This window comes from Macrotis lagotis, chromosome 1 (assembly GCF_037893015.1).
Source record: "Macrotis lagotis isolate mMagLag1 chromosome 1, bilby.v1.9.chrom.fasta, whole genome shotgun sequence".
NCBI lineage: Eukaryota > Metazoa > Chordata > Mammalia > Peramelemorphia > Peramelidae > Macrotis > Macrotis lagotis.
In genome coordinates, this window is record NC_133658.1 from 297,618,532 (window position 1) to 297,689,219 (window position 70,688).

Here is a 70,688-nt window from a genome sequence, read left to right on the forward strand (position 1 = left end):
TTGGGGGTCCAGTGTATAAGCTTCCTGAGTGAGAGAAGGGGTGGGATCTTCCCATAAGGGTCTTGGAACATCAAGGCAGGCACCTGCTCCAAGGTTTAGGTTTACCCAGTGCTCCTTGGCTAAATTAGGTAATGGGATCAGACTTGGGGAGGGGCAGGTGCAACTGAGCTCTGGAAGCTAATTGGATTGGGGAAGACTGGGATACAAGAGTGTCCAATCCCAGGGAGTGAGGGAGGGAGTAAGAGCAGGAACCCCTACAAATATTGGGGACTGAGGTGGTGGTGAGCCTTTGGGTGTGGAGTGCAGAGGAGTTGGGACTGATTGCAACAGGTGGACAGTGTGACCAGTCACCATGGTAAGTAGGCCTCCCTTCCCCATCCCTATCCTCAGATCTTCACTCTCCAGAAGAAATTATAAGGGGAGAATTGAACTTCATTTTGCTCCCTGTGGACCTTGGGAAAAAATGTTGCCCAAAGAGGCTAGGAAGCCCAGGCAACCAGAGGCTACTGGCCCAGATGAGAGACAATATGGGGTAGAGGAAACATGGATTTAGAATATTGGGTAATAAGTCTGACCTCAGCCACCAACTTACTATGCCTCTCTCCTGTCCCCCTCTCCCCCAATGCGAGTCATTTAACATTTTTCTTCAACTGCAAAATGAGATTTAAGTCTTATTGATTAGTGAAGTTTTTAGGAACATGGCTATCCAGAGAGAAGGAGAAATTTCCCAAACTGTCCTTAACTCTCAGTAGCCTTCCCCCACAAAGAAGCTGTATAATGTGGTAAGAAGTGTTGGCATTGGAACTGAGGGACATAAGTTCATCTTCCAATTTTGTCATATACAATGTGAGTGACCTTGCTCAAGTAATTGAGCTTTTCTCAGCTTCATTTCTCACCTGTAAAATAGGGGGATTGGATTGTAGGACTTTCAGTTCCTTTCCTTTTGTAAGCCCATGATTCTTTCTTTGGAAGTGGTCTTGGAATGAAAAGATAGTATCTTGATCTTTGAGCACAGAGGCTCCTAGAGTTTTAAGACATAGAGCATCTGCCCTCTTCTGCCTTTTGGGGGCACCAGCAGCATGGGGGCTCGCTGCCCCATTTGCATCCTTCTATGGCTTTAACTATTTTTGTTCAAGAGCTCCCAAAGAATTTGGTTCATCTTACAACTGAGTCTGAAGGGCAGAGAGTCTGCCAAAGTAAAGGTAGAAGGAGCCAGAGACAGAGGGGCTCTCCTGGCCATTGGGCATAGGCTCTGGGGTGTGAAAGGGCATATGGTAGAGGGAGAAGAATATCAGTCTCAGATGAAGGGAACTGTGATCATATTTTCTTACTGTTTGTTCCTGTGGCCTCAGTTTCCTTCTAATCTATAAAATGGAGGGCTAAGGTATTGGGTTCAATTGGTTTTTAAAGTTTTATTCAACTCTAATTGCTACAGTTCTTTGAAGGAGGAGGTATTTTTTAGTCTTCTACTCCTACCCCCACCCCCAACCTCAACCCCTCCCTCCATGTTCTCCTATTCCTTCTTTGAGAAGTAACTGGAGCCTTGGCACAGCTGTTCTTACAGCCGTGGCCTAAGAATAGCCAAGTCCTCTGGCCTGGGGTGGGACAAGGTGGGGGGGAGGGGATGTGGAGAGATGGTAAGGGGTCCTAGGATCCATCATGTTTAGGCTATGGAAATTCTAGGTTTCAATTTTAAGGTTAGACTTCTCAAGTCCCATTAACAAGTAAGAGGAATAAAATAACAAATTTCTCGAGCTAGAAGGAACTTCAAAATAACCCCCTTCATTAATACAGATGAAACTAAAGTCTAGAAGGAAAGTACCTCAACTATAGAAACTGATGAAATCAATGATTGTACTCATATTCAAGTTTCCAGATTCTTTTTTTTTCGTAAGTCAATTGGGGGTTAAGTGGCTTGCCCAAGGCCACACAGCCAGGTAATTATTAAATGTCTGAGGTCAGATTTGAACTCAGGTACTCCTGACTGGTGCTCTATCCACTGTGTCACCTAGCTAACTTGACTCTCCAAATTCTTAATCTGGGATTTTCTCCACTAGAGTACACTGACTCACAAAAGCTCTAGCAGGGAAATGTGATTTAGCCCCATTTGACAGAAAATTATCTGAGCATTTTTACCTAGTTATATTCCATTAAAAAAGGAAGGGATAGTGGATGGTATACTAAAGTTAGAAGTCCTGGATTCAAATTCTGGCTCTTCCATATATTTCCCTATGACTTTAGGTAAATCATTTAATCCTTCAGGTCCTTAGCTTCCTCTTCTATAAAATAAGGGGGTTGGATTAGATGATTTCTAAGGGCCCTTTCATCTCTAATATTCTGCCATTCTTTTTAACAGTTGATGGCTGAGATCTCTGGTCTCCACTGTCAGTTCTAATCTATATTGTCCTTTGTGGAAGGACAGCTTCAACCTTATGAAATGGTGGGAATGAGACTATCATTAAGTTCCCTCTCTATGGTTTTGCTATGTTAAGGCCCTCATGAAGAGAATACCCTAAGTGCCTTTTCCTAGTCTGAGTCCCAAGGTGGTTTTAAATGGCATTAGTTTTGGGGGAAATGGTAGAGATGGTGAATTTTTACACGATTCCTCCCAGCTATGAACTAAAGACAAGGTAGAACAAGATATCAAGCACTACCAAACTAGATTTTTGAGTACAGAGAGATTGTATATGAGTTTCCAAGAATTTGGTATAACTACCAAGCAAGAAGCAAGTCATCATTTAAAAGATTGGCACCCAGGTGGCTGTTTTGGGGTACTCATAAAAATAGTGTCATAGAGTTTAGAACCTTAAGGAAACTTAAGCTATTATCTAATTCAATCCCCTCATTTTACTGATAGGGAAATAGGGACCCAGAAAAATAAATAACTTGCCCAAGGTTACATGAGTAGTAAAATAGGGACCTGAATGAATACAGGTTCAACAGTGTGAAAAGCTCTTGGCTCTCTTCATCCTCATCCTTCTCTTGGGAGTCCCCCTTTCCCTTTCTTCTTCTTCTCCTTCCCTGAGACCTGGTATCTGACTTCTCTGGTATCTTGCAGACGGACCAGCAGGCAGAAGCCCGGTCCTTCCTCAGCGAGGAAATGATTGCAGGTGAGTGGCAGTGGAAGGTACAGTTCTTGGTTGGGGAGTGGGGGTGGGACAGTTCTTCCTTGTTATTCCTCTACCTCCTTCCATCTCATGCCATTCTCCCTCTCAGAGTTCAAAGCTGCCTTCGACATGTTTGATGCTGATGGTGGTGGTGACATCAGTACCAAGGAATTGGGTACAGTGATGCGGATGTTGGGCCAGACACCCACCAAAGAGGAGTTGGATGCCATCATAGAGGAGGTGGATGAAGATGGTGAGCTGAGGATCTCTTGTGAGGTGTGAGGAGAGGGTGACTGACTACACTTGGGCAGGGCCTCTGATGCTCACTTTCCCCAACCTAGGCAGCGGCACCATTGACTTTGAAGAGTTCTTGGTCATGATGGTGCGACAGATGAAGGAGGATGCGAAAGGAAAGAGTGAGGAGGAGCTGGCTGAATGTTTCCGTATCTTTGACAGGTTAGGTCTGGTACTCACTGGGTCCATGATTTCCTGGGAAGGTGTTAGTGAGGTGAGGGAGTAGAGATGAATGTTCCAGGTGTCTTAAAGTTCAGACTCAGTCTTCGTGGGACTGTTTGGGGAAGGTGTATATTTGGGAAGATGGAAGTGATGGGGAGAAGAAGGAACTGGAAGAAAAGTAAAGTAAATCTGACTAGGCTGAAGTGGGAAGAGGGGGCTGAGTAGTCCTGGGTCCCAGGCCTTGGGGATTGAAAACTTCTAGGGTCTATGATCTAAATGATTTTTAAGGATCCTTTCAACATTGGATCCTTTGGTTCATTACCCCCTGTAGGTGGGGGCAGTCTCAATGTCACAGTCTCTTGAGGGACTGCTTGAAGAACACCTGATCTCTTCCCTCCCCCCCCCCCCCACTCCATTAGGAATGCTGATGGCTATATTGATGCTGAGGAGCTAGTGGAGATCTTCCGGGCTTCAGGAGAGCATGTGACTGATGAAGAGATTGAGTCCTTAATGAAGGATGGAGACAAGAACAATGATGGCCGAATTGACTTTGATGGTGAGAACTGAGGATGCAGATGGAAGACACAGGGAGGGGGTGGGACAGTGGGGATGGAGAGGTATTGAATGGGTATAGGTGCTTTTTCAGAGGAGCAGGGATAGGGGACATGGAGCTCAGATACCTGGTTTCCAATCTTTCCAATTTACCTAAATTGGATGAGTCATTTGCTTTCTTGAAACCCCCCCCCCTTTTTTTGGTAAAAATGAGGGGTTTGACTTCATTTCTAAGTTGCTTCCAGTCTTGATATATTGGAACATATATACAGACATTATCAAGAAAAGTTTTCTCTAAGAACTAAGAAGAACCTAAAAACAAAAAGAAAAAAAGAACTAAGAAGAGTGGGACTGGGTGTAGAGATGCAAAGATGAAAATAATTCTGTCTTCAAGGAGCTGGTAGTCTAGAAGTGGGTCCCGGGTGGAGTGGGGGTGTAATGTGAAGGATCAGATAATGTGAGCCTGAGCTGGGTACTGCCATGTACTATCTAAGCATTCTAAGGCAAATCACTTGCCTTCTCTGGGCCTTTTGATTTAAAAAAAAATAAATGAAAGGATTCAGAATCCTCTGTTTTTGAGTATCTTAATTGTATGAATCAGTAAGTCTGGGCAAGTCAGGAGTGTGGGCAGTGCAGGTCTGTGGTCTTTCCCCCACCAACTCTGTGGTCCTACCCATGCCTTTTCTGATTCCTTTCCTCTCCCTTTCTTCTTGCAGAGTTCCTGAAGATGATGGAGGGTGTGCAGTAAGAATCCCGAACAGCTCAGTCCTGTTTTGCCTCACCCTGCCTTTCACCCCAAGGGTTCAACCTGCTACTCACCTGGCTCCCATCGCCCTGAGACCACCCAGGGCTGCTTCTCCCTCCCTCATGTGAATTCCTCCTCCATTCCCTCCCTCCCTCGATCTCCCTTCTCCTGGGCCAGGCCAGGGATGTGTAAATGTCATCAATAAAGGAAAAAGGATTTCAAAAGGAGCGGCCTCTGGGTCTGGCTGCTCCGCCGCGGCGCACAGGCACAGAAAACCTAGCCACACCGAGGTTCTTCCCCGTCTCTCTCTGCCTCACTTTACTCATTGTCAGAATTGGGGAAATTGGTCCCGCGGGCCTTGCGGAGATGACGCAAAGTCCTTCCGAACCCCAAGGGCTTGTGTCTGGATAGAAATTGTACTTTAGGAATAACAAGGGCTTAAAGGTTGTGGGCCCGGGCCCCGAAGGCGGCCCCGCAGGGCCATCCCCGGCCCGGCTTGGTGAGAGCGGGCGGAGGGGGCTGGCCGCGGTCGCGCGAGGTGGGCGCCGCAGCCGGGGGGCGGGAGCGGGCCCGGCAGCCCCGCAGCCCCGCCTTCTCCGGGTCCGGCTTGGGTGGGGCCGCGGCTGGCCGAGGCCGGGAGCCGGGCCCGGCTGGGAGCATGCGGGGCGCGGGCCCGGGGGAGCGGGGCCCGCCCGCGGCCGAGTGCAGGGCGGCCTACGAAGCGCTGCACAGGCTGACCGTCAGCTACAGGCAGCTGGTCCTGGGCCTGGGCGGCTCGGCCGACGGCCGGAGGCTGCGCCGGGCCCTGGAGGAGAGCGGCCGCAGGGGCCTCGAGCTGAGTCTGGGTGAGCGCACCGGGCCGGCGGCAACGGGGCGGGGGTCCGGGCTTCCCAGCCGCCCAGAGGGGAGGGACGGAGGCCCCGGGTTGGAGTTCCGGCGCTGCTGTTTGGGCCTGGTTTTCCCTTCGTAGATGGGGGTGGACACCTGTCACACTCGCTGCCCGCTCCCTAGGCCCCATGGAGGGGGAGCCCCCTCCTCCCTCTCCTGACTCTGGCCGCCCCTGCTTTCTGTCCCCCCCCCCCCCCCCCCAGGCCTGCGGAACCAGCTTTTGGCCGAGCTTGCAGAACCAGAGGGCAGGCAGGAGGAAGAGGTGAAGATGGAGCTGGAGAGGATATGGGTGCTATGTCTGTCAGCCCTGGAAATTTTCCTGCAGGATCTGGGTCGGGCCCATGACCTCAGCCAGCTTTTCCCCTTGCCATCTCCGGCCTCAGGGACCCAGTTGGTCAATACCGGAGTTACATCCTTTGGGCCCAAGGGCTGGAGCCTGAGACGGCCCAGTGGAAAGGTTTCTGAAAGAGCAGGGGAGCTGCCTGAAGAGCTGGCCCGATGGGGGCAGCGCCTAGAAGAGATGCTCTTGGAGCTGGAGACCAAGGTCAATGTACCAGTATGGAGCGTGGAGGCCACCGTGGGTGGTCCAGGAGCTGAAGAAGCCAGTCCTGAGGGCTCAGTGGGGAGGAGTCCTCCTGCATGCTGTGCCCCGGCTCCACTCAGACTTCAGTCTCATTGTATAGTGGCCTGAAGGAGTCTAAGGTACTGCAGGGACATCTCTCCGCTTTCCACTTTTTCTACATCAGGGGAAGCATTTTGAGTCTAAGGCTGATAAGTTACTTTCTATTCCAGTTCAAATCCCAGCAGGATGTGTGACAGCCAGAGGGCATTAGAAGAGAGAAAAAGTCTTACCCTGAGTAAAGCCAAAGTGCAGTTACAAATATAAAACAAGCAGGAGGCAGGATAAGAGTGAAGAAACATAAATTACATTGTAAAAGACCCAGGTTCTGGGTCCATTGATTCAGCTGGGTCTGGTTCTCACTTTCTCCATCTGTGGTAGAGAAATGCTTTGGACCAGCTGATCCAGTTCTAGTATGCCTTCTAATTTAAAACATTCCACAGTCAATGTTCTAAAGCTTTAGAGCTCTGACAGCCTTACACTGTTTTCTAGAAAGACTAGCCCTGAGACCTTGGAGAATTGTTTCTTCTGGGACTAGGCTCAGTTTACAGCTCATCAGTTCCCCATCCTGCCTCCAGAGTCATCAAACAAACAGCAACAGTTAAAAAAAACAAACTTTATTTATACATTAATGTTGAGGGCTGAACTAGAGTTTAAGGGAAAAAAAATGAAAACAGTCTATGATACAGTCCTGTACAGATGACAAGGGGGAGAAGACAGATTAGGCAGAAGGGAAAAAGTAACACCAACACACAAACATAAAGACATACACACAAGATGAAGGGAAGATAAGGCTAGCCAGTCAGGGTCAGGGCTCTTGGCTAGCCACCTGCTTCATGTAGGTTTCCAGCAGGTACTTTTTAAAGGCTGAGGAGAGAACAGAATGAGTAGGTAAGCAACTGGTTTGGGGATTTCCTAGGACATGCCAGTGTTTTGTCAACCCCCCTAAACAGTTAACATTCAGGTCCCCTGGTACTGATCCTTCTCCTGTTTCTTCTTGGATCCTTTTCCCTCTAATCATTTCTAAGGGAGGTGCTTATAGTATGGTGTTGTGTCTGTATCCCACCTTTGTCCCAAATCTGGTGAGCTAGAAGATAGTAGAATCCATTCCCTTCCTAATCCTCTAGTGGGGTGAGATTCTTTCTGTTCCATTCACTTAAAGAGGGTATGTAGTTTAGTTAAAAAGCTCTCCTGGGATTTTTATAAGAGCTATTCTTTTTTTTAGGTTTTTTGCAAGAGCTAGGTAATTATTAAGTGTCTGAGGCCAGATTTGAACTCAGGTACTCTTGACTCCAGGGCAGGTGCTCTATCCACTGCCACCTAGCTGCCCCTATAAGAGCTATTTTTAAAAGACTACAATGGTGAGATTTATCATGCTCCCCAGGCACCATATGCCTAAATGTTCTCAAGAACAAGGAATTGAATCCATACAGGGAAGGATTTTTTCCATTCTAAAACCTCTAGGGAAACCTTTGTTGGAATTCCCATTTCAGTGGAAGACTCACCTGTGGGGTTTGTCCAAAGTTCAGCAGCATGTGTGTTCAATGGGCTGTCAATGTTGGGTTCTGTAGAAAGAGACAACATATTAAGGGAAGGTCCAGAAAAACAACTGCCAGGGGGAAAATTTGAGCTCTGTGAGAATCAGGCTTAGAAATATAATAATAACGGTCAGGTTAGATGTTTTCTGACATTCTATGTTCTATGGTCCCTTCTAGACTTAACATTCTGTGAGTTACAAGATAGCAAAAGGAGAGTTAAAGGGTAATCCTAAATCCCAGAAGGGGTGAGGGCAGGGGAACAGGAAATTCCCAATGAGCATCACCTCCCAGCAGGCTCTGGATAGATAGTAGGATGGTCCTGACATCATACAGGGCTGACCACTTGTCCTTGAGGATGTCCAAACAGATATTGCCTTGAGTGTCCACATTAGGATGGTAACAAGGTGTGACAAATTTCACGGTGGGAGCATTATATGGGTAGCCACTGGGGAATTCCAGGGAGAGTTTGTATCTTAGGTCTTCATATACCTGGGGATGGAGAGGCACTCAAATTAATTAGTGAGAGGAATAGGCTGGGCTTGAGGAAAAAGAGGCATTTTAGAACAGTGGAAAGAATACTGGGAGAGTCAGAAGGCCTGAATTTTAGTCCCTATTTTGTCCAATTTCATGACTGAGCTTGCTTCAGTTTTTCATCCGGTGTTATCACCATAAACCCTACTGAGTTCTCAGGGTGGGGAGAGGACCAGTTGAGTCAAGGTATTTTAAGAGATTCTCTCAATTTTGAGGTGGGGCTTTGCCATCTACCCCTCAAGGGCTTCCTCTCACCCAATCCCAGTTCAACCACAACCTCGGAGCATACTCCCACAGCAGTCCCACCCATTATTTCCAATCTTGGATACTCACCGTCCCGGCGGCCCCGTGGATGGTCCCAACCCATTTGAAGAGATTGTCTGACTCTGGAAAGGCAGAAATCCCTTTGTCTCCAGACATCTGCGGGGGAGAATAAAGCTTTCCTGGGGCGCATCTCTGGGTGCGGCCTTAGAGGATTCCCCAAGATCCCTCCCAGGACCTCTAACGGGAGGGCACAGCTGGATGAAAAGGCAGCGGCCCAAGGCCACGGTTCTGCTCGTGGATGCCCTCAATAAAGAGACTCACAACCCGGCTGATGAGGGTGGCTTGTTTCTGGGGGGGGGGGGGCAGCTAGTTTTGGGGAAGACTACCGGTGAGGGGGGCCGTAAACCCCACACTCTCGGGGCGCCGGAGCTGGGCTGCGAGTCTGCCTCGGTGACGGGGCCCCGGGGCCGGGCTGGGGCCGGGCACTCACCATCAGGGTCATCAGTTCCTGCTGCAGCCTGCGGAGAAGGAGCAGAGGGGTTCGCCGGCTGAGCCCGAGCCCACCCCCATCTCTTGGCCCCCGGCCCCCTCCCCGCCCCCCGGCCGCAGGCCCTCTCCGGGCCCTCGGCGGCTTCGCTAACTCTCACCTCTTGCCCACGGACCCGCGGGCGCCGCCCGCCCCGGGCTCGGTCCCCTTACGGGAGGCGGCGCTGGCGGCCGGGTCGCGGTTCTGAGAGGCCATGGGGGATCCCGGAGGGAGAGAGGAAGAGAAAGTCCCGACCGTAACTGCAGGGCTCCAGGCCCGCCCGCCCGCGTTTGAATTGTAACCCTCCGGCGGGGCCAGCCAATCGGAGGCACGCTTGGGTTTGATCCAGCCAATGGGATCGCCCGGACGTCCTTCGTCACCTGGAAACGTGGAAACCCACCCTCCGGAACAACAGGAATGGCCAGCAGGGGCTCGTCTTCGAGAAGACGATTGGTCGCCGGGACTGTCTACTAACTAACGAACTTGTGGGTGATTGGTAGCGATTAGGGAAGACGGGCTTAAAGGGCTGCAGAAAAGTACACGTGGGAAAGCCGGGAATTCAACAAGTCCTGCCCAGGTGACGCCCGGGCTTGGGGCTCCCAGTCTAACGCCCAGATGATGGTTGCCGGGTCTTGGGAGCCACGTAAGGGGGTCTTCCGAGCCTGCACGCTTGGCAGCCCCAGCCCACGGGCCCCGTCCTTTCTGGCCTCCGCACCCCTCATTTTTGCTCCCAAATGAGCCCTTATTATAACCAGCCCGCAGGGGCCTCCCCATTCTGGGTCTCCTCATCCAGCAGCGGGGAATCTCAGATCCTCCTGCTCCCTCCTACCTAGTGACGTTGCAACTTGGAGTTGGACTTTTTCTCTGACCCCCCTCCCCCCATTTTTGGAATCGTTCCCTTCCTCATCAAGGTCTCCTGGTTTCCTTTAAGACTCGTCTAAGGAGGGTCGGCTGGGTGGTACAGTGGATAGAGCACCAGCCCTGGAGTCAGGAGTACCTGGGTTCAGATTCGGTCTCAGACACTTAATAAATTACCCAGCTGTGTGGCATTGGGCAAGTCACTTAACCCCATTGCCTAGCCAAAAACCCCAACAAAACCTCATCCAAAATCCCCCTTTTTACAAGCAGCATTTACAGATTGTTATTTATCTCCCGTCATATCCTGTATATAGCTTATTTGCACATAGTTGTTTGCACGTCTCCCCCAACAGACTTGCAAGGGCCACACTTAACACTTTGAGGAGTCCCAGCACTTTGTCAGAGCAGTGGCCCCTGGAATTGAAACTGGAAAGGTTGGCTGGAAGGTGAATAGTAACTGGAACTGGACTCAGAAACCCAGGGTTGCCTTAGAGACTAACTTACAAGCTTATGTATTCCATGGTATATTTCCTCGTCAGTAAAGTGAGTGCAAACTCCTCACAGAGTTGTGAAGAAAGTGCTTTACAAATCTGAAAAAAACAGTATGTGTGAATTGAGACTTTGAGGCCCCCTAAGATTCACAACTCAACAAAAAAGCCCTGAATAGCATCCCTGAAAAATGGTCATTTGAATGTTCCTTGACCTCCAGATGAGAACTGAATGAAGCCCAGATGGGAAATAAATTAACCAAAGTTATGTTATATAGTCGGTAAATGAAAGGAGTAAGCTGTTTTTCATCTACCACAGCTAGGCCTTCAGTTTGTATCCTTATTGAGCACTTCAGGATCATCTTGCAGAAAAACTGAAGGGACTTCAGAGATCATACACTCCAATCTGGCTGGAATCCAGATGGAAACAAGTGACTTGCCAAAATGACAGCAAAGAAAATGGCCAAGAATAGAACCTGGCTCAGCTGCTGTTCAAGCCTCATGATTTTTGGAAATTCACTGAACAAAAACAACTTTTCAGAAGGGCACTGAGATTTAAGTTTAAGGTCCTCAGTTCTTCCAGTTCCTTGACTCCTCTTCAAAGCTTCTTTATTTTTATTTTGGTTGTAAATTGGCATATATTAAGTTCAAGAACTGGTTATGAAGGGGATGTGTGGTACATTCAGAACAAAGATCAAAGATGGAGCCCTAGGGCAAGGGAAAAAGGGAGGAGACAAGAGAGGCCAGAACCTCTCATCTGTGTTCTAGATGGGGTTGATCCTGTCTTCTGAGCCTTGGTCCAGGGCAATGGATCACAGGAACAATGAAGCACACAAGAAGTTGGGGGGGGGGGGCAGGATTCTCTTTCCATCAGCACACTGCTTCCTTTTTTTTAATGGAATTTTAGCATAGAAATTCATTAAGTTCCATCCCATGCATTTCAGTTCTTATGAAACATTCTAGTAGTAGTCTCTGTGCGAAAGAATTCTTTCTTCATCTCTCTTGTCTTTGGCTTCTAGTTTCTTTGAATATGCATTGTTTGTAGGATGCCAGCTTAAGAGCTGCTACTTGCTTCTCAGTTCAAGTGATCTGATCTGAATAAGACTGAAGTCTTGCTAATTCTGGTTTAAAGTCCTTTAAGTTTCTCCTTATATTTACTGCACTATTTTCCATAAGATAACCTTAACTAAGCTTTGAAATAAGATAAAGACTATAAAGGACAGGCATGCTTTTCCATACCCTTCCTTAGACTGAGCTTCTGGAGAGGGGAGGGATTTTTTTTTAAAACTTGTCTGCCTCAGCACTTAGTGTTCTGCAAATAGGTAGTTCTTAAGAAATATTTATTGAATAATATAAAGCACTATAGAAATGTAAGCTGTTATTACTCTCATTACTGCTTTCATTCTAGAGTAGGCCTCCACCTTCCTTTTCTCCAGGACATCTCCAGGCTGCTTTTAACTAGACATAGTCTCCACAGCAGGTTCTACCATCTGTATTTATTTATTACAAATCATTCAACTGCTTTCCAAGCCAATAAATTCACAAAAACACAAAACCAAGTATGCCTCTCTAGGGGTGCTGAACAGTGACCAGCTGCAAACCAGTTTGGGCCATGTGTAAAAAATGCCCTTGGAGAACAGGCTCAGGAGCAGCAGAGTAGCTTCCCCCTGACAGGTGTCCAAAGTCAGAGAAGGGGTCACCTGACCTTAAGTCTTGTCTGAGGGACATTTGAGGAAGGTTTCCTGGGGTAATCAAGGATCTAGGCATCATGTCTCAGGAGGCACTTCACTAGGACGTTGTTCATTTTCAGTCCTGAGTGTTTCCATGTATTTCCTCATCTTCTCTGCCATCCAGGAAGGAGGGACAAATGGCTTTAGCTCTTCCATCTTCAGATCTAGGCAGCCCCTGGGGAGGAAATAATTATGAATTGAGAGGGGAAGGGTTGGAAAAGTAAAGACGAGGTATCATGCTTGAAGATGGGATTGGCTACTGGGGACAACAACAGGGGATCCTAAGGCTGATCCTAAGGCTAGGGGTTTCTCACCTGTAGTCATCACTGGCAGCTAGATCTCGAATGTCCTCTTCAATGAGGAGATAGGCCTATAGACACAGAAGAAAGGAGAATGGTCAAAGCTACAAAGGGGTCTTGGACCTCCCTTATTGCTTCCAGGAGAAACTTTAGTTCAGAAGAGCCCAGTCTCAAAAATAGGTAGATTAAGGGGCTGCTAGGTGGTGCAGTGGATAGAGTACCAGCCCTGGAGTCAGGAGTACCTGAGTTCAAATCTGGCCTCAGACACTTAATAATTACCCAGCTCTTGGGCAAGCCACTTAACCCCAATCCCTTGCAAAAAAAAAAAAATCTAAAAAACACCTAACAACAACAACAAAATGAAGAAGGTAGATTGGGGGACAGTCACATGTAAGAGGAATTTGATAATGTCAATATATGTAAGTTACAGGTATGTTTTAGGTTCATTATAAAGAAATAGTTTCCTAACAAATTGTAAATATCTGAAAGTGAAATGGATTTTTTTTAGAAAGTAGCAAGTTTCCAGGTTGACATAGGAAAGCTAAGAGAATTGGGGTATACCCTTTTCAAGTCTTTCCCAATTTAATAGAAACTTCTTTCCTGTCTATAAACATGTCTGCCATCTCTCCAAATCTTAACAAATCCTTATTTGACTCTGCCACTCCGGGCTTGTTTTTTTCCTTTATCTCACAATTAAACTCCTAAGTCAAGTTATCTACACTGGTTGCCTCCATTTCCTCTCCTCTCATTTACTTCTTAAACCCTATGCAATCTGGCTTCTGACTATCAATCAAAAGAAACTACTTTCTCCAAATTTAAATAATCTTTTCATTAAGCCTTTCCTCAGTCCTCATCTATCTTGATCTCTCTGCAACAAGTGACTACTCTCTGTCCTGGATTCTTTCCTTTCTAAATTTTCTTGATACTGTTTCTCCCTGGTTCTTCAACTACCAGTTCAGCTATCCTTCCTTACTCTCCTTTACTGGGTTATCATTATATCTTAGCACTTAACAGTGTGTGTCCCTCAAAGCTCAGTCCTAGACCTTTTTTTATCTCTCTATACTCCAAGTTCTTTCCATGATCTCATCAGTTTCTCTGATCTCAATTATTGTTGTCATGCAGATGACTCTCAGATTTATATATCCAGGTCTAGTATTTTTCTTGAGTTCTTGTCTTAGATATTTGCCACTGGCCTTGCGCATTCATTCAGAATTCAAGATAAAAAAGAAAACTCAGTATTTTCCCCCTCCCAAACCTCCTCTTTCTCACTTCCCTATTTTCCATAAGAGCAACAGCATTCTTCCAATCTCTGAGATTCACAACTTTAGAATCACTCTTCTTCAGATACCATATCCAGTTAGTTGTCTTGTCAGTTCTACTTCCTTGTTTTTCACATTCATTTTTTTTTTTTTAGATTTTTCAAGGCAATGGGGTTAAGTGGCTTGCCCAAGGCCACATGGCTAGGTAATTATTAAGTGTCTGAGGTCAGATTTGAATCCAGGTACTCCTGACTCCAAGGCTGGTGCTCTGTTCACTGCGCCACCTAGCCACCCCTCACATTCATTTTCTTGTCAAAACACCACCCAATTTTGGATCTTCATTGCCTCTCATCTTAAATTACTATAATAGCTTTCTTGTTGGTCTTCTGACAGTCTCTCCTCTCTAAAAGCCATAGTGATACTGCCAAAGCAGTATCTTTCTTGAAGAAGCATTGGTGACTCCTCCTTATCTCAAGGATTAAACATAAACTTCTCCATCCAGCATTCAGAGCCCCTTATGCTCCAGTTCTAGTCTACTTTTCTGCTTTGTTATTCAGTAAAACACCTGATAATCCAGCCAGACTGGACTGTTTGCTGTTCTTCAAAGCTCCAATCTCCATGGCTTTGCACAGATTGTTACCTATCTGTTCCTCCTGAAATGATCCCCCTCTTCTGAGCCCCTCCAACATGCATATCATGTGTTACACCTACTACATGCGGTCTCTTCTATGAGGCCTTGCATCCAGGGCCATCTCCAGTCATTCTGATTCATATCTGGCCACTGGACCCAGATGACTCCAGAGGAGAAAGTGAGGCTAGTGACTCAGCACCCCCCTCCCATTCAAATTCAGTTCACTTGCTTGTCATGGCATCATCTCCTTGATGTCATGGTTTTCTTCTATAACAAAGGACAAACACCATCATCTACATAAATGTTAGCCATTATTATTATTATTATTATTATTATTATTATTATTACTATTCATTTTTATAAGTACATTTTCTTCTCAAAAGAATATAAATTTTTCAATGGCAAAGGTATTTTCATTTTCTGTTTTTGGGGGGTCTTGAACATAGTATTGGGAACTTAGTACTTGTTTAGTAAGTTCTTGTTAATTGACTGAAGTTCTCATTTCTTTAGCACTTTAAAATTTCTTTCTTTTTCTTTTTTTAAAGTTTTTGCAAGGTAATGGGGTTAAGTGGCTTGCCCAAGGCCACATAGCTAGGTAATTATTAAGTGTCTGAGGTCACATTTGAACTCAGGTCCTCCTGACTCCAGGGCCAGTGCTCTACCCACTGCACCACCTAGCCTCCCCTACTTTAAGATTTCTAAAGAATTTTCTTCCTAACTTTATGAGGTAGGTAGTACAAATATCATCCACATTTTACAGTTGAGGGAAACTCAGGCTCCAAGAAGTTAAGCAATTTTTTCAAAGTTACCCAGCTTCAAAGAGCCACAATTCACAAGTGAAATTATACTATTTATACAAGTGGAGAGAGAACTAACTTTAGAGACAGAGGACTTGGATTCAAATCCCATTTCTGAGGATTACTATTTTTGTGCTGTTGTTATCTGTAAAAAGAGAGGATGAGATAAAATCACTCCTCAGATCTATTCTAGCTCTAGATTGTTGACCTCAGGACCTAAAGTCGGGAAGCTGAAGACATGTCTTCTTCAGAATCAGAAGCCCTTCCTTGCCCTTCCCCCCAAAAAACCTGACAAATGAACTTTTTTTTTAGTTTTTTTTTCAAGGCAAATGGGGTTAAGTGGCTTGCCCAAGGCCACACAGCTAGGTAATTAGTAAGTGTCTGAGGCCGGATTCGAACTCAGGTACTCCTGACTCCAGGGCCACCGTGCCACCCAGCTGCCCAACAAATGAACTTTTATTTTGATCCCACAAAACCTGACCCAATTCCAAGAAACGCTTTTTCAGTAGCCTTTGTAGAAGACACTTACCATCTTGCCACCGGTGGCTCTCATGTGGTGCTGTTCTGCCAGCCAGTGTTTGTCCTGGGGATCAGCTGCATACTGTAAAGAAGGAACCACAAGGTGGGAATATCAGCCTGGTCTCACCTTTTCCTGATCTGTATTCCCAAGAGCAAATGGCTTGGGATCTCTTGGAGAAAGAGTCCTGATTTCAGGAAGCAATAGGCAGTTCTTGGGTCTCTCACACATCAAGAGTTCTCATCAACTATTAAGCAGACAGGTCAAATCTAGAAGGGTCTAGGTCACATCTTTCTTCAGCCTTTCTTTACCTTCTCAAAGCACAAAAGGGTTGGGTGAAGTCACAAAGGCTTTTGGGTTGTGTCTTGCTAAGGGTGTGGTAAGCTTCTCAGATGTGGCAGAGCTAGGTAAGTTGAATTGCCATGCTCAAGCATTGTCAAGTACAAATACATTCTAACTATTGACCTTGTATAAAAGAGCTTTACTAAAGTCATTTGTCCACATAAGTTTTAAAATAAATTTAAAGGAAAACAATAAAGGGGGAGGGTTAAAAGGGGATATGCTAGTTTCCTTTCAAGGATAATAAAAATTTATATTTCTATAGTAAGGTTTGATAAGGAAATTGATGCTCAAAAACCATATAATGTGAGAAGTAGGATATGAAATCCTCTCCTAATTCCAAATCTCTCCTTTTAAGCCATCAGCCTGTCTTTGCATCCATTTTTTGTTATGCTTCTATGGAAATAAGTACTCATAAAGTATTGGTGAATGTATCTCCTATGAGGTGATGCTGGTGCCAATCCCATAGCTCTCCAGTTATTTCATCTTTTCCTTAGCCCTTTATAATCCCACCCATGACAAAACCCATTTAGATTAAAGCAAGATAATGAAACTTTTCTAAAAATTATGTCTCCCCCTCCCCCCCTTTGGCAAGGCAATGGGGTCAAGTGGCTTGCCCAAGGTCACACAGCTAGGTATTTATTAAGTGTCTGAGGACATATTTGAACTCAGATCCTCCTGCTTCCAGGGCTGGTACTCTATTCACTGCATCACCTAACTGCCCCATGTTTTCCCTTTGTCCCATATTTCTGATAGGGTCAGATTCTCACCTGAATTCTATCAGAAATGAATTCTAGTTTTCTATCCTGTATATAGAATTGCGGTAGAGGGTAAGGAGGGAGGGGAGAAAAGGTGACAACAATGACAGAGTGATAGAGAATAAGCATTTAACGAAGAGAGACTGAGCAAGGACAAAGCAGAGAAGTGCATGTGCTGTGTATGTGTAACTGAGGCATGTGATGACAAGTTCAGTTGCCCTAGGTCTTCCCATTTTCATAGAAATCCTATCACATCTGATCTGGGACCCTGGAAGTTCAAGTCCAATTTCACACATAAGTAATGCTGAGTGTGGCAGAAGCTTGCCCAAGGTCCCAAGTTCAGGTGGTGGCAGAGCTGGGTGTCTCTTTATTTCCAATTCGGTATTCTCTTCACTTCTAACCTGCATAGCCAAGATAGGGTAGCTATTCCACTGGAGGCTATTCTACCTTTCCTGACAACTGTTTCCTCCTACTCCAGAAGGGAATGCTCCCAGGCTGTAATGAAATTTACCTTAAATAGGTGTGGGTGTTTGATATAGATCCTCCCTCTGGTGCCTCCCATGCCAAGGGCCCTGAAACAATAACAAATGGGAGAAATAGTCAGGGTTTTTTCAGCAAGGTGAAGACAGAAGAACAGAATGTCTTCTTCTAAGAACATGCCAACTGTGGAACCCTTGCACTGCCCCATCCTAGGAATGTCAAAGCCTAACTTCTTACTTGTTGGCTCTAGAGCCCAGCACAAAGGTAGTAGATTCATTCAACCTGGCTGGATCCCACTGTAAAGAGCAGAGAAGAAGGTGAGTATGTTAGGCAGGACAGTTGCCACCTCAATCTTTAATTAATTACAACAGATCTGCAGTTTACTAAAATGCTTTAATTATACTCTTATGAATCAGGAAGGTTTAAGTTTTATCACTGCCCACACCTTATGGATGAAAAAAGCTGCTCAAAAGCAGGGAATGATTTGGTCAGTCTCACAATTAAGAAATGGCAAAGTGGAACCTAGAACTCATGTCTAATGCTCTTTTTACTCAGCCTATGGTGCTTCTTGGATTAATACTTGATGTTTCTAGCTGAAGGTTGTTTTCAAGAAGAGAGATAAGGCAGATCATTATGTTCCACTGAGTGCTGAAATGGATTTTATAAAGAACTCTTCTAATTTATTTTCCTTAGCTTATATCAGAAGAAGTGACATACTGAAAGTCACATAGAACTAAGTGTTGGGATCTGAACATAAGGTCATCTCACTTGAAGTCTAGTGCTCTTTCCATTGAAATGACTGTTACTTTTCAAGCAGTTAATCAACAAATATTTTTTGAGCATTTACTGTGCACTCAACTCTGTAAATGAGAATTCATAAATATATTGATTTCTTGCTTTCAAGGAATTTAAAGTTTCCTTGGAGAAATGAAATGAACACAGTACATTATAAAATAATAACAGGCAGTGTATATAGCTAGTTGCAGAATCCTGGTTTATAGATAAAACATATAGATAACAATCCTCTTCAATAGCAAAGGATATTAATGAAGGTTGGATAGGTAATTCAGATAGGTAGCTAGGGAAAAGGAAGACATTTTGTAGAATGCTTAGAATTCTTTTTTTTTTTTTTTTGCAAGGCAAACGGGGTTAAGTGGCTTGCCTAAGGCCACACAGCTAGGTAATTAATAAGTGTCTGAGACCGGATTTGAACCCAGGTACTCCTGACTCCAGGGCCGGTGCTTTATCCACTATGCCACCTAGCCACCCCTATTTCATGACATTTTAATAACTTCACTAGCAAACTTAGATTTCTTCCAGTCATCAAATAAAGAACACCACTTTAGTATATCCTGATTTGTTGGATTTTCAGTAATAGTGGATTTTTACTCTCTCCACCAGTTTGTAATCAAAGATTGTTATGCCTTGTGACCAAAATGTGATAGTTCCCTTTGCAGAAACTTTCATGTTTGATCCAAATTAAATAAATCTCCTTTGTCTTTTGGATATCAGATATGACTGAAAGCTCAGGATAACCAGATATTTCAGTGCAAAAATTTGTCTTGTTGAAATTTCTCTCATATTTCACTTCATTCTCACTAGGTATCAACTGAATGGGCTCATTATTTGGTTTTGGAGGAAACAGAGCTTTGGTAAGATAAGGGAAATTTTTGTTATTTGTCTTTGAAGAAAGATTTTGTAAATTTTTTAAGATTTTTACGGATAGTCAAATCTTCATTCCTACCTTAGCCATATCATTTTTACTATTGAAAGTATCATTAGTAGTTAAAAATTTGTTAGCATGTGTTTCCAGGCATCAATATCAACAAAATCAATACTAGCATCAATCTCCCAAGGGCTTACAGAAAATCTCTTGACTTTGCAATAGAGGATTTTCCATTTAAAGGGAATCTGATGCAGAAGTAACCACCACTGGGATCAGGTTTTGTTGGCATGAAATTTGTGTTTCTTAGTGATGACAGTTTCAGTACAACTGCCAATCTCCTCTTTCAAAATGTTATTCTTATTATGACTGGTAGTGAAAGAAACATTTTTAAAAAACCTTGGCTTAACTGCCTACTATGTTTCTGAGTCAAGTCATTAAAAGAGCAATAAGGGCTACATCAACATTTGGGTCAAAACTCTCCTATTATTTTTTATAATGTTCTTCCTTAGAGATCTTGGAGTTCCCTTTTTACTGTCATAACAATATTTGTTTCAGGAACTTCATCAGAGTCTGAATGCAGGGTCTGTATCTATGCATCATTTTTATAATTATTTAAAGTTTCTGCTTCTGAAATTGTCTGGGGAGCAGCTAGGTGGCGCAGTGGATGAAGCACCGGCCCTGGAGTCAGGAGTACCTGGGTTCAAATCCGGTCTCAGATACTTAATAATTACCTAGCTGTGTGGCCTTGGGCAAGCTACTTAACCCCACTGCCTAGCTGAAAAAAACCTAAAAGAAAAAAAAAGAAAAGAAATTGTCTGGATAAAATCAGGAGTCTCTCTTGACTAGTTCCATCATATAGTTCAACTTCTAAATTTAATTTTTTGTTATACCAGGAGTACATGGAATTGAACCTTCATCAATTCATCTGTCTAGAAGGGAATCTGTTGCTGGTTTTTCACCCTGAGGAGCAATATGGTTAACTATACCTGAAATTGCAACATTATATCTCATCATGCTGTGTATTTCTTCAACTAATTAATAGGTTGTTGGATAATTTGGATTCCAGAATATTTGTTGCTGTCCACCAGTATCATTACAAGGGGAACTGAAGATAGGTGATTGAAAAATGGTTTGTAACAATCTCCTTGGAGTTTTATATAAGCACATTTCATTGACAATTTTACTGACATGAGCACAGGTCTCCAAAGCCTGGGTCACTTCTCTTGGCGCCTGCCTCTTTGTCCCTAGTCAAGGAGGTTAGTGGAGACAATGGCCTGCCCCTGTGGGACCAGGATATCCCCCGAATTTCCTTTGACAACTCGGCATCTTCCCTGGACTGGAGCTTCCACCTCCTGCTGAGCTCTCTCTCTTTTTACTCCTTTCACATTACAGGGGGAGGTAGGGAAAACACCAGCACTATCACCAAGCTGGGGCCTTCTTTCACCAGACTTGGTGGCTGCAAAGTGTTCTTTTTTTTTTTGGGGGGGGGGGAAGAGTTTTCTTAACAGGGAACCAAATCAGCAACAAGACTTTAAGTACTGGTTCTGACAACTATGTAACCTAAGTCAAATCACTTTTCCTTTCATGGCTTTGCTACCTAACCTACCAAATGGTTACACCAAAATCCCTAACTACATATACCTTGGATTTTTTTCTGAGAAAAGCAATTTGTAGGGTGCTATGGAAATATGAACCATTGATCCATCTAAGAATCCCAGACAGCATAGGAGAAAACAAGATTCCCAACTTTTCTCAACGTATTAGTAGGGCACAAAGTAACTCTTCAAGTTCTTGGGGGCCAAAAACAGGGCCTAATCAGGGTCAACCATCCCTTTCTTAGTCAGATACTATACCTTAGGACCCTCCCTCCGAATTGGTTCACAGGATTTTGGTTTCCACCTGGTGGGGAAAGACAGAAGAATCATCGACTGTTCAGAGAAGTTGCAAGGTCAGTGGGCAAGATTTTAAAACTTCACTTTAGCTCAGAATCATCAGACTAGAAGCTACTGCAATTATATTTCTGTCACTGTCTAGCTGTGTGACTTTAGCTAAATTACTTAACTGCTGTGTACTGCCAGTTTCTCCATCTGTAAAATGAGATATAATCCCTATACAAAATTTAGACTGAACCATAATGGATAATATTGGTATTCAAGTTAAGCATTCATCCTTCTTTTCTTTTAACAAACAGAAAAATATCAAGTTTTCCATGACTTTTCAGGGACTGGGAGATAAGGGCTAATTTTGTATTTAGTGATATTTGTATAATGCATAAAAAAAATTTTATTATTTAAAATGAGAAAACTTTAATAATCTTTGTAGTATTTTCTTTTTTGGGTTGTTGTGAAGAGCCAGGAAGATAAGTTATATAAGCTTACATGAAAAATATAGTGTATTACACATATAAGCCAAGGATGAATATAAATCTCATCTATTGCTCCTCTCCAGCTAATCATAACATTTGGGATATTTACTAGTGTTGTTATTTGAATCTGATTCTACTGTAAGGGGTTACTATTGACAGTTGTTTTTAATATGGCACCTTACAATTTGAAAAGTGCCTTACACCCACAATCTGAATTGATTAGCAAAGCTCCCTCATGAGGCAGGTTAGGCTTCCTTAGTTTTCTGTTTTCCAGAGGAGGAAGTTGAAGGCCTTCTGACTCCAAATCCACTGCTCTTTCAACTCTATAATATGCTATGCACATTTAGACAGTAATATCCCATCTTGTTCCCTAACCTCATCTTCCCTCACACTAGAATCCAACTTGAAAGCCCCCAGACCCCAGTCTCTACTTACACCATGCCTGAAGTTGACCTGTCATTTGAAAGGATGTGTCCTGGAGGTCGCCCCTTCCTCTGCAATAGAAAATATCCTGTTAGAAGGGGATCTTTGGGTCCTGAGTCTGAGTCAGCTGGGATCCCCTCTAGCTGCCATCCTATCCTGGGCTGCCTGGAACCAGTAGAGTTCTTTTTTTGTCGTTTTTAAAAGAAACTAAATAGTATTTGTGAGGGGTTGGGTACGAGTATCAGTGTTGGGAGGAGGATGGTGCCAAAGGATGAGGTTCAGATTCTCTAGGAAGTCCAGTACCTTCCAGTTAGGCTTAACTGAGTTCTTTCTGGTCACCAGGTGGAATAGGGACACAGACAGAAAGACATTCAGACAGACACACATATGTATTTTTTTAACCTTTTTCGGGATAGGGCTCCCTCGATGGGCACATTCCTCATCTGCTTGTCGGCCACGCTAGAAAAGGAGAGACCGAAGTCAGTGGGCCAGTGAAATCTCAGGGATCACTATACTGCCTGACAATGTTGCAGAGGATATTATCTCGAAGGTATAAGTCACAGGTCAGGACCTACTCTTCTAGGAGGAAGATGATGTCTTCCCTAGGCCCTAGAAAGAGACTTGATTGTCTTATGCTACTCAATTCCAAGACCTCAAAAGGGTGGTCAGATTGAAATCCCACCTAGTGTCAGATGCTATCCTTCCCTGAAACCACTCTAATCCATTTATATTCCCAGGACAAAGCAGCTCTGACCTTCATCCCAGGAAGTTCATGAGTCAGTCTGGGTATCACTTTCTCCCCATCCGAAAACAGCAGTTTAGCCTAAGAGGAGATTTAGCAAAGGTTAAAAAAAAAATCTAGCAAGTGAGTGGTAGGGGAGGGGGGAAGTATGCTCCATTTATACTAATTCTTTAGCACCTGTGTTCTAGCACTCATCTCTTTGGAACTCTCTATTTCAAGTGCTGAATACTTCAATCTAGAGAATCTAGGTAATGCTTTGATTCCTATTAATAACAATACTGGGCTTAAAGTAGGCATATTCTCTGAAGAGCATGCATGCAGGGATTTATAGACTTGACTTCATGGAAATGGGAGGGAACTACAGTCCCTATGAAATGCAGCATAAAAGGTTCCTAGATCAGGGACAGGAGATCTGAGTTCTAGTTTTCTCTTCATTATTAATAATAATAGTATACATTCTTACAATACCTTACTATTTATAAAATATTTTCCTCATAACAACCTTGTGAAGTAGATAGCTCAAGTATTATTACTTTCCTTTGAGAGATGAGAAAACTTAACAGAGAAGTTAAATGATGTGTCCATTGTCACACAATGAGTAGAATAAATGTCAGAACTAAATTCTTGTTTTTGTTTTTATTGTTTTTTAGGTTTTTTGCAAGACAGTGGGGTTAAGTGGCTTGCCCAAGGCCACACAGCTAAGTAATTAAGTCCAAGGAGGGATCTGAACTCAGGTACTCCTGACTCCAGGGCTGGTGCTCTATCCACTGAGCTACCTAGCTGCCCCAGAACTAGAATTCTTTAATCAAGTCCCTGATTCTAAGTCTAATCTCTCTATTGTCAAGCTGTGTATTAAAGTGTTCTAAAAAAAACAAAGATTCTCATTTCCAACATACATAAGGTATAGATTCAAATTTATAGCAACAAAAGCTATTCCCCAATAGATAAATGATCAAAGGATATGACCAGGCAGTTTTCAAAGGGGAAAAATACAAGCTATCAACTACCATATTTTAAAAATATTGCAAAATTCAAAAAATAGATACATGACAAATGTTACAAGTACTGCAAGAAAATTAGGCACAAATTAGTCCAGTCAAAGTCACTAGACTGTAATTACCCTCTGCTTAAGCAATATAACTATTAGGCCAACATCCCAAAGAGATCAAAGAAAGAGGGAAAGTACATATTTTTGAATACATGTACAAAAATATTTAAGTCAGCTCTTTTTGTTGTGACAGAGCACTGCAAATTAATTGAAGTTAAGTACCTAGATGGTTGCTTCAGAATATATAAACTATTAGTTCCAGATCTTAGTACCAGTTTTGACAGGCATCATCAGAAAGTTCTCAGATAATGAACTTTCGATAGTCAGAAAGACCCTAGACAACTTTGGTTTCAGATTGTATACTCCCCATCTGCTTAAGGCTCCTACCTGTTCCAGACAACTGCGGCAGGCTTCCTGGATCAGTTGCTCTGCATCAACATCTTCCCCAACATTATCTCTGACATTAAATGCTGCTTTCTGAAAGAACTAGGGAGAAGACCAGAGAAAAAGTCAAAGACTTTGCCATCACAACTTGTCTACTCTGTGGTTTATCATCAATCAGGGCAACAACAGTAAATGATGGCTGGGAAGGGTGAGGAGTCACCAGAAGAGATTTGCTCTTAAATGATGTCAAACTGAAATTGGGATCTTTCAAATTTCTTTTCAAAAAGTTTTTTCAACTTTAAGCACTGTGTGATTTTATTAGTGACCTCATTTTGACTTATACATTGGCAACTGGGAACATTCAGGCTATGCACAGTAGAGAAAAAAACAAGATGTTTCACTACTTTTGTTTACTCTTCAGAAGAAGCAGTACAAGGATACTCTCAAGGTCTCTCTGAAGAACTCTGGTAGATTATAAGATATGGGAGACACTGGTAAAGGACTGCCCAGCATGGTGTGCCCACATCCAATAAGGCACTAAGCACAAAGCAAAAGGATTCTTCAAATTTTCATAGACATTTTAAAGTGATTATTATAATCTACTGTATTAGGCATTATGAATATAGAGATAAAAAATGACACACTCCTTGCCTTTAAGGAGCTTACCTTCTATTGGAAAGCTGAGTGGGAGGACATGACAGAGAAAGAGAGAGAAATTTAATACTAGGTAGTATATAATGAGGATTAAAAAAGATACAAAGTATTCTTAGAAAAATATCAGCAGGGACTTTCAGCTCCAACTCAAGAAGGTTTTATGGAAGAGGTGGCACCTGACCTGACTGTGAAGGAAGAGGAAGATTGTAAAAGGATATATTGCACTGAAGGCATAAGTAATGATCAATCTCCCAAGTGGGATGTGGAGAACCTCTGCTGCAAGGAAAAGCAGCTCTCCCTGTGACTTCAGGCTTCCTCTCTCTCACTTCACTTGTCCTTTGAGGGTAGAGAAGTGACAGCCTTCACTCAATTATGAACATTCTCACTCCTGGTTAAACCTTTCCTATCCCAGAGACTTTGAATTCCTGTAGAACATCATCCAAACCTCATTCCACAGTCCTATCCCTTGAGTCCTCATTCTTATCTTTCTCACTCCAAAGTTTCATCCCAACGCCGTCCAGCCCTTCCTAAGCAACAATCTTTTCATCACGTTAAATCTTTTCCTCTCCCACTGCATACATCAGAAGTTCTTCCTGAAACCTGGCTCCTCCTTGATGACACACTCTTTCCAGTACTGACTATGTCTTGACTCACACTTGACTCACTAGTAGAGGAGGGAGATTTGGGATACTCCTCACTTCCCTTGTCATTGTCAGGTTCTCCCCATATCTCTGTCACTCTGTTTGACATCTATGCTACTCACCCAATCAAGATTCTGGTAGCCACTGTCCTTCAGACCAACCCTTTCATTGCCCCCCCCCATCCTTTCCTTCCTCAATGAGTTTGGTATTTAGCTTATGATTTTTCTCTCCTACCCATCTCCTGCCCTCAAACTGGGAAACCTAGACATACATGTGGATTCTCTCTCATATAACCTAGCACTGAGTTCTTCAACCTATTTACCTCCCATGAACTACTCCTTCACCTAATTTCCACAATATACAAACAATATGCACAATCAGTCATATCCTTGGTCTCTTGCCATCATCCACATATGTATTGCCATTATGTTCCATAACTGAAATATTTTTACCCTGTCATAATCTATTGACTTTTCATCTCTCTCTGTCTTTCTTTACAAACGCACTACTTTTTGTCTGCACTGTGACCTAGAATTCCTTTAACCCCTTCAATTCTCTCCTCTGCCTTCTCCCCTGCATTAGCTACTCTCTCCTCTTGACTCTTTGGTGAACCAATTAAACTCTACACCAGCTTCCCCTCTTGAATATCTATCTCCTTTTCATAAGGCCAATGCTGCTGAAAATCACAGGACCATTCTGCTTGGGTCCTTTACAAATTTATGTTACACAACATCACCTTGGCCTTCAATACTGCTAGATAAGCCTTTTATATACCTCCCTTATCAACTCAGTATCCCACTCCCCGCAGTGGGTCTTCCAAATATTTTTCAAACCTCCTATGGCTTCCCCCTTCCCACTCTCTCAGCAGAGAACCTTGCCTTAAATATTTCATAGAAAAAAAACTGAGACCATTTGCAGAGAATTTCCTATTCTCCCCTTTTTCTAATCTTCCATCACTCAGATGCCTTCTGCCACTTTCTCTTCCTTTATCAGTTCCACAAAGTGAAATTACTTTACTCCTTAATCAAAGACAAACTGTTCGGCTCATTCAAGCAATCCCATTCCAACCCCTCTACTCCAACAGACTGTGGCCCTTCCTCACTCACTTATTTTTAACCTCTCTTTACTAGCTCTACTGCCTACAAACATGTTCATGTCTACCCCATCCTCAAAAAACATTCCCACTAACTTCTGCTCTTTGTAGCTAAACTCCTCTACAATAGGTATCTCCATTTTCTCTCTAATCATTCTCTTGTTAACCCTTTTCAATGTGACTTCCAACTATTATTCCACTGAAATTGCTCCCTCCAAAGTTATTAATGATCTTTTAGTTGCCAAATCCAATGGCCTTTTCTCAATTCTCATTCTTAGTGATCTCTATGGACACTGATGATTATTCTCTTCACCTTCAGATTCTCTTCTAAGTTGTTTTTTTTTAAAGATTTTTTGCAAGGCAATGGGGTTAAGTGGTTTGCCCAAGGCCACACAGCTAGGTAAGTGTCTGAGGCTGGAATTGAACTCAGGTCCTCCTGATTCCAGGTCCGGTGCTCTATCCACTGTGCCACCTAGCTGCCCCCTTTCTAAGTTTTCTGCACACTACTCTCTCCTGGTTCTTCTTCTACCTGTCTGCTTCTTCTCAGTCTTTTTTGCAGGATTCTACTCTAGATCATACCTTCTAACTCTAGTTGGCCCTCAGTATACTGTTCTGAGTCCTCTAAATCCAACCTCATTACTTCACATGGTGACTCATCAACTCCCATGGATTTAATTATCATCTTTATGCTCATAATTCTCAAATCTACCCCTCCATGCATCTTCAACTGTCTTACATTTGAAGTGGATGTTCATTAGAGATCTCAAAAGTCAATATATCCAAAATGCAACTTGCTATCTTTCCCCCCCCAAACTCTCCCTAATTCCTACCTTCTCTGTCACTGAGAAGATTCCACCATCTTTTCAGTCCATGGAGCTCACAATCTGGGAGTTGCCCTGGACTCATTATCTTCCCATTTACTACCAAGATGAGGCCTTTCACAATATCTAATTGTTACCTGGTATTCCAGACCAGTTTAATCATCTCTCTACCCTTATAGTTTTAATATTTGTCATGCCAGTATGAGTAAAAGGTCTGACAAGGTTCTTTCCATATCTATATTTCAGTAAGAGGGAGAATGATTCCCTTAGTATAAAATTACAAATGTGATTATAAATAGGATGATGTTCTGTATTAACAAAGACTTGAATAAACTTTACCTGAACCCATGAACTCCCTTGAAAACAGTGAGTTACAGCAGAATTAAAAAAATAATAGGTGAGGGGTACAGGGTTAGGGAGAGGTGGTTAACTGGTGCTCTGACAAAACAATATTGTCAATTGGAAATTGACAATTCCTGAATTGGAAATTCAAGTCTATAATTTGTTTTGTGATTTTGGGTTTCTTGTTGTCAAGTACTGGGGATTGCAGGAGAAATGAGTTCATTTGTAATCAGGCTTAAAACTGTCCAAGCAAGGATTGTGAGATTGGTTGGTTTGACTACAAAAGTGTTTTACCTGAAGTATAGATTTGATTAGGTCACTACCCTACTTAATAATCTCTAGTGTCTTCCTATTATATCCCAAAGCAAATATAAAATGCTGTTTGGTATTCAAAGACCTTCATAACCTAGCCCTTCCTATTTACCAGTCTTCTTATACTTTACTCCCCACATATTTTTCCTTCCAGTGAAACTGACCTCCAAGCTCTTCTATGGACAGCTCAGGGCACTTTCTTTGACTGTCCCTCATGCTTGGAAGGCTCTCCTTCATTTCCGCTTACTGGCCTCCTTGGTTTCCTTTAAGTTTCAAATAAAATACCACTTCTATGGGAAGCCTTCCCAATCCCTCTTAATTGTAGTGCTTACTGTCTTTCTATTAATTATTTCCTACTTAAATAAAGCTTGCTTTGTATACTTGTTTACATATGGTCTCCATTGATTTTAAGTTCTTCGGATATAAAATAAAAAGTACTTTTTAAAAAATTTTCTTTTATTTCCTGTTCATTTGTTTTGCATTCTCCTTTTTAATTTTCAATATTGGCATAACAAATACTGGAGATGGCGGCTAGGTAGCAAGTGGATAGAGCACCTGCCCTGGAGTCAGGAGTACCTGGGTTCAAATCCGGTCTCAAATACTTGATAATTACCTAGCTGTGTGGCCTTGGGCAAGCCACTAACTCCATTTGCCTAGCAAAAAAAAAAAATGCTGGAGGGAATGTGAAGAAATAGAGACGAGAATGCATTGTTGATGGAGCTGTGAACTTGTCCAACCATTCTGGAAAACAATTTGGAATACCCAAAGGCTTTTGATACAGAGAAACCACTTCTACATCTGTGCCCTAAAGCAATCAAAGGGAAAAAGACCCTTTTATATTTATAAGAGCTCCTTTTGTTATGATAAAGAAATGGAAGGGAAGTCCACTAATTGAGGAATGGCCGAACAAGTTGTCTTAAAATATGATTGTGATGGAGTACTACTGTGTTATAAGAAAGGAAGAAGGGGAGAGTTGACTTTAGCTACTTTGATTATACAATCATCCATGATTCCAAAAATCTTATGATGAAAAATGCATTTCTACCTCCAGTGAACTCTGAATACACACACAAACACACACACACACACACACACACACACACACACAATAAAGTATATATTTTTTGGTTTATTTTTCTTGCCTTTTTAATTTTGTAAAATGGCTAATGTGTTTGCTAAAATTTTATTTAAAAACTTTGCATTAATATTCATTAGGGAGATTGGCCTATAATTTTGGTTCTTCTTGTTTGGGTATCAGCACTATATTGGTATCACAAAAGGCATTAAAGTGGCTAATGTGAAAATATGGTTTACATTACTTCATATGAATAATCGATATAATATTTCTTGCCTTCTCAATGGGTGGTGGAGGCAGTGGAGGGAGAGAATTTGTAAATGAAAACTAAAAAAACAAGAGAAGGTGTGCGGTGGTATCTGACAGATGTCTTCAAATGCCTAAGAGACTGTCAGGGGAAAAGGAAACTGCCATTTCTCATAGCTCTAAATGTAGAACTAGAATCAGTGCTTGGAAGTAATAGGAAGGTGGTTTTTTGCCAAATATGGTATAGACCTGTAACACAGAAATCATTATTTTCAGCCCGAAACAAACATCTCTTTCAAATCCCTTTTTTTGTTGAGGGTATCATCATCCTTCCGGTCACCTGGGTTTAAAACCTTGGAGTCATCCTTGGTTCTTCATTCTCCTTCACTTTACAGATCCAATCAATTGCCAAATCTTGCCAGCTGTACCTCTGCATCCATTGCTTTCTCATTACTCTTATGGTCAACACCCTAGTTCAAGTTTCTATTACCTCTCACTTGGACTATTGCAAAAACCTAATTGTCCTTTCTGCTTCAATCTCTCTCCTCCTGAATCCATCATCCACAGAACTACTGAAGTGATTTTTCCTAAAGCACAGTTATGAACTATCAGGGGGTTCAGTAAACTCTAGTAGCTAAAAACAAACTCCTCTAATTTTTTAAAACCCTCACAACTTGTCACCAATGTACCTTTCTAGTCACAATATATACTATTCCATTTTTACAGACACCATAATATGGATTTAGATCTAAAGTAAAACAATATTTCCCAAGAACTATAAAAAATTGGAGATGACTGTCTTGAAAGGAGTGGGTTCCTCTTTAGGTTTTTTTTTTTGGAAGGCAATGGGGTTAAGTGGCTTGCCCAAGGCCACACAGCTAGGTAATTAGTAAGTGTCTGAGGCTGGATCCACACTCAAGTACTCCTGAATCCAGGGCCGGTGCTCTAACCACTGTGCCACCTAGCCACTCCTAAGTGGGTTCCTCTTTGATGGAGACCTTAAGCAAGAGCTATGGATTAAATTCTTTCTCAGGGAAAGACTAGACTAGACAGCCTGAGTTCCCTTCAAATCTGAGTTTCATTATCCTCTAAAATCAGATTCTCTGATACTAAGTTCTAGATAGATAATACAGCTATGGAATTCACTACCACAAAAAGTCTTCCAGAAAGAAAATATACAGGACTTATACAGGTGAAGCAATGACAGAGCCTATCATAAATAGCTGTGCAATAGCCTTCAAAGAATCTAAGAGTTGAAAAGGACCTCTGATTGCATCTAATGTAACCTGTTCATGAACCAGAATCTTCACTATAAAAGGACAGTGGTCACTCAGACCTCTCTTGAAGATTTCCAGTGACATGGATCTCATTACCTATCTTCCAAGGGAGTTTATTCCACTGCTGAGATAGCTCTAATTATTATGAAGTTTTTTCTTATACTGATCCCAAAACTGCTTTTGCAATTTCTTCCTGGTGTTTTTAGTTCTGCCATCTGGTTTAATCAGAACATTTCTAATTTCTCTCCTACATGCCAGTTCTTCAAATGATAAAAGACACATCTCTATCTATCTATCTATCTATCTATCTATCTATCTATCTATCTATCTATCTATCTATCTATCTATCTTCCTTCCTACCTATTTATCTAGCTACTTCAAAAGATCTCTCTTCTCTTCAAGCTAAAAACCTGCACTCTTCAAACTATTCTTTAATGGTACAGTCCCCAATCCCTTTGGAGAAGGAAACTGCAAAACACTCCAGTATGCCAAGAAAATCCCAAATGGTGTCACATAGAATCAGGAACAACTAAAATGAATGAAAAACAACACCCCAGTTCCTTTACCATATTGATGGCCCTCATTTGGATATGTTCCAATTTGTCAGTATCCTCCCTTAAAAAGTAACCCACCTGGAACTGAATGTAGTGCTCCACATATCATCTAGGAAGGGCATGAGATATCACCTTCATTTTCGATACCCTTTAAGATTGATATCAGAGGGGTGGCTAGGTGGTGCAGTGGATAGAGTACTGGCCCTGGAGTCAGGAGTACCTGAGCTCAAATCCGGCCTCAGACACTTAATAATTACCTAGCCGTGTGGCTTAGGCAAGCCACTTAACCCCACTGCCTTGCAAAAGAACTAAAAAAAAAAACCAAAAAAAACAACTAAAAAAAAAGATTGATATCAGAGAAGATAACCAAACCTTCCCATGGCTATTAGCTTTTAGGTTTGGGTTGTTTTTTTTAATATATTTTTTTTTTTGCAAGGCAATGGGGTTAAGTGGCTTGCCCAAGGCCACAAGGCTAGGTAATTATTAAGTGTCTGAGGCCGGATTTGAGCTCAGGTACTCCTGATTCCAGGGCCAGTGCTCTATACACTGTGCCACCTAGCCACCCCTTCCCATGGCTATTAGTAAGGAACAATAGATGGACTGTGAATTTGACCCAATGTGAGAGAGTGCTTTTATTCCCATTAAATATTTTCTGATAATCGCTTACTGGGAATGCTGATAGAGAAGAGCATCTGACATTTATGAACTGTATTAGGTGGATTTGGGGGAAGGGGTCCCAAGGGGACTCCAGATTCTGTGATTGTGATGAAGAAAATTAGATCCAAGCAAATAGGATGGGTCTATTTAGGTCTTCCCTGCTTATTTTCTCTCCTACATCACTTACCTTCATGTACTTGTTGAAGACTGTCTGAATCTCTTCATTGATGCTGGGTTGTAGGACAGCTCGAAGCAGGTCCATAGAGATGGCAGGGTCTGTGAAGCTGCATTTCAAAAAGGGGGAGGGGAATGGTTCCAAATGCTTGACTCATCTTTGTCCTACTTTTACTTTGGTTTTCCTTCCACTAAACAGTATCTAAATAAATACCTAATCCTAAAGGAAGGAGGGCTTATCAACTTCCAAAACTGTCATTCAAAAAGTTAATAAACATTTAAGGCACTACAAATTTAAGAGACAGTCCTTGCTCTGAAAGGGAATATAATCTTGGCTTGGAAGATTTAAAAAAAAAACCCCAACAGGCATTATAACAGCCTGGGGCATATATATCCCTAGCAACATTAATCGGGATCAGTCTTGGGAGGGAGCTGGTACTGGAATAGAAATAAACTAGGCCTTAAAGCCCGCAGACTTATGGCTCTTATGTCTTCCAGACCCAAAGAAACCCAAATACACAGGTGAAGTTCTGAAGACTGGTCAATCATTTCCACATATACTTGGCAGAGTCTGGGGATTCATGCCAAGGTGAAGGACTTTGATATGGGGAAGATTATGAAGGACTTCGCTAACTCACTAGCCATCAACGAACCCCTGCTTATCTTATAATCTTCCAGTTTTTGGAACATTGGGGAGTGGGGGGGGGGGGAAGAACATGTTAAGAGTAGAAAACCCTTATGAGTCATCTAATGCCCTTAGAGGTCATCCTCACACTACAGAGGAAGAAATAGAGTTCTAGCTAAGGGAAGTGGCTTGTCCAAGGCCGGAGGCTTGAGAACTGTAATGTATCTTATAAACCGACTAGTCCGAAGCCTTTCTTTTATACAGGGGAAAAATCTGGGGTCCAGAGAGGAAAAGTGCCTTTTTCAAGGGCACACGCAGTATGTCATTTAGAGTTAGAAGGGTACTTTGGGGGGTCCCAAAGGGTTTCATCTCACAATTTTAGGAGTGGGTCTCCTCAGCTAAATCTGCGCCCCCTCTCTCCATCGCGCTGGCAGCTAGGGCGCCCCCCTGCCTTCCCTCCCCCTTCCTCCCCGGCGGTGGGGGCCCCGGGCCCGCAGGCTCACCTCGTAGTCATCTGGGAGCGGCGGCCCCTGCGCTGCACCTGGCGGTGTTTGATCATGATGTTCCAGGGGTTCTGCGGGGACCAAGGCGCCCGTCAGCCCCGGAGGGGCCCCCTCCGCGCCGGCCTCCCGTGGCAGCCCAGCTCCCCGCCACGGCCTTGCCCCGGCGCCCCCCCTCTCACCGTGACCACCAGCTGCCCCGCCGAGCCCTCATCCCCGGGCTCGGGGCCGCCCCGCTCCGCTCCGCTGGGGCCCCGCGGCTGCTCCGGATCCCGAGTGGCCCCCATGGTGCCTCCCTCCCGCGCCCCGCCGGGCCGCCGCCGCCGCCCCAGCCGCCGGCCCCGACGCAGCCGGTGGTCCGGCCCAGCCCCTCAACCACCGCCCGGAAACCAGTCCGGCAACGTCACTGCGCCGCGCCGCGCCACCCCGGAAGAGCGACGCGGGAGGCGGTGGGGTCGCCATGGGAACCGAGGAGGGCGCGCCTCTGCCGGGAGCTGCAGCCCTCGGAGCCAGAGGAAGGGGGAGGAGCCGGCCGGCCCTTCCGCGGAGGGCGGGGCCGGGGGAAGCCCCACCCCGGGCTGCGGGACACGTGACCCTGAATGTGACCCTAAATCCCCGGGGCAGGCGCGTCTCTCGGAGCCGGCTTAGCGGCGGTCTGCTGAGTCCGGCTTAGGGGTGGAGGACAAAGCCCGGCTTCTGGGCTGCCCTCCGTCACCTCCAGCAGGGCCTTTCCCTTTGGGACTGAATGATTTTTTTTTTCAGGTTTTTGCTAGGCAATGGGGTTAAGTGGCTCGCCCAAGGCCACACAGCTGGGTCATTATTAAGTGTCCTGACTCCAGGGCCCGTGCCCCATCCACCGCGCCCTCCAGTAATTCGTGCTTCACGATGACCTTCGCTGGATTTGCTCCTTGGCAGGCCGGCTGCTCTGGCTCCCCAGTGGCCCCCTCCTACAGCTGCAATCTGATCGTTGGTTCCAGGGCTCAGACTGGAACCCGAAGGAGACTGCTCAAGATACCAGTGATTTGGGGGGCGACTGGGAAGGCTGACAGGACCAGCTGTTTAATGCATATTTTAGAAGCCCAGTGCAGCATTTCAGGAGCTTGTAGACAAATCCCAGAGACTCAGATTGGTTAACAGGGCAGAAGAGGTTTCACTGCTCATAGAAGGGTTCAACCTCTGAGGAGTTGCGTCTAGAGCCGATGCTGACTTTTCTATTGAAGGAGGAGAAAGATTCCTTCAAGCCCTGGATTTTTACTCAAGTTTTCCACTTGGTATCCTGAGTTCACTTTTCCAGAAAACCCAATTAGCTCTAAAATGCCACCAGCAAGGCTGCAGAGTGACTATGGGTTTCTTTCCTTCCTTCCTTCCTTCCTTCCTTCCTTCCTTCCTTCCTTCCTTCCTTCCTTCCTTCCTCCCTTCCTTTCTTCTTTCTTTCATCACCTGCTTTATTCACTGTAGTTCACAGTTTTAGGAATAACTAATCTATCAGATATTAGGTAAGATTTATGGTGTTGTTGTTGCAATTGTGTCCAACTCTTTGTGATTCCATTGGGGATTTTCTTGGCAAAGATAGTATTGTGGTTTACTATTTCCTTCTTCAGATGTTTTTATAAATGAGAAAATTGAGGCAAACAGTGTAAAATGACTTGCCTAGAGTCACATAGCAGTAAATGTCTGAAGTTGCATTTTAATTCAGGTCTTCATGACTCCAAGGGCTGGATGCTCTATCCTCTGAGCTAACTGACTAAATGTAGTAGCTAGACATAAACATTAGAAACTCCTAATCTTCCATAGACAGACAGAAAATTCCTATATAGTATTATAAATAAAGACCTAAAAATATACTGAAGAACTGAACAAATTATACTGAATCTGGAGAAACTGCATTATAGTTTCTTAGAATCATAAAACATTGGGTAAAACATTTTTAAGAGCTGTTGGCATTGGAATCCTTAGAACTTAAGTTGTGTGAAACAAAAAAATCCTTGTAAATAGAAATCCAGTAGAAGAAATCAAAATCATCCTGGAACAGGATAAAGTACATATCCTTCTGATCACATGTCTTCTCTTAGAATTGTAAAAAATGACCTTTTTAGTGACCCTCCAGAATATATATTTTCCATTTTTATTCAACTATAATTTATATTTATTCATTATTCATTTATATTTAATCAACTATACCTACCTGTACAACAGTCCCCAGAACACTAAATTAAAAAGGTAAGAACAAGTGAGCAAGTTGTCCTGGGGCCATTTCTATCAGAATGAGAAAAGGGTAAGATGATAATATTAACTGACCTCATATAGTATTTTATAGATTTCAGAGTGCTTCATACAAATTATTCCATTTGATGCTCATGACTCTTGAGGTAGCTATTACAGGTAACATCCCCATTTTACAGATAAGGTTTAATACTTTGAAAATTAAAGCAACTTATCTATACTCTTGCAGTTGCCCTAGGCAAGATTCAAAACTGGGTGCTACCAACTCTAAGGCCATTTCTCATGCAGGGTAAGCAACCATTATAGGAAGAAATGGATAGAGGGCACTTGCTTCATTGAACCTAGGCTTTGCTCAGGATGTCAGCTTCCTGAGGAGTCATGTTCTCAGAAATTACTCAGCAAGAGCTGAGGTCTAGAGTAAACCCTTGACCCAGTGTCAATCCCTTATCAACTTATTTTTTCAGTCTCTTGGAAGGAAGTTAAGATTGAAGCAGCCACTCTTTGAAGCATGCTCAAGTTTTTAAAGGAAAAAAATCTCTTATGGAAAACACTTGTAGTATGGAATCTTAGAGATTATCTAGTCAAAATCTCTTAATTTTTACAAATAAGGAAACTGCCTAACATTTTTTTGTAATGATGTTCAAATAAACAATCAGTGATACTATTGTTTTTAGGGAATTCTCTAATGGACTGGGTTGTTAAGACTACAAGCCCCAAGTTATCAAACCTCAAGGGACTCAAAGTAAGGCAAAGCAGGACCAAAGCCTGGCAGGGGCAGGTCCTGACCCCGTCACAAAGCCCTATTTCAGGAACTAAAGCCCAAGAATTGACGGAATCAAGGAAAATATATTAAAATGTTTGAAAATCTAGACATTCCTTCAGATGGAGAAAATGACTACAACTACAAGCAGAGATTCAAAAGAAAAACTATGATAAGGACCACATGAAAATCCAGAAATGAAGTAAGAGTTAAAAAATGCAATAAAATAATTAGGAGAATAAGTAGCTTGGAAGAGAATGATAAATCCTACCTATGAGATAGAATCTTTAAACTAGAGTAGCTCTAAATATAAACCATTGAAGAAACAATATAAAAACAATATAAAAGATTGTAAAAATATAAAAAAATTAACATATAAAACATGATCTGAAAATCAGGTAAAAGAGATAATTTAAGAATCTTAAAACCATTATTACAAAGCAAAAGCCCTGGATATTCTATTTCAAGAAGTCATAAAAATTTACACATGGCCAAAGTAAAGATAAAATTTACTTGTGAGAGAATGCTTTGGGTTTGGTTTTCACAGATCTGTACCAGAACTGAATTTTTTATTTGATGAGAGGATGCTATCAGAATTTCACAAGTAACTGTCAGAACAGTACATCAGAAAGGCAGGGGTCTCTGGGTGATTGATTAGACTGAAGCACAAGCCTACATGCAAGAAAGTGAAGTAAGAGAAAAGGAAAGATAAAATAACCCCAACCAATCACGGAAATGGAAAAAATCTGATATCCCAACTTGAAGAAAACTGTAGAGATTAGACCATGACCAGCTCAAACTGATCAGGGGTTGACCTAGGGTCGACCTTGCACAAGTATGCTTGCTTAATAAACTCCATGCATATTAATTTACACACCCCCTTGTGAAGACTGAGGCTCATCAGCATAACATTTGTCTCATGACCAGGGAGGGAAGACAATTTAAGTAGTGATATGGGGTGGGTATATTGATTAGATTGTACCCCTGATGATTGGGATTAATGCCTAGCTGGGAAGGGAAGGGAAAATCTTTCCAAACCATATATAAGATTGGACATTGTTACAATTAGGGGCTCTCCTCTTTAAGGGGAGTGTCTTTTTCCTGCAGAAAATGTTAATCTTTCTGTCGCTCCAGGCTAAGTTTCATTATTAGAAGCTTCCACTTTGGAAAAAAGGGGGTTATGATTGATCCTTGATCACCACCTGTAAGAATCCCCAAACGGAAAAGTTGCAGGAATATCATAGCTAAAATCCAAACTCTTTCATCAAAGAAAAAAATACATGCATCCAGAAAGAAGTTTAAGTAAAGAATTACAGGCACACAGGATACAATCTGGCAGCTTCTGTAAATGAGGATCACACAGGACCTGGCAATTTCTACTTAAAAGTAGAAGAGAGTTTGGAATACAATTTTCTAAAAAAGCAAAAATCAATTTACAATCAAGAATTAACTTCTTGTCATATGTTAGTGACTTTTCTCTCTCTAATGTTATCTTCCATTTGGATCTGATTCTTCTCTCACAATATGTTCAATATTGATCCACGTTTAACCTGATATAAAAATAGAATATATCAGATTGCCTTCTGTCAGGAGGTGGGGGAGGGAAGGGAGGATGGAGAAAAATTGTAAAATTGAAAACCTTGCAAAAAAAAAAGATTGGTAAAAACTATCATTGCATATTGTTGGAAAAACAAAATATTTAAATTAAAAAAATTAATATTTTGCAAAACACTATAGTCCCATAAGGGGGAAAATTTTTTTTAATGGAATAGAAGATATTTAAACATTTCTGATTAAAAGAACCAGAGCTGAATAGCAACATTGAAATAGCAAGAATCAAGAAGAAATCCAGAAAGGTAAAGTCTATTTGTGCAATTGAAAGGAGCTCCATGATTTCTTCTTATTGAGGTATGTGAGAAGGGTGTATAAATATGGAGGAAGGAGTCAGGAAGAGGGCATTCTCATCTGAAGCAAAAGAGGGTTGACTCACCACGAACAGAGATTAGTTAGAAACTCACACAACACAACAGGGAAATATATAAGAATGAACTTATATATTAAAAGATAGGATATTGCAAGGGAAGGAATAATTACAAGTAAAATAAATATCTTCATCCCAAAGGAGAATTAAAAAGGAAAGCAAAGATCTAGAATCTTAAGATGGGAAAGGGGGGGGGTGTTACTTTAGTATTTCCTCTTAGAGAGTATGACAAACTGTACTATATGAATGTAATAGAATATTATGCCATAAGAAATGACAAAAGAAATGAATTTAGAGAATTCTGGTTAGAAAGAGCTGATGAATTATGAAATGAGCAGGACCAGGAAAAGGATCTACACAATGAGAACAACATTGCAAAGAAAAATATAGTTGAAAGACTGAAGAACCTTGATCAATGCAATGGTCATTCTTATCTCCAGAGAAGCTATGATGAGGGGGTGGCTAGGTGGCACAGTGGCACGGTGGATAAAGCACTGGCCCTGGAGTCAGGAGTGCCTGAATTCAAATCCGACCAAAGACACTTAATAATTACCTAGCCGTGTGGCTTTGGGCAAGCCACTTAACCCCATTTGCCTTGCAAAAACCTAACCCCCCCCAAAAAAACCAGAGAATGCTATCCAACTCCTGGGAGAGAATTGCTGGTTACATAGTACAGTAATATTCTTTTTTGGATGTGACCACTATGTAGATGCATTTTTCTTCTTTTTTCTTTTTTAAAATTTTGTTAATATTTTATTTATTTTCCAATTATATTCAATAGTAGTTTCTATCATTTTCTGTAAAGTTTTGAATTTTACAGTTTTTCCCCCACCCTCCCTTCCCTCCCCTCCCTCCCCCATCCCTTCAGAGAAGGCAGTCTGATAATGTTTCCATGCTAGACATTGTAAATGCATTTTTTTTTAGGTTTTTGAAAGGCAAATGGGGTTAAGTGGTTTACCCAAGGCCACACAGTTAGGTAAATATTAAGTGTCTGAGGTCGGATTTTAACTCAGCTACGCCTGACTCCAGGGCTGGTGCCCTATCCACCCCAAAATGCATTTTTCTTGATTTATTTTTGTTACAAAGGTTTTTTTTTGTCTCATCAGCTTTGAATTGGAAAAGAAAGAACTTGAAGGGAAGGAAGGTTAAGCAATAATGTTGCCTAAATAAGAGGACCGACCATTTGAAAATTTTTAAAAATGTGCAGAAGGAAGTTCAGATGGAAGTACAAACAAGAAGTTTTGATTTATTACCATGTCTTGTCATTTCTATCTCCACAATATACATCCTTCTCTCCATTGCAATAATCTTCTGGTTCATCTCCTAGTCTGGAACATCTTGCTCTGCACCATCCTTCAATCAGCTACGGAACCGATCTTTTCTTTTGTTTTGTTTTGCAAGGCAATGGGATTAACTTGCCCAAGGTCACAGGTAGATATTTACAAAGTGTTTGTTGGCATAATCTACAACTTTTTATATTTGTTCTGGTTGAATTTGATATTATTATAGAAAGTTTCTATATGATGAAGTATTTGGACCTTAGAGCTAGGAAGATCTAGGTTTAAATTTTGTCTTCCTACTCTAGCTGAATCAACCTGGACAACTCTTCTTAACTTGCATTGGTAGAGTTTCCTCAACTGGGATTTTTTTTTTTTTGGTATCATTGGAATCACAGGTCTGGTTCCTTTCCCTAATTATCTTCTCATGAACTTTTTTTTTCTCAAGGAGCTTATATTTTATTTTATTTTTTAATTTATTTTTATTAAAGATGTTGAGTTTTACAGTTTTCCCCCAATCTTACTTCCTTCCCCCAACCCCCCCACAGAAAGCAATCTGTCAGTCTTTACTTTGTTTCCATATTGTACCTTGATCCAAATTGAGTGTGATGAAAGAGAAATCATATCCTTAAAGAAGAGACAAGAAGCCTAAGTGGTAACAAGATCAGACAATAAGATATTTTTTTTTTCTAAATTAAAGGGAATAGTCCTTGAACTTTGTTCAAACTCCACATCTCCTTATCTGGATACAGATGGCACTCTCCTTTTCAGACAGCCCAAAATTGTTCCCGATTGTTGCACTTATGGAATGGGGGAGTCCTTCAAGGTTGATCATCACCCCCATGTTGCTGTTAGGGTGTACAGTGTTTTTCTGGTTCTGCTCATCTCACTCAGCATCAGTTCATGCAAATCCCTCCAGGCTTCCCTGAATTCCCATCCCTCCTGGTTTCTAATAGAACAATAGTGTTACATGACACACATATACCACAGTTTGCTAAGCCATTCCCCAATTGAAGGACATTTAATTTGGTTTCCAATTCTTTGCCACCACAAACAGGGCTGCTATAAATATTTTTGTACAAGTGATGTTTTTACCCTTTTTCCTCATCTCTTCAGGGTATAGACCCAGTAGTGGTATTGCCGGGTCAAAGGGTATGGATATTTTTGTTGCCCTTTGGCCATAGTTCCAAATAGCTCTCAGCTCCACCAACAGTGTAATAGTGTCCCAGATTTCCCACAACCCTTCCAACAATGATCATTATCCTTTCTGATCATATTGGCCAATCTGAGAGGTGTGAGGTGGTACCTCAGAGACGCTTTAATTTGCACTTCTCTAATAATTAATGATTTAGAGCATTTTTTCATATGGCTATGGATTGCTTTGATCTCCTCATCTGTAAATTACCTTTGCATATCCTTTGACCATTTGTCAATTGAGGAATGGCTTTTTGTTTTAAAAATATTACTTAGTTCTCTGTATAGTTTAGAAATGAGTCCTTTGTCAGAATCATTAGTTGTAAAGATTGTTTCCCAATTTACTACATTTCTTTTGATCTTGGTTACAGTGGTTTTATCTGTGCAAAAGCCTTTTAATTTAAAGTAATCGAAATCATCTAATTGGTTGGTGATGCTCTCCAACTCTTCCTTAGTCATAAACTGCTCCCCTTTCCATAGATCTGACAGGTAAACTAGTCCTTGATCTTCTAATTTGCTTATAGTATTATTTTTTATGTCTAAGTCCTGTAACCATTTGGATCTTATCTTGGTAAAGGGTGTCAGATGTTGGTCTAATCTAATTTTCTTCCATACTAACTTCCAATTATCCCAGCAGTTTTTTATCAAAGAGGGAGTTTTTATCCCAATGGCTGGACTCTTTGGTTTTATCAAACAGCAGCTTACTATAATCATCTCCTGCTTTTATACCTAGTATATTCCACTGGTCCACCACTCTATTTCTTAGCCAATACCAAACAGTTTTGATGACTGATGCTTTATAATATAATTTTAGATCAAGTAGGGCTAAGCCACCTTCTTTTACACTTTTTTACATTAAGCTCCTGGAAATTCTTGACTTTTTATTTCTCCATATGAATTTACTTACAATTTTTTTCTAACTCATTAAAGTAATTTTTTGGAATTTTGATGGGTAGGGCACTAAACAGATAGTTTAATTTTGGTAGAATTGTCATTTTTATTATATTAGCTCTACCTATCCATGAGCAGTTGATATTTGCCCAGTTATTTAAATCTGATTTAATTTGTGTGAGAAGTGTTTTATAATTGTTTTCAAAAAGATTCTGAGTCTGTCTTAGCAAATAGACTCCCAAGTATTTTATATTGTCTGAGGTTACTTTGAAAAATTTATTTTTTTTATTCTCATTTTGTACAAATGTTTTTTTACATTAATAAAATATTCTTGTTTACAAGTAAACAAAATACCCCTCCTCCCCCATGAATATAGATAGACTTGTTTGGGCGAAGAAAGTAAAGGGGAAAGAAAAAAATTAAAATAAAAAATAATAATAGTGATAATTGTAGGTATGGCCAGGTGGCACAATGGACGAAGCACCAGCCCTGGAGCCACGAGCACCCAAGTCCATATCCAGCCTCGTAAACCCAACAATCACCCAGCCGTGTGACATGCAAGCCACCCGATCCCCACTGCCCTGCAAAAACCAAAAAAAAAGAAAGAAAAAAAAAGACCCAAAATAAAATAAAATTGTAATAATAGTAGGGGTGGCTGGGTGGCAGACAGAGCATTGGCCCTTGAGCCAGGAACACCTGGGTCCAAATTCGGCCCCAGACACCCAAAGATCACCCTGCTATGTGGCCCCAGGCAGGCCATCCAGCCCCACTTGCCCTGCACCCTCCCCCAAATAATAATAGCAAAAAATGTGCTTGAGTCTTTGTTCCAACACCAACAACTCTGTCATGGGTGGATCTCATTCTTTATGATAAGTCCATCACAAAAGTTATTTCCATATTTTTCCACCATTGCCATTGCTGATTGCAACTCCCTCCTTTCTTATTTCTCCACTACCATGTACTCTATTTTCTCTCTCCTTTCACTCTGACTCTGCTGTAGGGTCACTGAGTGGCGCAGCAGACAGATCCCTGGTCCTGGGGCCAAGAAGCCCTGAGCCCCCATACCACCCCTTAGGCCCAGAATCCACCTGGACCTGTGGTCCTGGGCAGGCCTTCCAATCCCAGCCCCTTGCAAGAAGAAAGAAAATGTGTTATATCTGGCCACTCTCCCACCATGGTCCATCCTCTCCTCCTTTATTCACATCCCCACCCCTTCCCCCATCTCCCCCCCCATCCTTCTTACTCCAGATGTCTATACCCCATTGAGTATATTTGCTGTTTCCTCTCCTAGCCATCTCTGATGAGAGCAAAGTTTCCCTCATTCCCCCTTGCCTCCCCACTTCCATATCATTGCAATAGCTCATTGTAATAAAAAAAATCTTATGTGAAATATCTTGGACTATGCCCCCTCTCCTTTTTCTTTCTCCCTTTCCATTTCCCTTTTTTTCTATTGACTCCATTTTTACACCATATTTTATCTTCAAATTCAGCTTTCTCCTGTGCTTCAACTATAAAAGCTCTCTCTACCTGCTCTATTAACTGAGAAGGTTCATATGAGTATTATCAGTGTCATTTTTCTATGCAGGAATACATGCAGTTCATACTCATTAAGTCCCTCATATTTCCCCCCCTCTCCTCCAATCTCCATGCTTCACCTGAGTCCTGTATCTGAAGATCAAACCTTCTGTTCAGCTCTGGCCATTCCAAAAGGAACCTTTGAAATTCCCCTGGTTCATTGAAAGTCCATCTTTTTCCCTGGAAGAGGACATTCAGCCTTGCTGGGTAGTTCATTCTTGGCTGCATTCTAAGCTCTTTTGCCTTCCAGTATATTGTATTCCAAGCCCTACGAGCTTCCAATGTAGTTGCTGCTAAGTCCTGTGTGATCCTGACTGCAGCTCCACGATATTTGAACTGTGTCCTTCTGGCTGCTTGTAATATTTTCTCTTTGACTTGGGAGTTCTGGAACTTGGCTATAATATTCCCAGGGGTTGGTTTTTTGGGATCTCTTTCTCGGGGGGGGGGGGGAATCTGTGGATTCTCTCCATTTCTATTTTGCCCTCTGCTTCTAGAATATCAGGGCAATTTTCCTGTAGTAATTCTTTGAAAATGATGTCAAGGCTCTTTTCCTGATCATGACTTTCAGGTATTCTAATAATTTTTAAATTATCTTTCCTAAGTCTGTTTTCCATATCAGTTGTTTTTTCAATGAGATATTTCACATTTTTCTTCTAATTTTTCATTTTTTTTTGTTTTGAAGTATTGATTCCTGATTTCTGTTAAATTCATCAATCTCCCTGAATTCTATTCTTTGTCTGAAGGATTTGTTCTCCTCAGAGAGTTTTCTTATCTCTTTTTTCCATCTGGCCAATTTTGCTTTTTTTAAAGCATTCTTCTCCTCAATAACTTTTTGAATTGTTTTATCCATTTGACCTAAGCTGTTTTTTAGCATGCTATTTTCCCTTCAGCATTTTTTTGGATTTCCTTGACTAAGCTGCTGACTTCATTTTCATGTTTTTCCTGCATCTCTCTCCTTTCTTTTCCCAGTTTTTCTTCCAACTCCCTCATTTGATTTTCAAAGTCTTTTTTGAGCTCTGTCATAGCCTGAGCCCAATTTCTATTTTTCTTGGAGTCTTTAGATGCAGGAGCTTGTGCTTCCTCATCTTCAGACTGAGTATTTTGGTCCTTCTTGGGCTCATTTGAAAAATATTTCTCAATAGTCTTCTTTTTGTTTCTCTGCTTGCTCATTTTCCCAACCTGGGTCTGGTTTGGGCTGTTTCTTGAGCTTTTGGGACACTCCCACAAGGGTCTCAGTGTGTGAGGCTCTGTCCTCCCTCCTGGTCTGTGAATGACCATAAGCGCCCCCCTCTGCCAAGGGGCTGAGGTTGGGGGCGCCCTGCTGTTCTATGGGGGGGCCTAGACTGCGATCAGGATCTGAATGTGGTCAGAGCCCCAGAGTCCTGTTTCAGGGGCAGAAGACAGAGCTAGGCAGTCTCTCTTCACTCCCCTCCCTCAGCTCAATGGGCTCATGCCCTGGGGGCTCCTGCTTACCAGCTCTGCCTGCTTCTGTTTCCTGGATCAGGGCTGGGGAAAGACCATGCTGCTGGCTGTGTGCCCTGAGGGCTGGGCTCCCCATGCTTGCTCTGGCAGAGGTCCCCCGCTGTTCCCTCACTTTGTGCCCGGTGCTCCTCGGGGTGCAGCTCAGGAGACTCCCCTGCTGCTGTGAGCTGAGACTCCCAGCACCCTGGGGCTGCCTCCGGGAGGCTGAGGTTCTTTGGCTCTGGTGGGCCACCCCTCTGGCGGGCCGCCTCTCCAATCCTGGGGAGCAGAGCCTTTCTGCTCTTTTCCAGGTTACCTTGAGTAGGAGAACTGCCTCACTGGGACCCTTTGTGGGTTCTGTCTCTCCAAAGTTTAGTTAGAGTCCTTAGCTGATGAATTTTATCAGAGAGCTCCTAAGACTTGATCCCTTCTTGTCGCCATCTTGGCTCCCCTGAGGTTACTTTGAATGGGATTTCTCTTTCTATATAGAAAAGTTGAGGATTTATGAGGGTTTATTTATAACCTGCAACTTTGCTAAAATTGCTAATCATTGCCAGTAGTTTTTTGTATGATTTCTTTGGATTCTCTAGGTAGACCATCATGTCATCTGCAAAGAGGGAGTTTTATGTCTTCCTTCCCAATTCTAATTCCTTCAGTTTCCTTTTCTTCTCTAATTGCTGAAGCTAATATTTCTAATACAATATTGAATAGTAGTGGTGATAATGGGCATTCTTGTTTCACCCCTGATCTTTTTGGGAATGCCTCTAGCCTCTCCCCATTGAATATAATGCTTGTTGATGGTTTCAGATAGATACTGCTAATTATTCTAAGGAATAGTCCATTCATTCCTACACTCTCTAGTATTTTTAGTAGTAATGGATGCTGTATTTTGTCAAAATATTTTTCAGCATCTATTGATATGATTATATAATTTCTGATAGGCTTGTTGTTGATATAATTGAGTATACTAACAGTTTTCCTAGTATTGAACCAACCCTGCATTCCTTGAATAAATCCTACTTGATCATAATGTATCATCTTAGTGATAACTTGCTGTAATCATTTTGCTAAGATTTTAAGATTTTTGCATCTATATTCATCAGGGAGATAGATATATAATTTTCTTTCTGTGTTTTAACTCTTCCTGGTTTAGGTAACAGCACCATATTGGTTTCATAGAAAGAGTTAGGCAGAATTCCATCTTTCCCTATTTTTCCAAAGAGTTTATATAAAATTGGAACCAATTGTTCCTTAAATGTTTTGTAGAATTCACTTGTGAATCCATTAGGCCCCGGAGATTTTTTCTTAGGGAGTTCAATGATGGCTTGTTGAATTTCTTTTTCTGAGATAGGGCTGTTTAGGTATTTAATCTCCTCTTCATTTAACATGGGCAACTTATATTTTTGTAAATATTCATCCATTTCACTTAGATTATCAAATTTATTGGCATAGAGTTGGGCAAAATAATTTTGCATTATTACTTTAATTTCCTCCTCATTGGTGGCGAGTTCACCTTTTTCACTTATGATACTAGCAATTTGGTTTTCTTCTTTCTTTTTTTTTAAATCAAATTGATCAGAGGTTTATCAATTTTATTGGTTTTTTTCATAATACCAGCTTTTGGTTTCATTTATTAATTCAATAGTTTTTTTTTGCTTTTGATTTTTATTAATTTCTCCTTTAATTTTTAGAATTTCTAATTTGGTATTTAATTGGGGATTTTTTGATTTGTTCTTTCTCTAATTTTTTTTAGTTGCATGTTTAGTTCATTGATTTCCTCTTTCTCCAATTTATTCATGTAAGCATTTAAAGCTATAATATATCTCCTGAGAGTCACTTTGAATGAATCCCATAGGTTTTGGTATGTTGTTTCATTATTATCATTATCTAGGATAAAATGGTTAATTCTTTCTATAATTTGTTTTTTGGTCCATTCATTTTTTTTTTTTTTGTTTTGTTTTTAGGTTTTTGCAAGGCAAATGGGGTTAAGTGGCTTGCCCAAGGCCACACAGCTAGGTAATTATTAAGTGTCTGAGACCGGATTTGAGCCCAGGTACTCCTGACTTCAGGGCCGGTGCTTTATCCACTGCGCCACCTAGCCGCCCCTAAAACTAACTTTTGTTATTTCATTCTTAACCTAAGAAAATTATGGTTGAGATTATCTATAGTGGAAGGTTAGATTCCAGAGTTGGAAGAGGTGTGGACCCTATGAAGGAGGCATCATGGTTTCATGGCTTCTCTAAAAGGCCCATTTTAGCTTTATATGGCAAAAGGTCATGGGACTTAGAGTTAGGATTTGAGGTCTGAATCTGCCACAATTGGAATGACTTTCAGAAAATCTCCTCCCCTTTCTGTGTCTCAGTTTCTTCTTTTGTAAAATGATTGAGTTTGACTAGATCACATTAGAAGTTACGTAGCTCAGAATGACAAACAGGGAAAACGATCAATGTTGGAGAGGTTGTGGCAGGATTGGGACATTAATGCATTGTTGGTAGAATTGAGAACTGATCCAACCATTCTGGAGAGCAATATGGAACTATACCCAAAGAGCAGTAAAACTGATCATACCTTTTGACCCAACAGTACCAATATTAGGCCTATATGCAGAAGAAATCATAAAACAGAGGAAAAGTCCTACATGTTGCAAAATATTAATAGCAGCTCTTTTTGTAGTGGCAAAGAATTGGAAATTGAGGGAATATCCATAAATTGGGGAATGACTGAACAAATTATGGTAAATGAGTGTTATGGAGTACTGTTGTTCTATAAGAAGCCATGAATGGTCAGACTTTGGAGAAGCATGAAAGGAATTACAGGAACTGATGCTGAGGAAGGAGCAGATCAAAGAGAACATTGTACACATTAACAACAATTGTGAGTTGATCAACCCTGATGATGCAGCTCCTCTCAGAAGTTCAGAGAGCTAAGACAACCCTAGGAGACCTGCTATGGACAATGCTATCCACATCCAAGGGAAGAATAACCAAACCTAACCAAACCAAACCAAATCAAAAAACCCTTACAGAATCTGGATGAACATTACATTCACTTTTTAAAAATTTCTCTTATGGTTTTCTTTCCTATCTCATGGTTTTCTTTCTTTTCCCTTCATCCTAATTCCTCATATAGAAAATGACTAATCCGTAAACCTGTTAAACACAAATGTGTATATACAATATTCACCAGACTGTTCAGAGCTGAGGGGAGGTGAAAAGGGAGAGTGGAAGGAAATTATAAAACTTAAAAATATGTATATGCATGTGGTTGAATGTGAAAAACTTTCATAACATGTAAATGGAAAAATAAAATATCAATTAAAAAAGAAAACTATCTTTGCATGTAGTTGGATAAAAGAAATTTATTAAAAAAAACAATGAAAAGGAAATTATGTAGCTCAATCGTATCATTTTACAACCATGACAATATCTAAGGCACAAAGGAGACACATGATATATGCACATGGTCATATAGTGAGGGAACAATCCCCTTATTTCTAGCCCATTAATTGCTCTTTCTTCTAAATCATGTTTTATCTCAATTTCCAAAGACATCCCTTAAGTTCCTTCAAGGTGTCATCTTTTCAAGTCACTCATGACCTGGGATCAGGGATCACCCAAACTTAGGACCTTGTATAAATTCTCATCTGGGTGCTTTGGAAATTGGTCTTTTCCTTCATGTTTCTTCCATGGGTCAGGCTGCCATTGCCCACTTATTCTTCAATATTATTTAAAATGGGATGTAGAATGGATTATAATTGTCATATTGGAAAGAAATGCTGCAAATCTGTCTGTGACTGCTCCTACATTTCTGTGGGGAAATTTCAATGAGGAGTTTTCTTTCAGAAAAGTTTTCAAGGGGTGGCTAGGTGGCGCAGTGGATAGAACACCAGCCCTGGAGTTCAAGTCTGACCTCAGACACTTAATAATTACGTAGCTGTGTGGCCTTGGCCAAGCCACTTAACCCCATTTGCCTTGCAAAAGCCTAAAAAGAACTGCACCCCCCCCCCCCCCCCCCCCGCAAAAGAGAGACGTTTTCAAGTGAACTTACCACTTTATTAATACTTTCAACATGGTCCTAGAGCACCTGCTTTATTGTTGCTTGAATTTTCTTTTTTAAATTAAAAATAAGTATTTATTTTCTCTCCTACCTTTCCCCCCACACTTTAAGTCTTTTTTAAAAGTCTTTTTAAAAAAGGCAATGGGGTTTAAGGGATTTGACCAAGTTCATACAGCCAGGCAATTATTAAGTTTCTGAGGCCTGGTTTGAACTTAGGTCTTCCTGACTCCAGGGCTGGTGCTCTATCCACTGTGCCACCACTGCCATCCAGCTGTCCTCTAGCTTCCCCCTCCCCCCACTTAAAAGAAAAAGTAAGATAAAATCCTAGTAACAACTATGCATAACCAAAGCAAAAGAAATTCCTATATTGTCCATATCCAGAAATGTATGGTTCATCTGCATCTTGAATGTCTCATCTCTGTCAGTAGATGGTTAACATTGGTCATCATCAGTCCTCTAGAATCACAGTTGGTCATAGCATTGATCAGATTTCTTAGGGTTATTTGTATTTACAATGTTACTGTCATTGTAGAAATTATTCTCTGGTTCTGCTCACTTCACTCTGCATCAGTTCATACAAGTCTTACCAGGACCCTCTGAATTCATTCCTGTCATTTCTTAGAATATAAAAGTGCTTCATTACATTCTTTTATACCATATCTAGTTCTTTACTACATCAAGAGAGCTGCTATAAATATTTTATGTATGAGTTCTCTGCCTTTTTCTTTTATCTCTTTGGGGGCATAGGTCTAATAGAAGTACCATTAGATTAGAGGGTATTTAACATTTGCTTTGTTCAGGGGATTGTTCTCTTTACTGGGGAATTCATTAGTCTATGAATTTATTAGTCTACATAACTAAAAATGTTATATGTTATATCCTGTGAGGAAAGGGAACTATGGTGAGGGAGAGGAGTAAAGCAGGATTTGAGAGAGAAAGTCCATTGCTTAGCCTCAGGGTGGGAAAACAGGCAGCTGAAGTATCTCTTTTCCATTTTCATGGAACTCAGTGCCCTAGCTATCTTGGTTGTTCCTGAGAGTCTTTATGACCCAAGCAGTGACTGGGCTTTTGGGGTCTCTGGGGACCCTAGATGTGGGGGATGGCCACACTGACTGACCCTTTTGCTCTACCCCTCTTTCCACTGCTTGAAGCTCAGAAGGAACTAGATCATCAGGGAGTTGGGGATTTGAATAAGCTCCCAGACTGTATGGTGAGGAAATGGTAGTCAAGGTATTGATTGTAGAGAGTGCATGCTGGTAGAGTCCATGTGGTACTCCTTCCCTACCCTCAGGCACTCTTTCCTTGCCTTCCAGTCTAATCCCATGGAACAGATTCCAGCTGTGTCCAACCTGATGCGCAGATGTTCACTTCTGTTTCCCCTATTCTACCCTCCCCATTCTGTTGCATCACTTAGCCATCTGCTCACCTGATAAGAACCCTTTCATTGTTTTCTGCACCATCTCCCTTATCTGTGGGACCCAGCAAGTGAAAACCTTAGACAGATTCCCCTCCTCCCTTTCCTCTGAACTCCAGCTTTGGGAAACCATTAGTGGAAAATTCCTGAGCCTATGGGTGCCTAGCTGATATTCAAAATTACTCTTAAATACTCTTCTCTCCCCTTCTCTAGTCAATCAATTAGTGGATATATCTATTGACTTCACTTATTTTCCAAGTGTCAATAAAGGCTTTTGACTTCTTTTGACTGAGAGATGGTTCCTTATGTGAGATTCTATCATTGCCTCTGAACCAGGGATCCCAGAGCTCTGAAGCTTCTCCAGAGCCTCTTAGATTTCCCATGACATCAGAACCAGTGGTTCTGGGGCTGGGATATTTGTCCTTCTTCCCAGATACCCTTTAATTCAAGGGCTTCCTGTGGGAAGCAGAGGAACCCAGATGTAGCTGACTCTGTTGCTGGGTGTGAGGACAATCTAGGCTTTGAAGTCTGAGGTAGGTAAGGGCCAGGTTGGGGTTTCAGAGGTGTGGGGTTTCAGAGAGCTTCCTGACTCTAGGCCAGGGTTTGTCTTTATTCATTGAGCCACCAGGGAGCAGCAGCATGCTGACTACTTTGTAATGAAGGCTAGAGGAATCCTGAGGCATTCAGACAAAAAAGAGATCTAGCACTAAATGAGCAGGACCAGCCCTAAAACTGATCAGACAGATCTCCCAAGCTGTGTCAGTTCTATGTGCCCAGTCCTTTGGGATCCTTTTGTATGTCTGGGCTATGGAAACTTTGAAGATTTTTTCTTTTAGTCTCTTAGAAAGTTAACCCAATATGTCTGTGGTTTCCTAGTGCAGAGGGGCTGAGGTGGTTTGTGGAGCTTGGTCACAGGTGGCTTACTGGGGCTTAAAGCTTATGGGCTTTAAGCAAGACATGGGCTTCCAGCCCTTGGAGGACCTATGCTGGCTGAGCTGCCTCAGGGATGAGGACTGCTCTGGCTGGATCATTGATAAGACCCTGTCTCCCAATGTGAGAAATGGAAGGCATCCTCGGATCTTCCTTGCCCTTCCTTTCTTTACTGGATTGGGCAACGGGTGAATGAGTGGAAGGTTGTAGGTTCTAGCCAGGCAAAACTGGACACTAGATCAAATGACAATATAGTGAAGTACAATATCAATGTTTGGGAAATTCCTGTATAGAAAGGGGTCCCTGACATCCTTCTGGGCCCTGAGAAACTCCTTAGAAATATAAATTTGGCTAGTGCCTTTGGGTCTGAAAATAACCAGACAGGACCCAAATGCTTGACCCTGGGGGTCACAGATATTCCATAAATTTGCATTATCAATATTTGTGTAATCCCTTTATGGAAGGAGTCCTTGACACCCTCCTGGGCCCTAAGAAACTCCTCAAAAATATAACTTTGGCTGGGCACCTTTGGGTCTGAAAGTAGTCTGACAGGACCCAAGTGCTTGACCCTGGGGGGGGTCATGGATATACCATGAATTTGTCTAAGATTCACAAAGCACCCTTGTTAACCTAATTATTTTGCTGTATCTGTTAAATTACAGTACTGCCTCCCCTTTCCCCAGATGCAGCTGGAACCATAAGATAGTAAATTCCACTCCCTCAAACCTGTGGGAAGCTGGTGAATATGTGACTCCTTCCATCTCATAAAATATGTTCAAACATTACACAAAGACCCTGACCCTTTCCCACCCCTATCTATATGGAACCCTTTGTTTACATGTGTTTATGACAAGACAATATATCTAACTGCTGTCTTTGTTTCTGTATCCTGCTTACTCTCAATATCCCCCCCAAACACTGTAAAAACCCTAACCCTTGAACACTCAGGTACTGTCTGATTAGGGTACTCTTCATCCCCAGGCAGTCCTTGGGAAATAAAGACCTCCAAACTTATCAAATTCTGGTCTCTGTGTTGCTCTTTGGGTTCAGCATTTGGAGGCCCCAGCGAGATCTTGGTGTTCTGTGTCACCAAAGGAGACCACAGGAGCCTCGAGTTTAGGTTCAAAGGGACTGTCTCTCTCTTTTCTAGATGAACTGGCCCCTGGTGATGTTCCAGGGCCCCAGGACTAGGTAGACAGAGCCCTAGTATGAACCTCTCCTCGACTGCAATCCCCCATTCAGCCTAAGTGGATATCCTGTTACACCTCTAGAGGTAAGCTTTTTCTGGTTCCGGGTCTAGACATTGGGTTGCAGGGGATTTCCCTATCAGAAGTCATGTCTGGGTCCCTTCTTTTGGGTGCTCCTTGCGACAGCAGGGAACACATTTGGTCGGCCTTTGGGATGGAGAGATGGTCGGACTTGAAGCTGAAATCGCCCCTCACAGCATTCCTGAGACATCAGGAATTTGCCATTGGCCTGTGTTTGTTGTTATGTGTTGAAATTGTCAGTTTGAAAAATTCTGTGGTATTTGTATTATCTGTGTTTGTACTTCATCTGTCTTCATGTGTTTAGATTGTCTATTTACTCGTGTGTTTGGTTCTTCTAGTGATTTGTTAAAAGGGGGGGGGAAGGGGGAGTCAGCGAGTTCTCCTAAAAATTTCCTTGGGCTGTCTCATTTAAATCACTGCTCTTTATTTTTAGTCAGTATTCATCTAATGCCCTCACTGGCTCTCCCCTTGAGCCTGCTTTCTGCCTGTGTTACAGTGGGTAATATGATCCCTCCCTCCTCACCCCTGCGTTGTCCCTTGAGTATTTCCAAGAGGGATTTTTTATTTTTATTTAAAAAAGAAATGGATTTTAGTGTTAAATTGACTGAGGTCAAACTACTCAGTCTGTTATTTTACTATTATGAGAAGGCCCACCCCGCCATTCCTTGTTTATGTTCTCTTCTCTTTCCCATTCTCCCTGATTCTGTGCTACCAGAGTGTTTCCCCCTCCCTCCCCCTTTCAGGAGAGAGAGCTACTTCAGGAGGAATTAGTAAAGTAAGTATTAAAAAGGACCTTATTTTGAAGTTAAGAAACAGCAAGGAAACAGCAAATATTACCAAATATGTTAAACAAAGAAATCATAGAAAGAAATGCTATTTTAATTTGAAAATAGGGAAAATAAATTTCAGAAAGACGAGAGTTAGGTTAATCCTGAAGTGTATAATGTGGTTACCAAGATATGCCTGTATAAGGGAAACTAAATAGTTAATCTTTTTCCAGAAAGATATGGCATCATTAGAGCTTCAGGATTTTATCAATATAAATTCAGATATTGTTAGTTATTGCAGAAAATTATGGCACATGTAAGGGTTGAAGAATAGAAGATCAACCTCTCCAGAAAGAATCTAGGATTGGTCTCTCTATAAAAGTTATTCAATTTACTCTATTTGAAGAAGGGGGGTCAGGGAATATTCTAATTACGCTAAGGAATATTTGAATGACTGCCTTCTCCAGGATTTTAGCAGTTATAATCAAAAAATGTTAAATATTAAAACCTTGGAAGTGAAAATGTATTGTGAAAAGTGGAATCATATCTGTGGTTTATATAGATGTGTAAGCTATGTGATTCGAGTTCAGAATAGTATGAATTAAAATCAAGAAGAGCAAATGAAAAGGAATGGTGGAACAGTATATTAAGCTGTATAATTTGGGTCAGAGAATTGGAAATTGGAAAGAATTGGAAAGAAAATCCAGACATGGAGACAATTGGGGTTTTTGAACCATTTGTTAAGTATGGAAAGTGGTAAAACCATGTAGATAGAAGGTTTGAGCAGGGTTGACTTTGTACACCAAAGATGGATTTTGGGAACTATGGAAAATGGTTTACAAATCATTGTAAGAAAAGAAGAAAGGGGGTAGCTAGGTGGCATAGTGGATAAAGCACCAGCCCTGGAGTCAGGAGTACCTGGGTTCAAATCTGGTCTCAGACACTTAAAAATTACCTAGCTGTGTGGCCTTGGGCAAGCCACTTAACCCCATTTACCTTGCAAAAACCTAAAAAACAAAATGAACAAAAAAAAAGAAAAGAAGAAAGTATAGAACTATAAGTCTATAGGGAGATATGTGTTTATATGAGGTTGGGGTGATTTAAAAATTGCACTGAACTGGTACTCTTTGCATTGTTTGGTAATGAATTGATTGGGAAAGTAATAAACCCCATAAAGTGAAAAGTTTGTTACGAAAGTAATTGCTAGGTAAATGTTAATTTTATTATGTTATTATTGATCCTATAATATGCTAATCTAAAGATACATGTCAATTGAATTAAGGGGTTTGTAAAAAAATATGTTTGAGCTTGGATTCTGATGTTTTATGGCCCCTCCAGAGTCATGAGAGTCAGGACAGACTTGTGAGTTAGCTTTAGAATAACTAAACAAGAGGAAGGTAATATTTGACACTAATTGGAATGTAGTTTATGTTTTTGGGAAAATCTGGAGTGAGTGAGTAATGATAAACAGTAAAGGTAAAGAATTAGTACAAATTACTTTGATATCTCAAATTGTGGGGTATCTCCAATTGCCAGAATCTAATATTCTAATATTAAGAAGTGTTGGTCAGTGAGGATAGAAAGCTCTTATAAGTGAGAGCATTGAGAAATTAGAATTGCACTGATAAAGATAAAAAGAATTTGCAAACTTTTTAGGCTTTTGAAAAGAAAATGATTTAAGGCTAATTTGAATATGACTTTTGGAATTTAAGAGAGGTATGAAGAAAATGTTGTAGTCATAAGAAGGGATTTTTTTTTAGCAACAATTGGTCTTAAGAATTCTTTGTATTTTAAAGTTTTAGGGAGTAAAGAAAACATACATGTAATTGAAATATACTGTGTACAATTAGTAAACTTTGTATAAGAAAAATTTAAGCTATGCTTTTTGAGATTTTAAAATTGTTTTGTAATAACAAATTATGAATGAATTGAAGTTTTATCTATCACATTTGTAAAGATTTTGCTATGAGGAAAAAAAAACCCAGAGAATACCTTGCCAATGGGTTATAGTTCACAAGGTCTTTTTGGCCCAGAAAATTTGTGAAAGGCTTTGTTTTTCACCTCATGTTTATGAAAGGGAATACTGATATGTGAAATCAATGTAACTTATTTATTATCTGTTAAAAAGAGGAAATTATATATATATATATATATATATATATAACTGTAACACTGTCATGGGTAATAAGTGTACATTGGGCTTTTGAAATTATTGTATAAAACTAATATTGATAGAGGATCTTATTTTCTTTGAAAATAGAAGTGTATTTGGAAGAAGAGATAAAATAAGTTATAAAACAAAAATTCAGAAGTTTGTGTGTAAAAGATAATTATAAGGTTAACTTTAAGAAAACCTGTTGTTTTATGTTGCTTTAAGAGAATGAGATGTCACCATGTTATGTTTCATGTAGGTTAAGAATTTAATGTTTACATTATTTCTTAACTGCAAGATACCCTTTCCAATGATATTGAATAAATGTGAGGGGCTTTGGAAAATGATTAGGAAATTAAAAATTATGTAACCCTAATTAGATGACTTATCAATAAGTAAGATTGGAGGGTGTTATCAAACATGTGATCTGCTTTTGGAAATATAAACTATTTTATTGTAATGATGTCAAAGCTGGAATTAATGATTGTCAATGAGGGAAATTATCAAAACATGACCCTCTAGGTTCCCTGAAATTTTAAATGATGTGTTGGACCTTGCTCTAGATCTGTAGGTCCAGGTATAAATGTAACAATGGAAAGATTATTTTGTGAAATCTAGTTCTTAATGTGTTACACTTATTACTGTTTTTTTAAATTTAGAGACCTCAGCTCCTGAATTTCCAAACCCCATCCCCCCAATCCTGTCACCAGGTCCTGTCTGTTCCCCCTTGGAAGATTGCTTCACTGAATAAAAAGGGGAGAAGGTAGCAGGAGGATGGTGGGGAACTGGCAGAAAAAATCTTATCTCAAAAACAATAGAAAGAGAGACAGTAAAAACCTGCAGCAGGTTTCCAGTATCTCTTGGTTTTTGCTGACACATTTTCAGAATGCGGAGAAGCTAATGAAACAGCCTTGGAAGTAGTTTAAAAATTTTGAATGAGCCCCTTCCCAATTTGACCTCCTGCTAGGAATCAGGTCAGAAAATGGCCCTGCCTTTACAGCTAAAATCTCTCAAGGAATACTCCAGATACTGGGAGAACTTGACTGCTTTTTGAATGTTTAGAAAATAACCCTATTGAATGTGTTCTGATGACAGGGACACTCAGAATACATATATGTGATATATGTTAAGGAGGGGAACTGATTGATTGTGATCCCCCCAATCTAAATTGTGAAGTGGATTTATTGGAGATCTAATTAGGTAAAACAACTATTTTAGATCATGGGACTTTTAATCAATTTTCTTTTTATTTCAGATATCAGGATGGTCAGCAAAAGGAAATGCTACTGGGTAAATGTCATGTACTTGCAGCCAAGGAAGCCAAGATGTCAGGTAACTGGGATGGGCAGATGAAGGGGCGACTTCTCAGTATGGCTGAAGTTGGACTCCTTTGACTTTATTTCCCCAAAATGACATTTGGATAATATCTCACCTCTGGTCACTGTGAGAAGTTTATCTATGGAGGTTGCCATGGTTACCAAAACTGATTTGTGACCTTGAATGAATGTTTGCAGACATGTTAGGATGAGGGAACAAACAAGAATATAAACCCCAGAGTTGGAATAGCAGTGACACTAATAACAGCTCTCACTTAGTTCAACTCTATTTACTAGTTAAACACTGTCTACATTGGATTTTTATGTTTATTATCTTAGGCTTATTTGTTTTTAAATTATGAATGATATTTATATAGTATCCTTACCAATATTCTTTTCTAAGAAAAGCATTGTGGGGGCAGCTAGGTGGCGCAGTGGATAGAGCACCGGTCCTGGAATCAGGAGTACCTGAGTTCAAATCCGGCCTCAGACACTAAATAATTACCTAGCTGTGTGGCCTTGGGCAAGCCACTTAACCCCATTGCCTTGCTAAAACCTAAAAGAAAAAAATAAAAGTAAAAGTATTGTGGCATAGAGGGGATCTTGGGGCCTTGAAGATAATAATAGTCAACCATAAACTATTTTTTGAATGTTATTTTATTTTTTCAATTACATGAAAGGATAATTTTCAGATAATTTTCATCTTTTTGTAAGCTTTTGAACTCCATATTTTTCTTCCCTCCCCTCCCCATGACAATGAGAAATCTGACATGAGCTTCATGTACAATCATAGTTCCATATTAGTCATGTTGTAAAAGAAGAATTGGAGTTGAAGGGGGAAAATACCATAAGAGAATGAAAAAAAAAGCATAAAACAAGTTTTAAAAACTGAAAATAGTATACTTTGATCAGCATTCAGATTCATAGTTTTTCCTCTATTATAATAATAGTCTTTTAGAGTTGCCCTTGATCACTGAACTGCTGAGAGGAGCTAAGTTCACTGTAGTTAATCATCAAATAATGTTACTGTTAATATGTACAATCTTCTCCAGGCACTGGTCACTTTACTTAACATCAGTTCATACAAGTCTTTCCATAAACTCTTTTTTAAAAAAAATTTTTAAATTGTTATTTTTATTAAAGATATTATTTGAGTTTTACAATTTCCCTCCAATCTTACTTCCCTTCCCCCACAATGAAAAGCAATCTGTCAGTCTTTACTTTGTTTCCATGCTGTACATTGATCCAAATTGAGTGTGATGAGAGAGAAATCATATCCTTAGAGAAGAGACAAGAATTCTAAGAAGTAACAAGATCAGACAATATGATATCTGTTTTTTTTCCTAAATTAAAGGGAATAGTCCTTGAACTTTGTTCAAACTCCACGGCTCTTTATCTGGATACAGATGGCACTCTTCTTTGCAGACAGCCCAAAATTGTTCCCGATTGTTGCACTGATTGAATGAGTGAGTGCTTCAAGGTTGAACATCACCCCCATGTTGCTGTTAGGGTGTACAGTGTTTTTCTGGTTCTGCTCATCTCACTCAGCATCAGTTCATGCAAATCCCTCCAAGCTTCCCTGAAATCCTGTCCCTCCTGGTTTCTAATAGAACAATAGTGTTCCATGACATACATTTACAACAGTTTGCTAAGCCATTCCCCAACTGAAGGACATTTACTTGATTTCCAATTCCATAAACTCTTAATAGGTTATGCTACTGGAAAGATTTTTTGTAAAGAGTGAGGGATAAACTCCATATCTGTTTTTTGAATGCCTTAGTGGCCCTAGCAACTCATGAAACCATCTGTAAGAGTTCACCTTTTTTGGGGGGTTTGGTTTTGGATCTCATACTTCTTTGAATCCTTTCTAGATTACAAAGAAACCCAACATATTGAAATAAAGTTATCAAAAACCCAAGTTCATATTCCCCAGGTTAAGAGCTAATTGATCTAGGACATGAAGGTCTTTGTGAGTGGAGCAAGATCGCATATTAATGAAATGACAAACCTTGAAATATTAAAAAAGCATTTTTTGTAGTACACACACAAATATACACATATGTTTACAATTCTTTTCTAAGTATCAAAACAGTCATTTTTATCATCCTCATTTGATGTGAGTAGAATGAAAATCAGGATAGTGAAATGACTTAAGATCTTCTCCTGGACCTAGGGGAAGCCTAATACCAAATGCCTAAGTGACCAGGACCCACTGGGAAACTTTTGAAATAGTCTAGGTGTGACATGATAAGGGTCTGTGCCAGAGTGGTGACAGGGTCAGAGGAAAGAAAGAAGTGTAGACAAGAGCTCTTATGAAAGTAGGATGACCAGGGATTGGCATTAGATTGGCTATGGGAAAGGAGAGAGTGAGGAGTTGAGATGACACTAAGATTATTAAGTGTGGGTGACTGAGAGAAGGGCAGCTTCCAGAGCCTTGCTCATTGTAAGCACCTACTAAACAATTAAGGCATTGAATTGAATTTCCAACTTGGTTGAACTTGCCACAACTTTCATTTGTATTTTTCTGCATAGTATGTGATTTTCTAGAATTCAGGACCACTTTCATCAACCATTGGTGATATTTTTCCTTCATTCTCAAAGAAGACCATGATGTCAGGGAGGTGATACCATGACAAGCACATGAGCTGGATTTGAGTGGGGGGTGGGGGGGTGGACTGTGCTAAATCACCAGCCTCACTTTCTCCTCCAGAGCAGAACCATCTGGGTCCGTGACTCAGGATGACTGGAGATGGCCCTGGATATGAGACAATCAGGGTTAAATGACTTGCCAAATTTTACATGGCTAGTAAGTGACAAGTGTCTTGAGTTTGGATTCGAACTCCCATCCTTCTGAGTCCAAGACCAGTGCAGTGTATCCACTGCAACACCTAGCTGCCCCCCCAATATATGTAGTATTCTAAATTCAGTTTTCTAAAGTTTCCTCCCTCCCACTCTTTCGTCCACTCATCCTAAGACAGCAAGTAATCTGATGTTATACATGCATAATCATATTATACATATTTCCATATTGGTCATGTTGTGAAAGAAGAATTTAAAATTAAAAAATGTGAAAATAATGTGATTTGAGCTGCATTTAGGCTCCATAGTTCTTTTTTCTGGATGTGAAAGGATTTTCCATCACAAGCCTCTTAGAATTGTCTTTGATCATTTTATTGCTGAGAGGAGCTAAGCCCTTGAAGTTGATCATCATACAATGTTGCTTCTTCTGTTGCTGAATCTGTTCACTGCACTTTGGATCAGTTTATTTAAAGTTTTCCAGTTAAGTTTCTGAAACCATCCTGCTCATAATTTCTTATAACAATAATATTTCATTAATTCATATTTTGTTTATCCATTCCCCAATTTCCAATTATTTTCCATCAAAAAAAGAACTGCTATGGATATTTTTGTATGTGTGGATCTTTCCCCCCTTTTTATGATCTCTTTAGATACAAACCTAATAGTGGTATTGCTGGATCAAAGGGTATGCAGTTTTGTTGCTCTTTGTATATAATTCCAAATTATTCTCCAGAAGGATTGGATTAATACACAAATTAGTATCAACAATATATAAGTGATCCAGTTTTCCCACTTCCTCTACAACATTTATCATTTTCCTTTTTCTGTCATATTAGCCAATCTGAGAGGTGTGTGGTAGTTTTAATTTGCTTTTTTCTAATCAATAGTGGTTTGGAGCATTTTTCTTTTTAATTAATTATTCCAGTTATATATAAAGATAGGTTTTTTTTTAGGTTTTTGCAAGGCAAACGGGGTTAAGTGGCTTGCCCAAGGCCACACAGCTAGGTAATTATTAAGTGTCTGAGACCAGATTTGAACCCAGGTACTCCTGACTTCAGGGCCGGTGCTTCATCCACTATGCCACCTAGCCACCCCTAAAGATAGTTTTCAACATTCATTTTTGTAAAGTTTTCTCCCTCCCATAGTTAATCATCACATAATGTTGCTATTACTATGTACAATGTTCTACTGATTCTGCTCACTTCAATCTGTATCAATAAATCTAACGATTCCAGTTTTTTCTGAAATCGACCTGTTGATCATTTTTTTTGGTGTGACTATAAGTAACTTTAATTTCTTCATCTGAAAACTGCCTGTTTGTATTCTTTTCCAAACTGTGTTGCCATGTTGTTTTGGGAAGAATAATTTGGAGCCAAGTCAGGTTGCCATGTCACTTCTATTCTTCTGACTTGTGGAGATAATCATTTCATTACCTACCTCATAGGGTTTTGGTGAGAAGAGTAGTGATATTAACCTTCAGGCCTTATAGAAGTGAGTATTATTATTATTTCTGTAGAATGCCTGGACCTGGGTTTCCTTGGTGACTCTCCTTTTATCCTACACCTTGGGTTTGCCCAGTGCTTAGTCCTTGCCATCTCAGCACTTAGGTGGGTCTCTGCAAGGAGAGGAGATTGTAACCAGGAGTCAACTTCCTTTCTCTAGTGGCTGGGAAGTAGGGGGACCAAGTGTTTCTTTTTTTTTGTATGAATCCTTCCTTTTCCCAGCTTCAGCTTCCTCCCCATCCCTCTAAAGCTTCCCTCAATGTCCAGTGTATGTGTGTGTAGCTATGGGGTAGTGGAAAGTATTATTCTTTGAGTTACTGGATCTGAATTTATTCCCCCCCGCCAACTTATGAGCTATTTGATTATAGACAAATGATTTCCCTTTTATGAGTCTTGATTTTCTAATTTGTAAGAGGTGATGATAGGGGCAGTTTGGTGGCACAGTGGATAGAGGACTTGCCTTAGAGTCAGTAGGAGCTGAGTTCAAATTTGAACTCAGACACTTAAGAAGTGCCTAGCTGTGTGACCTTGGGTAAGTCACTTAACTCCATTGCCTTAAAATAAATAAAATGAAAAAAAGAGGTGATGATCATTTTATTCATTCTCCTCCCTCCTAGAATTATTGTGAGTAAAGTGCTTTATAACCTTAAATCCTTATAGAGATGGTAACGAAAATTTTCATATTATACCTGCAGACTGTCCTGGGAATTGCCCTGTCAGGAACATTAGTAACTGCATCTTATTAGTATCTGATCAGTATAAGAAGGATTAGGAGTGCTCTGAGTTCAAATGATGTTACCTTCACCTCTGTGGTTACAAGGGTGTACATCCAGAGAGAGATATCACTTCACTCATTAATAACCACTAAACCATCTTCCCACATCTTTCCCTCTCCAAGCTATCTGTTATACCATAGGTGTCAAACACACAGGCCCAAAGCCCCAGCTACCTGGAACCAGATTAAAATGTAATTGGAAAATACTTGACAAAATAAATAAAAATACAATAGAACATAGATAATGTTAACATATGGTTTTCTGAGTTAATATGTGTCCACAAGGATCTTTATGTATGGTTTAGTGGGCCTGTTCTTATTGAATGTGATACCATTACTCAGGTAAAAGCACCACTGTCTGTCTATCACTCCTCTCTTCAAAATTAGACTCTTGAGTGAAAAGAACACTGGGTCTAGGCCTTAGCTTTCTCATTTGTACAATGAAAACAGGATTCTTGATTCCAAGGTTCTTTTCACTCTTAATAGATGATATTATGATTCTAAGAACTTTTATTAGCTCTCCATTGTCTACTAATTGAAGTATAATATAAACCCTTGATCCAAACTTCACACAGTCTGGTTCATGGTCCCTTTCCAGTTTTATCTTGAACACATTTTGAACGTTTAATTACAGAAGAGTCTTTAGAAGCCATTATAAAAGAATAAACTCCACATTGTACAGATGTGGAAACTGAGACTCAGGGAGATTAAGGGACTTGAGCAGTCACATCACTGGCAGCATTTGGACTCAAGTCCTTTAATTGTACTCCAGAGACAATCTTCTTTCTTCTGTGCCATAATCCCATCCTCTTTTGTTTTGCTCCTTCTTGTAAACTAAATTTCAAGTCAGAAGACTTAAGGTTGAATCCTGGTTTTGCTGCTTACTCTGTGTGTGTGTGTGTGTGTGTGTGTGTGTGTGTGTGTGTGTGTGTGTGTGTGTATAAGAGAGAGAGAGAGTGAAACTTTCAATACTCTATCTCCTTGTACTTGCAGTAGACTACCAATTTCCATTTGTTAAAGTTCTTACTGTCCTTCAAGACCTTGCTTAGATGTCACATCCATGAAGTCTTCCTTGATCTTCTGAGGTGAATATAATCTTTCCTTACTTAAATTTCTCCTAGCATTTTGTCTAGGCCTCTCTTGCATATGTTACATTCTGCCTTCTACCATAATTATTATTATTAATAATAGCAATAGACAATCACATAGTGTTTTAAGGTTTTCAAAGTGCTTTATATGGAGTATGATATTTGGCTCTCCTAATAACTCTCTGATGTAAGTCTTGTACTCCCATGCCTCAGTGGGTCTATGAGTTAATCACTGTGGGCATTCCTATTAATACAGATTACAACCCATCTAGGTTTTCTTATCTCAAATAATTCTTGTGTTTTGTCTTCCATAGATCCTTTATAGAGGCTCCACCTCTGCACCAATGTGCAGAGTTTCTCTCTCAAAATCATTTTATAATTTGTCAATATCAATATATCACTCTGGTTATTCATTTGGTATCTCTTGATCTCAGTGCATGACCATCTTTGTTCCATTCATACATTTTCTCAGAGATATCCTTTAGTTCATTTCTTCAACCTCATTGGGAATATATTATAACCTGCTTGACCCTATTCTCTATATTTCCATTGGTCTTTGGATATCTGCATATCTGATTCTTCAGGATAGTGACATTCCAAATGACATTCTTTGTAGTATCCCAAATGTAATTTTCCTCTAAACGCATTTTCTTTAACTGTTAAACAGTTAAGTGCTATAGGTATTATTGTTTTCCATTTGAGTAACCTCAGACTCATTTACCTATAGTCACAAAACTGATGACAGATGTGGGGTTGAAATTCACACTTCTCCTGAATCAAAGTCCAGAGCTCTTTCTGCTGCTATTCTACCTTTTACTCCAATAACAACAGTAATAACTAGCATTTATATAGCACTTTGAGGTTTGCAGTTTGAGTTTGGTCTTTTATAAATGGCTTCTAAAGACTCTTCTGTAATTAAATGTTCAAAATATGTTCAAGATAATACACATATTTCCTCATTTTATCTTTATAACAATTAACACCAAGAAAACATAGATGTTCCATCAACCAACACCATACCATTCACATGTGGAACCATTAGTTATAGCAAATGATGTTTCGCGTAAGTGGATAAATTCACTTATCTTGGTAGTATACTTTCCAGGGATGTACACATTGATGATGAGGTTGACACATACATTGCCAGACCTAACTGTGTTTGGGAGGCTCCAAAAGAAAGTGTGAAAGAGAAGAGATATATTAGCCTGACTACCAAACTGAAGGTCTATATAGCTTCATGCTGACCTCATTGTTGTATATTTACAAAACCTGGACAGTTTACCAGCACCATGCCAGGCAATGGAATCACTTCCATTTGATTTGTCTTAGGAAGGCTCTAAAGATCATCTGGCAGACAAGATAGCTGATATTGAGATTTTTTCTTGAACTAAATTGCCAAACATTCAAATTCTACTGTAGAGAGAGCATTGTTGGAATGCCTAATATATATTTGCCAAAAAGACTGTTTTATGGAGAATTCACAAAGGGCAAGCACTCACATGGTGGTCAGAAAAAGGGATACAAAGACACTCATTTTCTATTATGAACCTTGGAATTGATTATGTGACATGGAACCACTGAGCATGGCATGCCCTCATCAAAGAAGCTGCTGTGTTCTATTAGCAAAGCAGAATTGAAATTGCTCAAATGAAATTCAAGATGCACAAATTTAGAGAATCTACCCCAAATGTTCACATGGCCTATTTGTGCCCAACTTGTGGTAGAGCATTCTGAACTCGAAATTCTCTGGTCAGTCACAGTCAGACACACTTTATTCTAATATATCATTTTGGTTCTCTTCAAGAAGAAGGACAGCAATCAATCAGTTGTGGGGCCCTGTAACATCTGGATTCTGTATACTTCTACAAGAACTGTGAAATTTTTATCTATAATGGTTGCCTAGGGAACGAGAATAACTTTCACAGTATAAGAGAGAGAGAAAATGTTGGGAATTTGGATGAACCTTGGATCATAGAATAGGTCTGAGACACTTACAGTATGGGTTGGTGGGTTAGGGACTAGAGCTGTGGGGGATGCTTAGATACAGACTGGTCCTGGGTTATAGGCTAGGTAGCCTGGCCAGAGGGCTTTTGACTATGGCCAGTGTGATGGCAGGGTAAGACAGACAGACAAAACACACCAATGGAGAAAACTAGATAGAGAGAAAAAGAGCAATGCCCAAGACTGTCAAAGCCATTGATCAATGTTTCTTCTTTAGTTTGCTGGCTTCTTCTGTGCTGTGTATGGTCAACTGGAAAGATGCCATTAATTAACTCTCAGGGGTTTCCCAGAATAGTGCCATTAGTATTAGAATGCTACCTGGGGCCTGTGTAATTGGCACCTCTTATGCATCTGTGCTCTAAGACAGCTATGAAGGCTTTGTACTTTGCCTATGTGTTCTGGCAAGGGAGGATGGAGAAGATCAGGGAAAATGACTTTTGACCTTAACCTGAGTATCTTTTTAAAAAATTGATATTTTATTTTATTTTCCCAAATACATGCTAAGGATTTTTTTTTCCTTCAACATTCATCCATTTGCAAATTTATAAGTTGCCTGTTTGGTTTTTTTTTACCACCCTCCCTTCCCTTTCCCCCTCCCCTTGGTAGCAAACAGTCTGGTATAAGTTGCACATGTACATTTGTGTTTAACATATTTGCATATTAGTCATTTTGTGTAAGAGGAATTAGGTCTAAGGAAAAAGAAAGAAAACCTTGAGATAGGAAAGAAAAACATAAGAGAAGTTTTAAAAAAGGAACATAGTATACATTCAGTTTCTGTGGGGTTCTCTTCCCCCCCACCTGGATGGGTTTTGCATTGTTCATAATAGGTCTCTCAGATCAACTCACAATATTGTTAATGTGTACAATGTACTCTTGGTTCTGCTCCCTTCACACAGCATCAGTTCATATAATTCTTTCCATGCTTCTCTGAAGTTCAACCACTCAGAGGGTTTCTTTTAGGATAATAGTACTCCATAACAACCATATATCATAAATTGTTCGGTTATTCCCTAATTGATAGGTATTCCTTCAATTTCCAGTTCTTTGCCATACAAAAAGAGCTGTTATAAATATTTTCGTACATGTGGGACTTTTCCATTTTTTATGATTTCTTCTATATATAAACCTAGTATTGGTATTGCTGTTTCAAAGGGTATGATCAATTTTATTGCTCTTTGGGCATAGTTCCAGATTGCTCTCCAAAATAGTTTGGATCAGTTCACATGGGTCTCTTTCTTGATTATAACTTAGTGAGAAACCAGTTGGAGCCCTTGGGCCCTGGGCTGAATTTGTCTAAAGAATCCCCAAGTTCATCCTATCCTACTATTGGGGGGAAGCAATAAATATATTCCTACAGCTACTGGAACATTCTCTTCTGTCTTTTCCCCCTTTATTAGCTAGGTTATTTTTAGGCAAATTAATAAACCACTCTGGACCTGGGTTTCAGTGTCTGGAAAAAGAAGAGATTGCTGAAATGTTACCTTTTTATTCTAGGGTCCCTTTCAGCTCTTACCTTCTGTGATCTATTGACAAGAATTCTTAATCTGGTGTCTATGAACTTGTTCTCTTTTCTTTTTAATATTTTTAAATTTATTTTTTGGTTACATTTTTGTGTTCTAAACTGTTTCCCTTTCTCTCTCCCTCCCAACCCCACATTAAAGAAGGCCAACATTTGATTTAGATATATGTGTGCAATCATACATTATATACTTCCTTTTATAATTTTTTCTCCGGAGGTGGATATCAGCTTCCTTCATAAGGTCCTTTGTAGTTTATTTGAATGTTCATATTACTCAGAATAGCTTCATTCAAGTTAACTCTTCATATAATATTGCTGTTACTGTATACTGTATTCTCTTGGTTCTGCTCATTTCATTCTGCATTATTTCACATAAGTTTTTCCACATTTTTCTAAAATCAAACTGCTTATAATTTCTTATACCACATAGTATTCTATGACAATCATATACCTCAATTTATTCAGCCATTCCCCAATTGAAGGGCATCCCCTTAATGTCCAGTTCTTAGCTACTTCAGAGAGAGGTGCTATAAAAACTTTAGAACATATTGATTCTTTTCCTTTTTCTCTAATAACCTTGGGAAACAGACCTAATAGTTATATTGTTGGGTCAAAGGGTGTACATAATTTAGTAACTCTTTGGGCACATCCAAAGTTGTTGAATCAATTCACAGTTCTACCAACATTGGATTAATGTCTGAATTTTTCATATCCCTTTCAACTTTTGTTATTTTCCCTTTCTATCATTTTGACAATCTGATAGGTGTGAAGTGATACCTCAGAGTTGTTTTAATTTGCATTTGTTTAACCAATAATGATTTAGAACATTTTTTTTTCCATGTAACCATATATAACTTTGGTTTCTTCTTCTAAAAACTTCCTCTTCATTTCCTTTGACCATTTATCAATTGTGTGTATTGTATATCTACTCTATTCCACTGATTCATCATTCTATTTCTAAGTCAGTATCAAATAATTCCAAAAATTACTATCTTATAATACAATTTAAGATCTGGTACTACTAGACATCCATCCTCTACATTTTTTTTCCCATTAGTTTTCCTTTGATATTCTTTTTTTGTTTTTGTTTTTGTTCTTAGGTTTTTTGCAAGGCAATGGGGTTAAGTGGCTTGCCCAAGACCACACGGCTAGGTAATTATTAAGTGTCTAAGGTCGGATTTGAACTCAGGTACTCCTGACTCCAGGGTTGGCGCTCTGCACCACCTAGCCACCCCTTGGTAACTATATTGTGACAAAATTGATTTCCTATGTATTTTATTTTTTGTATTGTAAAACATAATTCTGAGGAGGATCTAAGGGTCCAAGACACAAAAAAGATGAAGAACTTCTTTTCTAAGGTACTTTTCAAAATTCCCAAATTTTATTCTAAAATCTTTTTCACTTCTTATACTCTGGTTTTTTTTAAAACCCTTGCAAAGGGCGGCTAGGAGGCTCAGTGGATAAAGCACCGGCCCTGGAGTCAGGAGTACCTGGGTTCAAATCCGGTATCAGACACTTAGTAATTACCTAGCCGTGTGGCCTTGGGCAAGCCACTTAACCCCATTTGCCCTTGCAAAAAAAAAAAAAACAACAACCTAAAACCCTTGCAAAAACCTAAAATAAAATTATCCTTATACTTTGTTTTAAAGTTCCTTTTAGTCCTGACTTTCAATTGATTTAAAAAATAGTTTTTTAGCATCCACTTTGTGCAAAACACTGTGCTAAGCCCTAGGAATATTAATAGACAATCTTTGATGTCGGGGTCTTTCCAGCCTTGAGACCCTGTCTGAGTTGACACCTGTTCAGAAAAATGGGACAGCAGAGGATATTGATTTAATGAGATGACAGGAAAGATATAATTAATATCCGGGGAATTTAGCCATGAAGTGAGGGGGAGAGAGTTGTACCATGATCTAGGTAGGAAGGCTTAAGAAATGATCTTAGTTGAAGACATTCTGGTCCTGGTAACTGAGAAGAGAGACCTAGTGTGGAGTCATGAGGGGAAGGCTTGTGGGAAATATAATTTTATCATGGAATTAGAACTTTTTCATGGAGTCCATATAGAGAACCTACTACCTAGTGATCCCATACAAGTCTCTTCCTCTTTCTGACCTCTGTTTCCATTTCCATATAATGATAGATGACTTTTATATAGAACTTTATGGAATTTTATTTGGTCTATTTACCCTTTGAAGAGGGTACTCCCATCCACTGTTTGATAGACAAAGAAAATAAAATTCAAAGAGGTTAAATCCCTTGGCTACAGTCATAGAACTAGTCAGTGTTAGAAGTGGAATTTGAACCCAGGAATTTCCTGGGTAAAGAGCACCAGATCTAGTGCTTTTTACATACACCATTATGCTTCCTCAAAAAGTTAAGTTCTAGGAGCTATTCCAGTTTTGAACATTTTATAGCTTAAGGAAAAGTCTGGTTATATCAATTCAAGAGTTAGGAGGTAATCAGGTCTGTTCTGAGGCTGTTGGTCAGAGCAAAAACAATGGTTGCCTTTGGCATTCTTATTCTCTCATCATACACCTCTTCCTCCTCCCATCATTCATCCTATGAGAAACTGCTTTTGGTTTGGTATCTACAGATCATTATTAGAGTAGTATATCACAAAGGCAGGGGGCCATCGATTGATTATACAAGATAAGAGGAAGGGTAGTAAAATAACTCTAATCAATCACAAAACTAGTGAAATTCCTCAAGCCCATCTTGAAGGCGCCTATGCCTAAACTGGCTTAAACTGGACAGGTTCAATGGAGGATTATTGACCTTTCATGAGCATGCATGTTTAATAAGCTTCATGCAAATTAACTTACACACTCTCCATGACAATTGAGATTCATTAACATAACATGTTGTATGACAATGGAGGGGGAACATATTAAGGGGTGGTATAGGGTGTGCATATTGATTAGATTGTACCCCTGATGGTGAGGACCAATCCTGACTCTGATGGAAGAGATAAGACTGGACATTGTTTCTGTTCAGTGTGCCCCTCACTAGAAGGGTGTACCAGTTGCTTGCAAGAAATGGAATAATAAATAATTCTTCTTTCACTCCAGGCTTAGTTTCATTATTAAGAACAGACACCCTACTGTGAAAAGGGAATTTTAGGGTTTTATTTCTAACAATCCTCTTCTATTCTGAGTTATCCCTAAAACTCTATTCTCTCTCAGGGGGTACATTGGTTTGCCCATGGTGTGCCACCCTTCTTTCCTATGAACCCTCATTGTGATGCATGACACCTGATTGATCCCCAAACTAATCCCTGTAGGCATTGCTCAAAAGCAGTCTCAGAAATGTCCTTTGTTATATACCCTTTGACATGTTGGACTCCAGACAACTATCAATCTGGCTTACCCTTGGTTCTAGATTTAGCAGAGGACCTGTGGAGCTTCAGGGAGCTGCTTCCTGTGATTTTATAGTTAAAAACCCATAGAGTAGAATAATCAACTTGGAAGGGACCTAGGGGTTTATATAGTCTAATCTCTTATACAATGCTGAAATCCTTTCCACACTATTCCTTACATATAAGCATTGAGCAAAGATTAGGGATTTTCTGTGACAAGTGGATCATTTCCTCAAGGCCTAGCCCACTCATTTGCTGATTAACATTTTTGATGGCTGGAAAGATCTTCTTGATATGTATATAATGAAGATATACTTCCTTCTGACTTTCCCACATTGGTGTTACCACATTGAGGATTTCTGCTTTCAGAAGTCACAGAGTTGGGAATTATGTATAAAGCTGGTTCTATCTCCTCATGACAGCCTTTCAGGTATTTGAAGATAGCAATCATATTGCCCTTGAATCTTATTTTCTCTAGGGTAGGTGTAGCTATTCCTCTAATTCTATAATTTACAATTTTTTTGACACCCTGGTGGATCATACTATAATTTATTGGTTTCCTATTAAATATGATATACTCTCTTTTTTGCAAGGCAATGGGGTTAAGTGACTTGCCCAAAGTCACACAACTAGGTAATTATTAAGTGTCTGAGGTTGGATTTGAACTCAGGTCCTCCTGACTCCAGGACCTGTGCTCTATCCACTGTACCACCCAGTCACCCCAAAATGATACTCATTATGCAATTTCAAAAGTCTAGAGGTCAATGGTATTATTAACTCTCTTAAATCTGACTCGAGATGACTTATTCATTAATTCCAAGGTATTATTAGTTTTATTTATTTAAAATTTAAAAAGTCATGCTCTTAGCTTATATTGTTCAGTTAAACCCCTTATGTTTTTTCATATATACTTCTGTCAGTCCAGGTTTCCTATAATCTGTACTTCTGCAATTGAGTTTTTGAGCCTAAAGATACTAGTTTACTCTTACCCCATTCAATTTCATCTAATCCATCCTCTTTTTTAAAGATAGTTTAAAATTTTGATTCTGATAACTTTGTATCATTTTCAATTCTTATATAAAGGTCTTCATGCTAACAGTTGATAAAAACATGGAATAGAATAGTTCAGAGATCAGAGGCCTAGAGCCCCTAATTTATAATCTAATGCCCATATTCTTCAAGCACAATTCCACTAACAGTGGAGCCATCCAGAAGATCAATAATGTGTTCCCATTTCTGGATGCTTGCCATCTTTTTAGTCTAAGACATTTTTACAATTTCGCTTTTCCTCCTTGCACTACCTCATTCCTGGATCTGGGAGATTCTGGTCCTGACTAGGATCCCTTTCCTGGTCTGTGTTGGAAGGCATTAAGGGACAAAGGTCAATTTCTGAGGGAAATCAG

The 70,688-nt window shown here is 40.6% G+C and overlaps 4 protein-coding genes and 1 pseudogene across 5 annotated transcripts; 2 read left to right on the top strand and 3 right to left on the bottom strand.

The window, feature by feature from the left end:
* Positions 1-249: 249 nt before the first annotated feature.
* Positions 250-5,088, top strand: TNNC2 (troponin C2, fast skeletal type). The gene is made up of 6 exons (XM_074211230.1): positions 250-355; positions 3,059-3,110; positions 3,217-3,360; positions 3,449-3,563; positions 3,983-4,119; positions 4,832-5,088. Exons 1-6 carry the CDS (start codon positions 353-355, stop codon positions 4,861-4,863), a joined length of 483 nt encoding a protein of 160 aa, XP_074067331.1. The 5' UTR covers positions 250-352; the 3' UTR covers positions 4,864-5,088.
* A 430-nt stretch (positions 5,089-5,518) lies between these two features.
* Positions 5,519-9,036, top strand: LOC141505410 (regulator of G-protein signaling 9-binding protein-like). The gene is made up of 2 exons (XM_074211232.1): positions 5,519-5,705; positions 5,952-9,036. Exons 1-2 carry the CDS (start codon positions 5,519-5,521, stop codon positions 6,437-6,439), a joined length of 675 nt encoding a protein of 224 aa, XP_074067333.1. The 3' UTR covers positions 6,440-9,036.
* Positions 6,964-9,524, bottom strand: UBE2C (ubiquitin conjugating enzyme E2 C). Of its 2 annotated transcripts, XM_074211234.1 has the most exons (6): positions 9,348-9,520; positions 9,191-9,218; positions 8,770-8,856; positions 8,190-8,394; positions 7,873-7,932; positions 6,964-7,234 (listed from the first exon to the last, which is right to left on the bottom strand). In XM_074211234.1, the coding sequence occupies exons 1-6, from the start codon at positions 9,440-9,442 to the stop codon at positions 7,176-7,178; spliced, it is 534 nt and encodes a 177-aa protein (XP_074067335.1). In that variant the 5' UTR covers positions 9,443-9,520; the 3' UTR covers positions 6,964-7,175. The 2 variants fall into 2 exon arrangements, with proteins under 2 accessions (XP_074067335.1, XP_074067334.1); XM_074211233.1 differs by lacking the exon at positions 6,964-7,234 and having other exon boundaries at positions 7,580-7,932; positions 9,348-9,524.
* A 2,529-nt stretch (positions 9,525-12,053) lies between these two features.
* On the bottom strand, positions 12,054-33,367 carry DNTTIP1 (deoxynucleotidyltransferase terminal interacting protein 1). The gene is made up of 13 exons (XM_074211231.1): positions 33,164-33,367; positions 32,985-33,055; positions 31,870-31,966; positions 24,014-24,112; positions 22,591-22,659; positions 22,239-22,295; positions 21,849-21,907; positions 20,902-20,947; positions 17,620-17,678; positions 17,414-17,474; positions 15,818-15,889; positions 12,617-12,672; positions 12,054-12,477 (listed from the first exon to the last, which is right to left on the bottom strand). The coding sequence occupies exons 1-13, from the start codon at positions 33,266-33,268 to the stop codon at positions 12,339-12,341; spliced, it is 990 nt and encodes a 329-aa protein (XP_074067332.1). The 5' UTR covers positions 33,269-33,367; the 3' UTR covers positions 12,054-12,338.
* LOC141505566 (ewing's tumor-associated antigen 1 homolog) lies at positions 17,685-19,748 on the bottom strand (annotated as a pseudogene).
* Positions 33,368-70,688: the final 37,321 nt, after the last annotated feature.

Excerpts from the sequence above, each read along its gene's own strand:
- TNNC2 (XM_074211230.1), top strand. Across the intron at positions 3,111-3,216 it reads CAGCGAGGAAATGATTGCAG|AGTTCAAAGCTGCCTTCGAC; the intron begins GTGAGTGGCAGT and ends TCTCCCTCTCAG. Across the intron at positions 3,361-3,448 it reads AGAGGAGGTGGATGAAGATG|GCAGCGGCACCATTGACTTT; the intron begins GTGAGCTGAGGA and ends TCCCCAACCTAG.
- LOC141505410 (XM_074211232.1), top strand. The coding sequence starts at position 5,519 with ATGCGGGGCGCGGGCCCGGGGGAGCGGGGCCCGCCCGCGGCCGAGTGC. Across the intron at positions 5,706-5,951 it reads GGGCCTCGAGCTGAGTCTGG|GCCTGCGGAACCAGCTTTTG; the intron begins GTGAGCGCACCG and ends CCCCCCCCCCAG.
- UBE2C (XM_074211233.1), bottom strand. The coding sequence starts at position 9,442 with ATGGCCTCTCAGAACCGCGACCCGGCCGCCAGCGCCGCCTCCCGTAAG. Across the intron at positions 9,219-9,347 it reads CGCGGGTCCGTGGGCAAGAG|GCTGCAGCAGGAACTGATGA; the intron begins GTGAGAGTTAGC and ends CCTTCTCCGCAG. Across the intron at positions 8,395-8,769 it reads TCCACGGGGCCGCCGGGACG|GTATATGAAGACCTAAGATA; the intron begins GTGAGTATCCAA and ends CTCCATCCCCAG.
- DNTTIP1 (XM_074211231.1), bottom strand. The coding sequence starts at position 33,268 with ATGGGGGCCACTCGGGATCCGGAGCAGCCGCGGGGCCCCAGCGGAGCG. Across the intron at positions 24,113-31,869 it reads TCTTCAACAAGTACATGAAG|TTCTTTCAGAAAGCAGCATT; the intron begins GTAAGTGATGTA and ends TCTTCTCCCTAG. Across the intron at positions 22,660-24,013 it reads GCCGCAGTTGTCTGGAACAG|GCTAAACTGCTGTTTTCGGA; the intron begins GTAGGAGCCTTA and ends ATCTCCTCTTAG.